The sequence below is a fragment of the Pelodiscus sinensis genome, chromosome 28 (assembly GCF_052426305.1).
Source record: "Pelodiscus sinensis isolate ZL-2025 chromosome 28, ASM5242630v1, whole genome shotgun sequence".
Taxonomy (NCBI): domain Eukaryota; kingdom Metazoa; phylum Chordata; order Testudines; family Trionychidae; genus Pelodiscus; species Pelodiscus sinensis.
In genome coordinates, this window is record NC_143079.1 from 6,439,668 (window position 1) to 6,507,602 (window position 67,935).

A 67,935-nucleotide genomic window follows, 5' to 3' on the forward strand; every position below is an offset into this window, starting at 1 on the left:
TGCCTGTGCACTAGTAACTTGCAATTCCTTTTTTCCTGTTTAAAGGTGAGATTAATATTCTTGTGTGGTTTCAATGCATACCATTAGACTGGAGTGCATGTCAGGTTAATGGAGCCCTGTGTTCAGCGTGCTTGATGTTTTAATCTCCAGTGGCAATAATACAGGATTTTTGCCTTTTTGAAGGGGTAGCCTTGTGGAAAGGGATGATGGCTCTGAGTGCACTGCAGCCTATTATTTCTAGTGTGGAGGCGAGGCAATGTGCATTAGTCTGTAACGGTGGTGGTTGGGCAGCGGAGTGGAGGTGGAGGCAATTTCCCCTGTGCATTGCAATTCCTACATCTGTCATTCAAGGAAAACTACACAGAACCATGGGGGGAGGGGTGTTGTCTCTCCGCCCCGCTTTACCGCAGGATGCAAAATGCGGTGGCCTGTGCCTCAGCCCCTGTTGGGCAGGATGCCTACACTCAGCACCCTGTTTCAACTAGGGGGGCAAGGAGCTGAGGTGCCCCCTGCAGCTCTGCCCTCCAGGAGGCTGCCCCCCTGAGCTGCAGGGAGGGAGAGTCTGGGCCTGCAGGAGGGGGGCACAACCCCCCCCCCCCTCCGTGCTGCAGGTGGGGGTGACTCAGACTCGGAGCTTGCACCCCCTGCACAGCCCGACTCTCATCACCTAGCAACGCTCCCCCTCCCCCTCCCGGCCTCGCGCGCCCACACAAGCTGTGGGGGGGAGGAAGGGGAAGGAAAGGATTCCCCAGCAGCTTGGTCACGTGCCCTCAGAGGAGGGCCCGGGCCGCGGGGCGCGTGCGCGAGAGCATCCGCGCGGGCAGGGGCGCGTGCGCCGGGGGAAGCCTGAGCTGGGGAGCGGCGCAGAGCGGGCCGGAGACGGTAGGCGGCGCCTGCGCACCAGAGGAAGTGGGGAGGGGGAGGAGGGTTGGCGCCTGCGCGCTCCCCGCGAGGGGGAGGGGCGGGTTGGCGCCTGCGCGCTAACGGCGACGGCTCGCGGGAGGGGGTGGGGAACAGAAGCGCTCGGGAGCCGCCGCCGCCGCCGCCCGGGCACCGAGCGGAGCCGGATCCCTGCGCCGCCGCCGCCGGGGCCTGCTCAGCCGCGGTCGGAGTCCCGGCTCCCCGAGGGGGGAGGGCGCCGCGGGGGGAGGGGCGGCCCGGGGGCCGACGCGGGGAGGCGGCACCATGACCGGGCGCGGCCACAACAAGCTGCCCACCACCGAGCGCATCGTGAAGGGTGAGGAGCCGGGGGGGGGGCGGGGCAGGGGGACCCCCCCCTCTCCGCGCGGCCGAGGGGAGGGGCCTGGGAGTTCCCGCGGGGGGAGGGGCGACACCGGGTCCGAACGGGGGCGGTTGGGCCGTTAGAAGCGGGGGGAGGGGGGGCTCCTCCGCTGGGGGAGGGGCCCGTGCGGGGGGGGGGGGGGGCGTGTCTTGCAGGGAGGCTGCGGGGCGTTGGGGTTCCCTCCCTTAAAGGGGGGGCGTTGCGGGACTCCCCATGCGGGGCGATGTTCGCTGAGCGCTGCATTTCCAAAGGGGGGGGGGATTCCCCTTGCTCTCCCTAACCCAGTGCACAGCCCCCCCCCCCGCAAGTGTCTCCCCGAGCTTCCCCCTCTTTTGACATCGTGTCTTCGCTGCGCACTGCCCTCCACCTCGTCTAGTCGATGCTATTTTAAAAGAGCTGACGATGTCTGCAGCAGTTAATAGAGAGAAGGGCAAAATGTTAATCGAGAAGTTCCTGGATTAGTTGGAAGCTTGTGCCGTGTAGATTTATTTAGCTGTCCTAATTAATCTGGGGCTATCTGTCCTATCCGTGTATTGGAGAACGTTTATATGTTTAAATTTTTGTTCAGCCGCCATCACTGCTCTCTAATTGCACAGTTGCAAAGGTTGCTCACTTGGGCATCTTAAATTGTTCTGTTGAGTTTTACTACCTTTAACCCTTCCTGCTAGGGGAGCTCTCTCCCAGGAATATGATACATTTCACAGGTACCGAGCTTCTGCAGACTGTCCTCTACCTGCTACTCTTACCCGAGCCCTAATTAATTTTTACTTTTTGTGTTCAAATGTTAATAGCTGTTGCCTGATAAATAGGCAAAGTGGAGAAAAGTAGTATCCTGGATCCTGAGGTTCCTGAGTTGGTTAGATATTTGATCTTTTTTATGTTATATTTAATATTACTGCTAGAAATTAGAGGGTAATGCCTGTTCAGCTGAATCGTCTTTATTCATGCTCTTAGTTTACATTGTAGCTGAGCTGTTGGACTCATTTCTGTGAAATCCTATTAATGATATGTATGTTGTTGTTGTACTGAATTGAATACATTTGATAGAGTAGATTTGGGGGCTTGATAGCAGTCCAATACCGAGAAAGCTAGAGCTTGGGAGTGGTCTCAAATAATTAGTCCTCAGCCAGGAGGAGTGCATACAGGTGTAGTGAGTTATTTGCTGGATCTTAAACTGAGACACTATGGATCATTCACTTTACAAATACATGCTGATAGTATGTAGTGAAGCATGGGGGATAGTCTCTTTAGGGGGCTGTCCAATAGATAGAGTGCTGTGATTATGGAGGTCATTCCCCAGGTAGACTATGAGCCCTGTTAGGACTGGCTTTGGATGCCCCGGGGAGGAATTCCATGCATTTTTTTAAAGAATTTTTATTAAAAGGTGGTAGTATTGTTTGCAGTATTTACATTTTAGATGAGGGATGGGGAACCTTTTTGGGTCGGGGCCACTGACCAACAGAAAAGTCAGTTGGAGGCTGCACACATGAGAAGCCAAAAAAAAAAACCAACCCTCACTGGTGTGGGCCCCCAACCGAGAAGGTGAAAGTCATTCCCCACATTTCCCTCACACACCAAAGCCTGGGGGGACCCAGCCTACTAGATTTTGAGTGCTCCAGCCCCACAGTGGGGGGGAGGGGCTGGAGTGCCAGTGCATGCTCCCCAGTGCTAGAGAGGGGATTGAGCCTTGGGGACCAGATCCAGACAAGTCAGGGCCCGCATCTCTGAAGTTTCCCACCTGTTTTAGACCTTGAGAGAAATCAGAGCTAATTTTGTTCCATTCTTGCATTGAAAATGTCTCTCCTGTTGCAGTTTTTAATAATGCTTAGCTTATGAACTTAAATTTCCAAAGGACTGTGAAAACATTAACCTTAATTATGTTCTGTTAAAAGCAGTTGGAAGCATTGTAGTTCTTCATGTTTGTCAGCTTACACCTATTATTTTAAAGCATCTTAGCTTTTCAGTCCTGGGTTGAGGCCCCCTTGTATTTCTGATTTCAGATATCATTATTAAGCAGCGCTGCATATAACCAAGTGATGTCTGTTTTAATCAAACATCTTAATTTTCTATCATAGTTAATAGTTTAGACTTGGCCAGAAGTAGGTCTCAGTGGAAGCTGTCAGGACATTACTTGGAGCAAAATCACTCAGCTCTTAAGATAAGTGTAGTTTGCTGCTTTTTTTTTAAACTGAAAATGCCTAACATGTCAAAAGCCTATGAAATGCAATAAAACTTCAGAATGGTGAAATGTGATGCTTTAGCTCAATATAAACTCTCTGAAATAGGGCTACAAATGAAAGTTCTAATCAGTTCTCTTGTTAGCAGTCTCAGCAGTGAGATAAAGAATTATGGACCATGGAACTGACCTCCTTTCTCACACCCATTGGGGGTCATCCAGGACAGAAGTGAAGTGTTCTCAGGGAATAATGTTGAATACCTCTCTTCTGAGTAAATAGAGCATTGATTGACATAGAAGTAACAGGCCTTCAGACATGCCTATTGTACAGTAAATGTTATTTTTCATTCTACGTGAAGAATAAACTATCACCATTGGGGGTAAAGTAAATTGTCTGAAAAGTAGTGGTGACTGTGAGAGTAGCTGTCTGCAATGGGAATCCTCTTTTTTTTTTTTTTTTTTTTCCTTAACCAAAGTTATGTGCTGATGACTCAAGTGGATTGGCTAGAGCAACCCAACTCCGGAGCTATATTTACATTTGTCTTTAATGATATTGTTGTTTAAAAACATGGCTAGGTCAAGGCAAAGAAACAAGAGCCTCATCTTGAGTTGGAGACTTTTTCGGGTAGGAGTAATGTCAGTGTGTTGGGATTCTGACTTGTAACTGTGAGGAACTGAATTGCTAAAATCTTGCATTTTCTCTCAGCTACAGCCACTGTTTCATGTTTCACAGTAATCTGCATAATAGCTTTATAATGTAGCCACTAATTTGCAGCTCTGCTGTGAAATAAGGAAACACATTTGCTGTTTTACAGAGGGGAACTGAAGTACAGAGAAATAAAGTGACTTTTTAAGGCCATGCTATGAATGATAGCTAATGCTGGGATTAGCACTGAGCAGTTCCTGCTTTGGTCAAGACCACATTGATAGACATCTCTCTCACAAGCAAGAATTGTTTTTGGTATTGAGACTGAGTTTATCATGTTTCAGAACTCCCTGTTTCTCCTCTCTCACAAGCATTTAACTTTTGTCAGTCACATAGCTGCATGTCCAGTTTATTTTTACTACGGGAACAGCATAAGAAGGGTGAGTTTAAAAGCCCTCAGCTTTTCTTTGCTAGTGCTTGACCTGCGCTCTGACAATTCACTCAAGTTATCATAAAAACATTTAGTTCTCAAGATAAAACCCTGTTTCCTTACTTGTTTCAGGAGTCTGGTTCTTGGTTTGAATTTTTCCAAATGTTTGTTAGATCTTGATTGCGTTAATACATGAGTATACTGTGAAGTGATCATGACTCAAGGCCTATGGCAGCATGCCATTGAGGAGTTAGCCAAGGGAGTAAATAGCAAGATGAGAAAAGGAGGACTCCTAGTAGGAGTTTCAGAGGGGTAGCCGTGTTTGTAACTGAAACTTAAAAAACAGCGAATAGTCCTCTAGCACCTTAGAGACTAACAAAAAATGTAGATGGTAGTATAGAGCCATCGACATTTTTTGTTAGTCTGTAAGGTGCTAGAGGACTATCTGCTGTTTAAATTTTTCCTATTGAGAGCGCCAAACCTTGGAAATTTCAGTATTTATGGGAATGGAAGACTGTGTGCTTGTCAAGGTGATGCCTTAACAGAGTATGCTTGTTTAGCTCAGATGAGGCCTTATTTTTGAGTGCAATATAAATGCACAAAGGATGGCTCATCTCGCTCTCTATGTGCAGGCCGTGTTCCATATATTTGTAGCATGGGCAGCTCTTGGTATAGGGCAGTTGTTGTTTTTAGCAAGGTTGGGTCTGATTATGCAGTCAGGCAAAGCTCCCAGTGACTTTAATGGCAGCTTTATCGGTGAGTGAGGTTGATGCCAATATCGCTTCTCGGCCTCTTGAAGGCTAAGATCAAGTGTAGTGTCTATTCTACTTTTTCATGGCTTTGAATGGGTTTCTTCACATGGTTACAAAGCACATCAGAATGGAGCTAGAAAATGTGCTTTTTTTTACCTTGCTAGGCCTGTTCTGAGGCCTTGTGCTTCATAAAAGTTGTGATTTTAACATCTATACCTTGTTAACACACAATGTTCTTATTTTCTAATTGACTGTATTTCTTCCCCATCTGAGGTGCACACAGGTGCTGTACAGCTATTTCATAACACAGTACATTGATAAAAATATCAAACGAAAACTAGCCTAAAACTGCACACACTAGGAATGGGACTCTTCTGAGGAGGAGCACAGATGGACCTTAAGCATGGGGGAAATCTTTATTAAAAGAAAGAAATACATGTGAAGGTCTTCATAATATAATATTTAATGTACTCTTTCCTGAAATATAAACTAATTATGTTTATATCTTGTCTAATGTTGTAATATGTCTAAACTAATTTAAAAAACACTTGAAAAAAATAGGCTGCTATAAGTAGTGGTTAAAAATGAGGACAAAAGGTACAAATTTGTATGGGGACAAGGGGAACTTTCTCAAACCTTGTGAGCACCATTAAAAGTGCAATTGCCATCTGACATAAGACACATCATTGGGATTCCTAAAAGCCTGATGGTGTCACAACACACACACACACGCATATCCTGAAAGACTTAAGATTTTAAGCATAGACATAGCTATCCCATTAAGGGCTATAGAAATCTGGAAATGTCACTGAATATTCCTTACTTATTGACTGATCTTTTATGCTCCAAAGACACTTCTTAACTAAGGTGGTCTTACATAGGGTGTGGTTAGGGAAGGGACATCTTGCAGCTGGGGCTTGGATCGTCAGCTGCAGAATTTGTGCTAATACAGTCAAGATCATGTGGTGATACATCCAAAAATGCAACAGAAATCAAATGTGATGCAGACCGTGGCACTCTGACTAATACCTTATGGAAGAGCAGAAGATTAAACTAGAATGTGCATCTGGTACTAAATGTCTCCTGCCCAGTCCTGTATATTAGCAGCGACACCACCAGTTCACGTGTCTAACAATCTTTATACTAAGAACCTTGCTGAATCAAGTGCCCTAAGCCATATCTTGGTAGCGAATAGACATGACTGCTCTGTCATTATGCTATCCTCTGATTTATCTGCATTTTAGCAGAGCTGTCTATGCTGCTACCAAAATCTAATATATGGTAGCAAAGATATAAAATCATTAGAAATCATTGAGGAGGCTTTGTGAAAAATATAAAAGATTATTTCTTTGGAGTAGCGCACATGAAGTGCCAGAATGGTGCAAAAACATGGAAAAGAGGGGGAGCATCCCATATGTAAGTAGCAAGAGTTGCGGTTAACATGTGAATCGTCTATAAAATGTGACTTCCTGTGTTATCTGAATATTCTTCTATGAAAGGTTTGTGCCATTCTTCATATTAAGATCTGTACTTGCTGTTCAGAGTCTCTATTCTCTAGCAGTCAGAACAAACGAGTTCAGATAAGTCAGGTATCTCAATTAAATAAAAAATTCATTTAATAATAAAATATATGACTTGACTCTACCATTTCTAGCTATAATATCATTTTCAGTGTTTAACTGGTTTTATGATTGGAAAATGAAGGAAGGCTGCTTGCTTAGGAATTGAGTCTGCAGGAAGTAGGGCAGGGTGCCGGCTTAAAATAGTAATGAAGGCTGGCCTGTTTGTAATGAACAGAGCTATTTAGGTAAACCCTGGAGTCTCAGTGGAGGTAGAGCCACACGTTAATCTCAAGATATTAGCCTGTAGACCAGTAATTGTGTTTATCTGTGATGATTCTTTACTCGTTTTCAAGCATCTCATGTTCAGTCCCTTATGCTGCTCTTTACAGGTTGCCTTGCGATGCTGGGTATGTTTACTAGCAGTACAGTATGTTAATGGGTTTAAACATTATAAGAAGTTTAAAGCAATGGAATGGGCTATGTGAAAACCTCAGTGTTGATATGTTAAATTCTTCGAGACTGGACTCCGCTAGCAGTACTGCGCTGGGTTGGAGTCCTGGGTCAGAAGTGCAGAGAGCGCTTATGGAGAACCGAAGAATTTCTGTTTGATGTTGGTGGGTTCCACAGAAAGGGCAGTCTCTGACTAGAAGGCTGATTGGCTTACAGGATGAAAAACAAAGTTGGGAGGATGGGACTGGAAAAGGGATGCAGGAAGAAAGTCCACATGGATGTGGCAGACCCCAAGAGAGCTAGGAGAATAAGAGTTGAACAGGATTTCAAAGATTTAATTTGCAAGCAGTGGTAGTGTTGTGTTATATAGACTGCAATTCTGACTTCAAACCTCCAGTCTCTGAAGAGGAAGTCTTGCTGGCTTATCTATCATCAGTATCTCTACCTACCAAGCTATAATAGGTTCTTGCTGTGTTCCCATTAGTAGCGGAGGTGGATGTGCATGTATCGAGTAATAGGACCTCTTCCTTCTGGGAGCCTGGCTATGTTGTTTGTGAGATTTGAGGTTTTATTTGTGTGAGGTCCAGAAATCTAAATCCATCTCAGGCCCGTACACAGGGAGGATGTGAAAGGTGTGACAGCACTCCTCTGTGGTCTCCCAAAGCATGCTCCTGCTGGCCAGGGGAAGGCAGGAGCAGTATGCTGCCCAAGGCTTTCTTCCCCCATGTTCTGACCAGCTGGGGAAAGGCTGGGGCTGATTTCTCCACTTACCTGGGGGACCATACGGGCTGTACAGACAGTCCCCAGGTTACGTACAAGATAGGGACTGTAGGTTTGTTCTTAAGTTGAATTTGTATGTAAGTCGGAACTGGTACATATTGTAGGGGAAACTCTAGCCAAACATTTCTCCAGAGCTCAGTTTTATTCTCCCACACCTCACTTCCCTCAATCCTTTATTCTCAAGCTGAGGTGTCTCCTGAGAAAAGCCGCTCCGCATCTCCCTGGCCTGCTTGGGGGGGGGGGGCGCTAGCTTCGCATCTCCCTGGTCTGCTGGGAGGAAGCAGCTAGTGCAGGGTTGCCTCACCCCGTTTGTAAGTAGGGATCCGATGTAAGTCGGATCCATGTAACCCGGGGACTGCCTGTATTCACACTCTTGCAGTCCACATTTACAAAAGAAGTACCCTTCCCCCCGAAATTCCTGTGTACGGGCTTGCATCTTTTCACCTTGATTTTTGGGGGGGCTGGGGGTGCTTCTAGCTTCTGCAAGAGCAATGGTGATGGTTTCAAAGACACAGATTTGTGGGATCCATAAGAAGATGTGATGTGTGAAAAGTTTGTGCAACAAAATCATAGTCTGTGATTTTATTGAAGACTTATTTAAGTCTTGTTATAATGGGTTGGACTATTTCCCCTTAACGGAAAAGGAATATAAGTAATCTTAGAAAGGGGTTTGTTCCTTCTAAGGTTTATAAACTGTTTGCAGGTGCACTGCTTCTGTTGAGCCCTAATATAGGCTCTTTGGAACAGAAGAGTTAGGTTTTATAGTCTACTGTATATTTGAGAGAGTTTGTCTGAGAGTGAGCGACTGTCTGTCTGTCCAAGAACTGTTCCTAAATGGTAAGAGCTAGGACCACCAAATATGGTATGCAGCATCCTCTTATGATAACTTAAAGCAAGGTAAGGATTTGATTGTGCGGGGGACAGGGATGCATAAAACCATACAGAAGAGAGACAAAACAACTAGGCAAGTGAAAGAGGCTAGCTGATAGCATCTCTCTTCTCTACTTCCCTCCTCCTCCTCCCTGATTCAGGACTGTCCCAGGCCCGAACATCCCTTTAGACACTCTTTAGGGATGGTGGGAGTCAGGGGGGCTGCAGATTCCTCTCCCCTCCCTCCCTGATTCATTTGGAAACACTGCTGGCTATACCCCTTCATCAGAGAGTGAGGGGGAAGTGCACAGTTTGCTCCATTCTTCACTCTGGCTTGGGAGTGCAGGAGGTAGAAGAACCTGGACCTGCCCCAGGCTGAGGACATACATCCTTCTCCTGGCTTTGCCTGCATGGAGAGGTGCTTCTCACATGGCCCCAAGTTGCTGCATTGAGAGAGGGCTAGGGTTTTCCTCTCTCTGCAAGGCAGCCTGCATCCTGAACCCCTCATTCCCAGCTCCACCCCTGAGCGAAAATTGAGCATAAGAACCTGAGCAACACCAGGTAAATCTTCTAGTTACCGTATATTGCAGCATCTTTCATACAGACTCTCTCTGATTACAAGGCATTGCCTGGGTGCCAATGACCAGGATCAGCAGAGTAAGGACATTGTATAGTGCTTTAGAATTTGTTTGTTTTGATCCTAGTGTAAACAGTTGACACTGAAGCATTCAGTCAAATGGTGAGTACTGGAAGGAAGATAAATCGAGGCACAATTATACTGTGACTTCTTTTCTGTGGTGGGTAATGGACGTAACTGAACTCTGGTAGTGACTGTCTCTTGCTCAGTATAATGCAGTACTCTGATCAAAGGCCTGCTGGCTGGGTTCTGCATGCCTGTGTCACAGTTAGCAGCGGAATCTGATGAGAGTGTTAGTGGACGTTACTTTGTTTAGGTTTCCCTTATGGAACAGGTCAGCTTATGCCTACAAAGCTGGCTTGAGTCTGATCTTAAAAGTACACTATGTGCAAAATTGTGTTCACTTAAAGCAGGTTTAAAACCAGAGCCAATCTCTCCCCTCCTCCCCCCCGCATGCTGCTGGTAGCGTCAGATTTACATTTACCAGCAGGTGGGGAATTTGTCTTTGACACAAAGACCCTACTGTGTTTGTATTAATGATCTATTAGTGGACTAGCTGTCAACTTGCTAACCTTGTGAAAACAGGTGGTGAATTTCCCTGTCTGATGACATCTAGGAATCCCCTCATATCTCCTTTGGTTAGCTCACTTTTTTAAGTAGTTGCAGCTGTTTGCTGTAGGCCTCATGCTTTTTTCTTTTTTCCCCCAAGCTTAGTGGTGACCCTCAAGTCAGCTGAGGAAATCATCCAATCTGATTGAGCTGATGAAAGGAAGATGACAAATCTGATGTTGTGTGGTGTACTACTGAGTGATTTTTTTCATTGTAGTATGTGTATTTTTAACTGCCCAAAAGTCTATAGAGCTTCAGCGTCTCAAACATTTTTCAGGACTTACCTGCTTTTCTTTCTGTATGGCAGCTAGCAATTTGAGCATGCACCTCACTCGGAGTATTGAGTCAGAACAAAGTCATGGTCCCTGTTTCAGCAAGCTTAAAATCCATGGCAAAACATAGATCAGTCATTCAGCATTGGCTCATTAGGAGTTGGGACCATTGCATAGCAGTGTAGACACTTTAAAACTAAATTCAGCTTTCCCAGGTGAGTAGAATATTGGTGCCGTAATCATCAGTGGGAAAGTTAGGCACACAGTGTTTGTTCCTCTGGGTAAATTTTTGTGATTCTTGCAAAAACTGAAGTAAAATAGGGCTTCTGCAAGTAGAAGACTAGTTACTGCTGGGGTTTCCCAGAAGATGCGTCATGAACTTGGTTCTCAGCTGCAGCCGAGATGTTCAGCTTGTTTTGCAGGGAAGTCCCACTGGTGGGAAATGAATATGTGCATGAAGAGTTAATTTACATAAATAAAGTTTTGTTGTCATCTTGCTATGTGTTGGGTGGCTGATGCATAGTGACAGTCCTAAGTTGCTTCTGTATTTTAATAATACTCCTATTTAAAATCTCATGGCACTTTTGCGAAATCCTAGTCCTCTGTATGAGGTGGACAGAAAGGGAGCAGCATGCCCCTCTGTGTGCAGTCTTGTAACACATTCCATTTGATGGGGAGGTGAGAAATGGCAAGTTCTGTCTCAGATTTAGTCTGCATTGGAAGAGCTTTCCCAGTATAGCTATACCAATGTAATTACATCTGTTTAAGGTGTTTGCCAAATTAAAATTATAGTGTTAAAAAAAAAAAAAGCCCTCACCCCTACCTGACAGTGATGTGCCAGCAGAAGTTTCTAGTCAAAGACTTGGCCTTGGAGTAGTAGCTAGACAATCAGAGTGTGTAGTACAGTAAACTTCCGATAATCTGGCACCTTTAGGACCCAAGGGGTGCCGGATTATCAGATATGCCGGACTATCGGAAGGGGGGGCTGTGAGGGGTCTTCGGGGGTATGCGCCCCTCGGCGCTGCGGGACCAACCCGGCAGCATCCCAGCTGCTCTGCCCCAGGCATCCCTAAGTCAGCCACTGCTGAAACTGACCAGTAGCTGACTCGTTTAAGCCAGGGGCAGAGCAGCTCCAATTGTCCGGCTGCTTGGAGCACTTCTGGGTTCCAGACCATTGGATGCCGGACCACTGGAGTTTTACAGTATATTGCTTCCAAGCTTTTCTTATGGATTCAGGTTTAATAGGCTCTGATTATTTTCTAACTTGTATTTATCAGGTCCCTCCACAGGGTGGGAAGGGCTGTGGGATGCGCTTTCAAAAGATGCTTTAAAAGTGATATGCCTGATTATACTCTTGGCACATAGTGTATTATGTTTATTTGCATTTTGAAACATGAAAGTATGACTTGATTATTGGAGTTAGATGCATATGGCTTATAAATAGACATTGAGGGCCAAATTCTGTTACATTGTTGGAGCAGAAAGGTGAACTTGACTTCAGAGGTTGAGCATTGCTCCATTACTGAAGTGCAGTTAAATGATGTACAGGTAGTCCCCGGGTTACGTACAAGATAGGGACTGTAGGTTTGTTCTTAAGTTGGATTTGTATGTAAGTCGGAACTGGTACATATTGTAGGGGAAACTCTAGCCAAACATTTCTCCAGAGCTCAGTTTTATTCTCCCACACCTCACTTCCCTCAGTCCTTTATTCTCAAGCTGAGGTGTCTGCTGAGAAAAGCCGCTCCGTGTCTCCCTGGTCTGCTGGAGGGGGGAGGGGGCGCTAGCTTCACGTCTCCCTGGTCTTCTGGGAGTGCGGGGTTGCCTCACCCCGTTTGTAAGTAGGGATCTGATGTAAGTCAGATCCATGTAACCCGGGGACTGCCTGTAGTTGAGACTTCAGATTCTGATTTCCAAGAGAACATTTCAGTTCAATGGTATATCTCCCCCTTTCCCCATAGAAAAAAATTGTTCAACTTTAGTATATTTTTTAAATATTGTGAGGATTGTTTAGAATTCATTATAGGCAGCTGTTTTTATCCTAATTTGAGAAGAAATGATCTGGTTCATTATGAAGAGTAGGGTAAGCTTTCTGAATCTGTTCTATATAAAGGATTAATTTTCATTCAGGAGATACAACTCCAATAGATCAATTTCATATTGAATAAAAATTTCTGGTGGATCCTAAAATCACCCTTAGGAAATCAGGTGCTTAAACACTCCTAGTCTATTTGAGGTAATCAACATTCAGTTAAAAAAAATGAAATATACTATAAAAATAGGGAAGGAGGATAAGATATCTAGTCTGACATTCAGCATATCTGTGTGAATAGGGACATTGAAAGAGTATCCAGGGACTGTTATGGGGATCTTGGCTGCCTTCAGCAGTAAATACTCACATGATGACTATGGGTATGATTTTCAAGGTGCTGAGAATTTGCTGTTCTTGTCCACTTCCACTGGACTTGGGGTGTTCGGTGCCTCGGTAAATAAGGCACCATATTCATACCAGAATATACAGGGTAAGTATGAGAATTTGCAAAAGTTTAGGGGATTAGAGCAGAACAAAGGGAAATAAAGTGGTGCAATAAGAACTTACATATTGCTTGTGGCATCTCTGCCAGGTAGATGTTCATTTTACTAAGTGGCCTGCCCAAATCATGAATTGGGTTTGAATCAATAGGATGAAACATTAATGGAGACAAGTTCTACTTTGGGGTGGGAAACAGGTTGGAGGAGCTGTTTCTTTACATCACATGGTGATTTAGTTTCCATGGTGCTTATTTAGCTGAAATGGTAGCTCTGCTATGACACATCAATAACCGTACTTGTGCCAGAGTTGCTTTAAACTGAATAATGGCAAAGATTATTTGTCTGGATTGGTCTATGCTTCAGGAAGCTAAGATGAAACACAGATCTGTTCCTGAAGTTTCTTAACTTCATCTTAGCATAATGGAACATCTCATAGCTCAAAATGGGGCTCCAGGGATAAAGAGATCCTGGGGTTTTGTGACCAGAGATTTATGCAGATAATCTTTACTTCTTGAAATGATCATTCCATGGAAAATCGAACTCTATCTATAAATATATCAAGGAACTAACTACAGGTTTGAATTTAACCAGTTTACTTACATATTAAGGGTCACACTGTGTTTTAACTCATTCTTAGTATAGGTCTGGGAAAACTTAAGAAACTTAACATGGTTTCCAGTTTAGTTTGTACACCGATAGCAATTATGGATATCACAGGCCTAGTCATGGGTGTCCAGAAGTCTAGGCAGGGGAAGACTTTGCCTTCCCAAACTGCCAGGCGTGAACCTGCCCACACTCCGCCCCAGAACACCTGTTATAGGAGAGGGTTGCTGCCCCCAGTGCCCACTCTCCCTGTGCTCCGGGGTGGGGAAGCTGGAGCCGTGCAAACCTCTTCCCTCCCTGGTGCTTCACAGGCTGGAGCTGTGCTGCCTTCTCCTTCCCCGGGTGCTTTGGGCTATGGCTATGTGGTGTGCCTTCCTCCCTTCCCAGTGCTCTGGAGCTTGGGAGGCTGGGGCGAGCTTGTACCTGCCTACATAGTGCCCTACCTCCCCGTGGAGGTAGGAAGGGGGTGAGGCTTCAGCAGAAAGGAAAAGGCTGGAGGTGGGTCTGGGAGTTGCCCCCCTCAGCCCTACCTTCTCCAATTGCCCATAGGCCTAGTTTTCTGAACATTACAGCAAGACTCTCTGCTTGCCATTAACGTTTACAGCTCTTGTTGTAAAGAAAACTTCATGCTAGTAGGGAAGTAAAATCCCATTTAATTGGTTAACCTTTTTAAACCTTGTTTAACGGGTTAATTGATTAAAGGGGGCATGGGCGGGAGGGCTGCTGCAGCTCTGCCAGGCTGGAACAGCTTTCCTCCTCCCACCTTCCAAGGCTGAACTGGAGTAGCCCCACCATAGGCATAATCTGCTCTGGCCTGGCCAGCACAGTCCATGTCTGCGGGGCACTCAGGCTTCCCGTGGACAAAGGCTACTCCAGAAGACCAGAGCAGCCCCTGTCCTCAACAGACAGGGAGCTGCTCCAACTCCCACTGGCTAATGGTTAACCGGAACTGTAAGGTAATGCTTACAGGTTAACCTTTCACATCCCTACACTAAGTTTCTTCCACTTTATAGTCTCTGCTTTTACATGTGATGATTTTTTTTTCTCACAGATTTTCACCTTTAGACTTTGCATAGTGATTTTATCAGATCTCGCAAGTGAAACTGGGTTGGTTTGGTCCTAGGTGTTACAGCAAGAGAGTGTTGAAGATTTAATAAGTGATATTCTTCCTTCTGAGTCTTAGGGCTAGCCTTGTTAGGCTGTTACTTTAAAAATGAGTAGTCCTGTGGCACCTTAGAGACTAACAAATATAGTACCATGAACTTTCCTGGGCAAAACCCTCTTCTTTACTCAAGTTCATCTGAAGAAATGGGTTTTGCCCGTGAAAGCTTGTGATACACATTAAATATATATATATATATATATAGTAAGGTGCTACAGGACTACCCACTAACTTCTTTCTCAGTCAGTCTAGGCCTAATGCCCTAACCTAGCATGTTGCTACAGTCAATATATTTTGTATTTGTATCCTAGCACTTAAGAAGTGCTAGAGTTGCTATTAGATAGGATATAAAAACTGAGTTACTAATGGCTTGTTAAAAATTCCATAGCACTCATCATATGTTTGAGATGTCAGCCAGAGAGTTCTGTCCAAATTCCATCTGGAGAGATTATATGCTGCCTTCCTGCCATATTCCTTAGTTTAACTTGAATGCAGAATTCATTATGTTTGTTCATTTCCTGTCTTTATTAGGTGCTGTAGAATAGTTAGTAAGTTCTGCAGTTGTGTAGTGATAGAAGTTTGCAGCACGGTAAAGGCGATAGAAAGATCTTGTGGTGGTGTGATAGAATAAAGAGAAATAGTGAAACAGATTGACTAGAATATTGTTGTGGCTGAATAAAGATGTCATCCATTGCTTGTGATCCAAGTATTTGTTCCCTGTTAATTACTGTTACAGCTTTACACATTGCTGAAACTTTAACCTTCTTTGAACACAGAATCACACACTGGTTACCTTTCACTACTGAACCAGGTGGATTTGTTCAGCTTGCATATTTTTAGGGTTCATAGCCAATTGGCTCAATCAGCTCTGTTGAATAGAAGAATGTTAAGTTGCAAGTGGACAAAAAGACAAGATCTCAGGAAGTACAGCATTGCAATACAGTAATTCCTCATTTAATATGTGCCCGCTTTACACGTTTTCGCGATAGCACGATTTTTTTGGGAACGTTTTTTGAATTCCACGACTGCCCCCAGAATAACACGATTTCCCCAGCTGGCCCGTTGCTGGCAGTTGCACAGGGCTTCCCCTGCCTCCCTGCAAAGCGGTGGTGGGTTCGCTGCTCGCTGTGCCATTCCCCAGCAACCCCTCCTCGCCGGATGCAGCGCGGGTCACGGCAGACCTGTCACAGGGGCATGCATACTCCAACCCAATCCCTTTCCCCTTCCCTTCCCCAGAGCCAAACACCTCCCCTCCCTGCTGTAACCCAGTCTCCTTTCTCCCCCAACCTTATGTTCCAGTCCCAGCAGACACCACCGCTTGAAACGCAACCCCCACCTTTTCCATTATTTTCAAGGGAAAATTGACCTCACATAACACGTTTTCACTTAACACGATCATTTTCTGAAACACATCTATAGTGTTAAATGAGGAATTACTGTACTTCAGAATAGAAAATGCCAGAGACCTGACATTAATGCTATTAATAATTTAATGCAGAAGATAGTTTCTTGTACCCCTTTGAAAGGTTTTACAGAACTGAATCCAGGACAGCCTCTTTATTGTGAATGTTTCTACCTTGGATATCTGGGTCTAATCTTGGTGGTAATTAGATCTGTGCTGTGAAAAGTGGACATCTGTTGCCGTGAATCTCAAATTGTTGACTGTCAAACTTTTTAGATGTCTGCAGTGGTGGAGAGAGTGAAGTATTTAGAAGCTATTAGTACTTAAATCTACTTAGACTGAGCTAAAGGTGAGTTTTTCAAGATAAACTGAGTATAGAAATGAGTTTTCTGCCGAAATTGCTATGACTTGTAACAAGGTGAAAGACTATCTGAAAGGGTATGGTTCTTGTCAGAACTGTTAGCTGTTCTTTCAGTGTTTTCAGAATGCTTGAAATGCCTCTCTCCCCGCCCCCTCAGAAGGCTTTTAGCCATCTGTTGAACTAACTGGCTATATTCCTCCACTCATCTGATTAGAAGCAGACAGGAGAAGGAGTCCATTGCAGTGAATGACCTTTCAGGTATGCTCCCATATTGGGATCAGACTTGCAGTATAATCTCTGATGTTGACTGCTGAGCAATACTCTTGTCATTTTAATCCTAGGCCCCTGCTTTTGACTGGAAGTCTTGGATGGTTTGAAAAACAAACTCTGTCTTCTGTATCTGGTTCTGTCCATCAGAACCATTTATGGAGGTCTTGGGAACAGATTAGTCTGTACCAATCATCATTTTAGGCAAGTGTTTTACTTTTTTTCAGTAATGAGTATTGGTTGTTATTTTGTACAATTGTAATGGCAATATGAGAGGCATTTCATGGCATTGGTCTGTTCTTTTAGAAAGTGTGGATTACTTGATTCTGATCTTGATTAATGCTTATTAGACTGATTTCTTTGACTAGCAATAAGCATTTTTAACACCTTAATCACAGTGTTATAAAACTCTGCTACAAATTGCAGGCCTTCTACTTAAAGTAGTATGGTACTTTGGCATTGTCAGAGAGACTTTTTTTTTTGTGGGTGTGTTGATTCCACACTTGAGCTTCCTGATAATCTGGTTTTGCGGTGTTTCAGACACGTGGCTTTTTGTCAGTTCTCCATTCTGTAAATAGCTTTTTGCCATATTCATCCTCTGAGTTCGCAGACTAAGATGGTGTGTACACCTGGACTTTAAATATAAAGCATGTTCACTTTACCAAACATCCATTCTTCCACTTGCAGTGTGACAAGGATATTGCTATCCTCTTATTGAACTCCTGCAAACACCACTGACCCCTTAATCCATTTTAGATCATGAATGTTTACATCTCAGAGTTCATGTGCCCTCGTATCTTGTTGTCATTACATGACATGTGCTAAAACCAGGAATTTGAATGTATTGCTAATTATACTAGTCAAGTATGGTGCAAAATCGTATGCTCCTGCTGCAAGCATTTTGGAATTTAAATTAGATTTGACACAGTTGTGACTGTAAACAAAGGGAGTGGGCATGAGGATCTGAAAGAATGATCATAAGAAACTCAATTTTATGAGAAATTCAGTGTTATGTGCACTTAGTGTGTATGGGCAGTGTCTTGGGAGTCTGGTGTCAAGATCAGTTTAATACCCTTCATCTTCAGAATACTTTGACTGTCCATAACTATCCTTCCCATTCCCCTGTGAGATAGGTAAGTATTTACACCTTTTGCAGATGAGGAGAATGAGGCCCAGAGAGAAGTGTATAGGCACATCACCTGAGATGGTCATGGCAGAGCCTGGGCTGTGCTAGGCTCTTGTAGCTCCCAATCTCTTGGTCTAACCATTAGTTGAAACAGACTGTACCCTTTGGTTAGCAAAGGTAGGACTGAAAAGAAACTTCCTTCACGGCACCTTCTTACAATATTGACCATTTCAGTGGGGTTGAGTGCAAATGAGAGCAAAATCTAGAAAGGTGAAAATTAGTACAGGGGATAATTACTTGCAATGAGTTGATTAAAGCCTTTATACAAGTTATAGCCTCTAACAGGATTATTTGCTTTGGCAACACTAATTACTTAAGTACTCATCCTCCTCACTTACTGTGTGCAGGAGACATCATCACTGCTTAATAATATTGGGTTGATTTTTATTTTTGTTAGGGTCTCAGACTTTGATTCCTCTTTGTTGTTGGGAGGATTTTTCATCTGTCTGCTTTATTTGGACATCTCCAGGTATCACAACATGCTTAACTACTGTTCCAGCGCTCTACTATAGTACTGACATAAAGAACAGAACTCTCTTTTTGACTTGGTCAGCAGAAAGTGGAGTATATTCCCTAATTCATTGGAGATGCAGTAACATGTCTCTATTATGGTCTCTACTGTGGTGGTCCTAGCTTCTGGCCATACTCTGGTTTATTTAATAACTGGTGCCGATTCTTCTCAGTGTATGTATACAGCACCCATTCAGGATCACTGTAGAGTGGTAGACAAATTGGCAGAGCAGGAAAGAAGTTAATCACATATATCTGATTTCATCTGGGAGCTAACAGTCACATAAAGCTAGCAGAGAAATTTCCATAAAAGTTCTTGGCTGCTCACATCAATGTATTGGCACAAATAATCCTCATTTTATCTTTCATAAGACTCTGCTCACAAAGACTACTGGGAAACAGGCAGAATTTTCCAGAAGTTTTTCTTGGATTGTTTCTGAGTTGTAGATGAGAACTGCCTCTTCTGTGCTCACGTCCCTTTTTTCATTAAACATGCTATCCTATATTCTATGGTCTGTCTTTTACTTAAGCACTTCATCTTGAAGACCTGAAAAAGAATGACCTAGTGTATTAGCTGCATGAGAATCCCTGATTTACCTTGAATTTTCTTCTCTCCCTTAAGTCATTTGACTTTCAAATTCTATGAGCCTGCCATAAGGAGGAGCTAGCAGGTAGTAGGACTACTGCTGAGTTCTATACAAGAATTGGCATTTAATATGATTGATGAGTTATGGGCAGTGCCTGAAAGCCCCAATCAGGCTTGGAGCTAGTGTGCTGGGTGCTGTACACAGATCCCCTGCATCTAGACCTACCTAGCTGCCAAATACTGCAGTTTCTTTGACAATTTTCAGTACAAATAGCATTGTCAACACACAGATCTACTGCATATCAAAAATTGAATGTCGCACAGCATAACATAGGATTTATTATTAAAAAATAAGATGGTAGTCTATCAACTTGTTCATTTTCATATTCATTAAATGTTGTCTAGCTGACTGGTGTACGTGGGACCTTTCTTGTATTTCTTGATTGTAAGATCCTTGGGAAAGAGACTGACCTGTATTGTGCAGAGCACATTGTTGGCACTTAGCAGTATATAACTACTAACTAGAACAAAACTTTCAGATCTATTGTGAGTGATACCTTGTCATATTATTCCAGTGGCAGAGCACTAGACTGGGTCTCCTTTCATTACAGCCAGTTTTTTTTCTACTTCTGTCCTACATTCCCCATTATTTGGAAAATAATGGTCAGCTACTGCAGTTAGCTATCATTGGCCCATGCAGTTGACTCAGGTTTGTGGGGCACAAGTTAGGAATCTCACCCAAGCATCTGTGCTGCAGTTAGATAGTCCCTAAGCTGGAGTCAGCTGGCAAAGGCCAGCCGCAGGATTTTAATTGCAGTGTAGACATACCCTCTGATACAGATTTGCAGTCTTATTCTCTGCCTCTTGGGATTCCAAACTAAGGAGCTACTTTATTTGCACTTGAGAGAGGTCAGTTCTGCTACTATTAGTCACCCTATTTGATAAGCAACCTTATGCCTATTAAATTCAATATTTTGGTATAGAGAATATAATTCCTTGGTGATTGCTAGGGACATGAACTTCATTTCCATTTGGTTTAAATTTAAGAGCAAATCCATTTTCCCAACACGTGGTCATATCACTAAAGTTGGAGATGGGGGAAAATCTGATACCTTATACCTTATCTGATACCTAGCCAAAGTTAGGATTGTGTGCTGAGTCTCCCAGAGATGCGATCCAAGCAGGCACGGCCAGGATGTAAGTGACTAGGGTGTCTTTAGGCCACCTTTGTGCCCTCAGGATTCTAGACAGTGGGGATGTAAATGGTGTGGTTCTCCCCTCATCCCCCCTCCCCCCATCAGTTAACCAGTTAAACATAATGTTAACTGGTTAACCAATGAAATAGGATTTACCATTCCTACCAGGTAATTCCAGGGGCAGTCCCTAGCTCCCACAACCACCACAAAGATGTGCACTATGGCCCCATCTCCTATGTCACAGCTGATGAGGTATCTGCATAAACACTACATGCACCATGGGAATTTTCACTAGCCAGATAAGGGCTTTTCTTGTCAATTTATGCTCTCTATAGTGTGTAGGGCCCCAGGGGAGTCCCTAGAAGTAGAGTTCTTCCTAATATATCTAAACCACAGCCTCTTCTTTCCAGTGTAGAATTGTTCCCTGTGGAGTATTTCCTAATAATGATTTATCTTGAGCTTTCATATGCTGCTGTGATGGGGGCTGTAGGAGAAAAGATGAAACTAGATGATTGAAAAGATACATGGTTATTTAAGATTTTCTCAAAGAAAATGGACTCAGGCCTCAAGATTTGCATCCTTGCGATGAGAGGCAACTAGGTACAAGCTGGCTCAAGCCTGCATGTAACCGTGAACACCTTCAGATTCCTAATTGTAATAGTGAAAGCAACTTCCTGATAAGCTATGTAGGTTGAGTTTCAAGGACTAATGCTCATCTCCTAAGCTCTAGGATAACCAGCACTTGATTGCTGTCTTTTTTCAATCAAATTATTTATTCTGCAGGTATAAGGTTGTGCGTGTAAATACTGATCTCTTCTAAAACAGTGTTATGGTAGTAGTTTTCTTTATTAGTCAGGAAGCACTTTAGTTCTATCTGCTGCTGTTTTGCACCCCTTTCACCTGTCCCAGGTACATAGATAACATTTTGCATGGCTATCTTCTAATGTGAAGCTGCCTGTTAGCTGGGTTGGAAGAATACCTTTGGTATTGTTGCATTTGGGAAGACAAATGTGTACTGAAACAGATGCTTGTGGCTGTTCATCTGAGCATTGGACAGAAGGCTAATGCTGAAATGTGAATATAAAATTCCCTTTAAAAAGACACATTGCCAACCTCTTTGCTTCTGTTTTCTAGCTGTCCCATTTCCTCCCACGCAGCGGCTCACACTGAAGGAAGTGTTTGAGGATGGAAAGCCCAGGCTTGATGTCTTGAAAAGCCACTTGGTGAAGGAAGGGCGGCTAGAAGAGGATGCAGCGTTGAAGATAATCAATGATGGGGCTGCCATTCTGAGACATGAGAAGACAATGATTGAAGTAGAAGCTCCAATCACAGGTCAGAGAAAGCTTTCTGAAGCTAAAGTCACATGTAAGGGCTGTCTAGAATCTCGAGCTACCAAAAATAGCAGATCTGCTGCTGAACGTTCTTTCCGTGATTGTTCAGCCAGTGGGGTTTTAAAATTGCCTTTACTCCCAGAAAAGGGAACATTTTGGTAGAATAGATTGTTTTCACAGAAGCAGGATATAATGCCACAGTAGGTTAGGTCAAAGGGAAGCTATGCTCCCTGTAGCTGCCGTGACCTTTCTCTTCTTAGATGTAATTTCCTTTTTTGCCATCTTTTCTCCCTTAGTGTGTGGAGACATTCACGGGCAATTCTTTGACCTGATGAAGTTGTTTGAAGTTGGAGGATCACCCAATAACACCCGCTACCTCTTCCTGGGAGATTATGTGGACAGAGGCTACTTCAGTATAGAGGTGATAATTAAATCTGTAACTTTGGAGGTTACCATGTTAATGACTGAACTAAGCTTAACAAATATTTATCTTAAAATGGTGTCAGTTCTGATATGCTTCTGTGTACGAGGAAAGCCACATTGCTATAGATCATCTACTTGCAATGTGATTTGTTGGAAAAGTGGTGCAAACCAATGGGGCATTATTTTTGAGGCAGGTTGAAAGTTGTGCCCTCAGCATGTAGTGACAGAAAAACAGCTGTGCTGAGGCTAATGTCTAAACTCTTGATTCTGAATCTATAGCTTTATTGTCACATGTGCTGTCTGTCTGACTGAGCAGAACAAGGGGGAGGACTCCTCACAGGAGTTCTCCTCGCATTTCCCATAACACACAATGGAGTGTTGGGTTTCCTAGCCCAGATCACGTGGATTCATTAGCCCCTAAGCATCTAGCGCTGCATGAATGTAGAAAGCTGGCGTTAAAGGATGGACTTTTACCTAAAATATTGGCCTTTTTGAGCCACACAGTAATCTCAGTGCAGTGTCCCTTAACTGTCATAGGTGGGAAACATCTAAAAAATGTTACCAAATGTTACTTGTTATACTGAATCTTTTCCTAGAATAAGCACTAATCTGTCAGTCAGCTCCACATGTGGGCAGGTTGTTGTCAGTGTAATGTCAGACACTGCACCAGGATTTTGTAGTTTTGTAACCCCATTCATTGATCCTGTGGTATTGCAGCTAGAGAAAGTTGAGAATTGTCAGCTTTAAAGTACAGATTAATTGATTTTTGTTCATTTACAATTAGCTATTAGCTCTTTCAGCAGTTACTGGTAACTGAGCTAGCACATAGTACTTGTGTCAGGAGGTGGTAAAAGTTACTAGTAAATGCCACAGACCTGCAGAGGATGTAATGTATTTTGCATGAAAATGGAATTGACTGGTAGACGCACAGAATCTCTATTAACATTTTGAGAGTATCACAGGAAATACAATGGCCAAACTAATGATGCCAGGTCTTGTTTCTAAAGGAAACAGAATAAGATGCTGCATAGCAATTTCAGTTAATATCTGATGTGAGAACAAAGGTAAGGAAGATCTGACCTATTGGAACTCAAACAGAATTTGTTTGCAAAGATCAGTTAAAATACCACTACCAGAGGCAGCAAATAGGGTGTTTAGTGTAAATAGTTGTTTGAAGGATATTTACTATCATAATATTTAGCAGGGTGCCACTGCCTATTGCATTTTGGCAGATTGTTGGCCTCCTTCCATCCTCATGCTTCTGTGCTTCTACATATTGACTTTAAGCCAAGGTGAGACACTGAGCAGTTGCTGGAATAGTGAACACATTGATGCTTGAGAAGCTGAATCCTTAATGTTCAGCCAGTAGAATTTATGTAGTGCTGGCACGGGTGCCTTTGTGTATTATTCTTGGAGGGGCGAAGGAATGACAGGAGTTTCATGCTATTTCTTTTGAAACACTGGAGTATGCACAAACCACTCTGTTAAGAGTTTAAAAGTGTTTACCTGCCAGAGACATTGTCAAATGCCTGCTTAATCCCTCATTGGTCTGAGGTACATTTCTTTTGTGGTGTTAAAATTGATAGGTGAGAATTAATTGTATACACACTACAGTTTATGCTCTAAAGAACAAGGACAGGGAGGGGGCTTCCCACCCCCAGACTTTGATCCTTGCATCGTATCAAACAGGCTAGTTTGTCTGCCATGTGGAAAGAAAATTAAGTAGGTGCATAAGTACTATGGTGATAGGTAAATTTGAACTAAAAATGGGAGAGTTCCAGAACTAGGAAAAAATGCTTCAGGCAGGAAAATGGAACATCAAGTAATCTTTCTGGGGAGAGGGATGAGCTGAGAATCTTATTGGGGAGTAAAAACTGCAAATTTCAGTCAGCCAAATTTTGCTTGATCTGATCCCTTTTTAAGCCTGATGCATCTTAAAAGTTGGAGCAACCCAGCACTTTCAGTCTTTGGAGACATTTGGGACAGCTGTTCTTTGTATTCTGTCAGCATGAATCCCTTTCATGCCATTCTTGACCCTCCTCTCCCTCTTACCCTTTGAGTCCACAGGGGAGATAAAGCCATGAGGCATTCTTTTTCCCCACGGAGCAAGCATTGATCTTTCACGAAGCAGGGTGGGCTTTGATTAGTACACGCGGGGGCTGATCCAAATGTCACTGATAAAACAGAATATAGAAGGCTTGCTTCCTTGTGCTTATTGATGTGTGCCTTTTCTTTCCACCTACTGTAAAGTATTTAAAAGAGATTCCCATTTGGGTGTGTAATAAACTACAGCAGCACCAGTTTTTATAGTGAAATGGCAGCCGTTCAGCAGACTGCTTAGACAACAGCTGTGTAGGCAAAGCAGTGGCTAGCTAACACGTGGTTAATCTGGTTCTTTATAGTTTTTTCAGGATTTCTAACATACACCGTGCAAACATTTTCAGTGGTTACTAGATTCAGAAGGCCAACTGCTGTGATGAGATACTCGAGTGCTTTAGTTTTGCAGGCAGTCTGTTTATCTCAGAGATTCAGGTTGTAAGGAATTCAGACTTTGCTGTGCTTTCCACTTCAAAAAAGTGAAGAATGCTGGCATCCACAGGGACTTTAAGTCATAGCACAAACTTGTGCATCCATATGCTGGGAGGGCATATTATCAAGTGTCTGCCCAAAGTGGCTGATAATCAGGGGTTGACAATTATGGAAAACCCTACTCGCCAGACAAAAAAGGGACTCGCCACCCTCCCCCACAAAAGGTGTTTTTTAATGGCATAAATTCCTAATAAGAATAAGAACAATAATTACTAATAAGTTATTAATAAATATCACCCAGGTTATTAATAAATATCTTATAAATCTCTACCTTTTCTCTCTGCTGCCATGTCTCCTCCCCTTGCTCCATCAGCTCCTCTGATGCCTACTGCCTCCCAACCCCTTACCCTCTGCTGTCCTGACTCCTGCCCTTCTCACTGCCCTCAGCCTTCCTGAGACCTGCCCCCCTCTTCCAGCCCTTCTTTTTGCCCTGTGCCCACTCCTCCAGTAGCCCCACTCTGATCATGTGAGCTACCCTCCTCATCCCCTCTCCTAAAACCTCCCTCTACACACCTGCCCTGCCTCTGGTGCTGGTCCCTCCCCTGCAGGTGTCTGCCCTTCTACTTCACCCCCAGAATCCCTTGGCACCTGCACCCTCCTGGTGCCTCCCCCTTCCCTCACTGCCCCTGCCCCCTTTGCTCTCTTTTTCCCTGATACCCACCCCCTTACCACCGTCATGCCCCTGTGCCCTCACAGATGCCTTGCTCCATCCCCGCCTTCCTCATGCCCACCCCTTCTTTCAAGTTTTCTCCCAGCACCTCCCCTCCCCCTCTGGCCCCCAGTGCCCTTACCCTCTCCTCTCCCGGCATCACCCTTTCCCCCCTCCCACTGACACCTCCTCTCCTGCCCTTTTCCTCATTGTCCGCACTTGGCCCCCTGGCATTTGTCTCTCCTGCAGCCCTGTCCCTTGGTGCCTTCCCCTTTCTTCTTCTTCTTCTCCTGACCTCCTCCCCTCAGCACAAGCTCCTTCCCCATATTTTTCCCCTCCCCTCCCCACAGCCCAGCCCCTTCCCCTCCCCAGGGGCCAGCTCTAGGTTTTTTACTGCCCCAAGCAAAACATCTCTCCTTCCCCCCTTTGGTGTTGTCTTTTACACATGTTTGCATTTTACAATGGGTTTTTTTTTGTTTTTCTTTTTTGTCCCGGCATTTTAGCCCTATAAATAACAAATGGCATTTTCATTCGTTTTTTTTCCATAAAGGCAAAGGCGCTTCAAGTGAACTCCCCCTTTCACTCGCTGTTGGGTCACAGCAGCCTTTTCCCTGCCCTGTCCAGCCCCTCCCTGTGGGCAAGCACCCTTCACTCCCGACCCACAGGGGGAGCAGGATGCAGGGACAGCACAGAGCCAGAGGGGTGCAGAGAACAGTAGGGGCGTGGCACGGGGAACCGGAAGCACAGAGCCAGAGAGATTGGGGGTAGCAGGGTGCGATGGAAGCACGGAGAATGGGACGCGGGGAACAGGAGGGGCAGAGAGATCAGGGTCTAGGGGCAGTGCAGGGAATGGGCAGCACAGAGCTGAGGGGGCAGGGATCGGGGGGAGCAGGGTGCGTGGTGTAAGGGCAGCGCAGAGCCAAAGGGTCACAGGGAAGAAGGAGAGCAGAGGGTCCGGAGTGCAGGGGAGGTGTGGGGAATGGGTGGCGCAGAGACAAAGGGGGGCTGGGGCCATGCCAGGAATGGAGCTGGCTGGGTGGGCCCTGGCTGTGCCGCGCGCCGCAGCCAGCTCCTGGGGACACGTGGCCAGAGCCGAGCTGCCGCAACCCTTTAAAATCAACGGGGCCAGGTCACACCAGCATCCTCGCACTGGAGCTGCACGCAGGCAGCCTGGTGGGAAGAATCGCCGCACTTCCCCCTTCCCAGCGGCGCTGTGTTCCTCCACCGGCCAGTTGATCGGATGGGGCCGCGCCGCCCGTAGTGTGGGCTTCAGCCAGCCCGTCACAACAACCCACCGGGCCAGTCCGCCCCTGCACTCACCAGCTAGAAAAATCTACTCACCGCGGACAAGTGCATTTGTTGAGCCCTGCTGATAATCATGACCTTTTAATTGAGTGAAATAGGAGGTACTTGTATAATTGCATCGTGATGTATGCAGTCGGGAAGCAGGGTGTAAAACTGAGGCCCAGGAAGGTGTTAAGACAAACTCTTAGTTGTCTTTAAAGACTAAACTCTTAGGCTACGTCTACATTGGCCCCTATTCCGTAATAGGGATGCTAATGTAGCACTTTGGAATAGGCAAATCCGCGGGGGATTTGAAAGTAGGAATAAGAGATCCTCTGGAAAAGAGCTTATTTTCCAGAGGATCGTGTCCAGACTGGCGCTTTTCTCCGGCTTATCTACAAGCCGGAAAAAAGCGGCAGCCATGAAAATGCAAATCCCGTGGGGGATATTTAAATCCCCCGCAGATTTGCCTATTCCAAAGTGCTACATTAGCATCCCTATTACGGAATAGGGGCCAATGTAGACACAGCCTTAGTCTTTAAAGTGCTGCCAGACTATTTGGGGTTTCTTTAAGTTTATCTTAGTTGTTAGAGACTCAAGTGACCCCTTGCCCGATACTTGTATTGCCATGAACATTTGTTGGGTTGCCAGGATAAAAGTGGCTGTTTGTAATGGGGATATGAATGATTAACTGGTAAACTGAGGCTAATTAGTTCTGGTTAACTAGTGGTGACTGGAGCAGCTCCATGTCCACTGTGGGTAAGGGGCTGCTCCAGCCTCATGAGGCCTTCCACAGGCAGGGGGCGCTCTAGCCCAGCCAGAACAGCCCCGGGTGGCAGGGGGTCGCTCTAGCGCTTCCCACTTCCCTTTAATTCAGTGGTCTCCAACCTTTTTACGCCCAAGATCACTTTTTAAATATTAGAACAAGCCAAGATCTACCCCATCCTTCCCCCAAGACTCCCACCCCTTCCTTGAAGCCCCGTCCTCTCTGTTTTCCTCCTCTCCATCACTTGCTATCCCCAGCCCTTATATACTCTCAGGGTATGGCTACACTGCTGCTTTTTTTTCTTTTTTTCCTCCATTTCTTCTGTGGGAAGAGGTTTTTCCAACATTTGGCCTGTCTAGACTTGGCCAAATGTCAGAAAAAACCCTTCTTTCGGAAGCCCCCTTATTCCTCGTGGAACGAGGAATACAGGGGTTGCTGACAGAGCATGTTTGCTCTTCCACTAAAAAAAGTGGAAGAACAAACGCGTCCCTGGACACGGAAGAGTTTTCAGGGCTTTGTCAAGCTGAGACTTAAAAACCTCTAGGGATGGAGATTCCACCACCTCCCTAGGGAGCCCATCCCAGCGCTTCCCCACCCTCCTAGTGAAATAGTTTTTCCTAATATCCAACCTAGACCTTTCGCACTGTAACTTGAGATCATTGCTCCTTGTTCTGCCATCCGTCACTACTATGAACAGCCTCTCTCCGTCCTCTTTGAAACCTCTCTTCAGGAAGTTGAAGGCTGCTATCAAATCTCCCCTCACTCTTCTGCAGACTAAACAAATCCAAATCCCTCAGTGTCTCCTCATAGGTTATGTGCTCTAGCCCCCTAATCATTTTGGTCAACCTCTGCTGGACCCTCTCCAATGCGTCCACATCCTTCCTATAGCGGGAGGCCCAGAACTGGACACACTACTCCTCACCAAGGCCAAATAAAGGGGAATAATCACTTCTCTGGATCTGCTGGCAATGCTCCTTCTAATGCACCCTAATATACCATTAGCCCTCTTGGCTACAGGGGCACACTGTTGACTCATATCCAGCTTCTCATCCACTGTAATCCTCAGGTCCTTTTCTGCAGAACTGCTACTTAGCCATTCAGTCCCCAGCCTGCAGCAACGCTTGGGATTCTTCCATCCCAATTCAGGACTCTCCACTTGTCCTTGTTGAACCTCATCAGATTGCTTTTGGCCCAATCCTCTAATCTGTCCTGGTCATTCTGGACTCTATCCATACCCTCCAGCATATCTACCTCTCCCTGTAGCTTAGTGTCATCTGTACCCCCTCCCCCCACAGAGCAGGGAAGTCCGTGCGCGCCTCCTCCGGGGACTCCTACCCCCTCCTCCCTCCCGCAGAGGAGGGAGTTCTGTGCATGCCTCCTCCAGGTACTCCTATCCCCTCGCCCCTGCTGGGGAAGGACATCCCCAACATGCCACAGACCTGGCCTTTCATGCACCGTGCTGGCTGTTTGGGGGAGGGAGAGCAGCCAGCGCACTTTCGGAAATCCCAGAAGTGGTGCGCAGCTGTGGAACTTCCCTTCACCCTGCAGGAGCTGGTGCTACCTCCATTGTTGCTGGGGGTAGGTAGTGGGGCTTCTTGGGGGTGGAGGGAAATGGGGGGAGGCCCTGAACGCCTTGCAATTGACTGGTCGGGCCCTCCTGATTGACCAGTTGATCGCGATCGCCTGGTTGGTGGCCATGCCTTTAATTGGTTAACCAGTTAAAAACTATAAAAAAATTACAATTAAACAGGATTTTACATCCCTAATTTAAATATGCCAGAAAGTCAGTTCTCTCAACTCAGATCTTTATCATACTCTTTGTGGTTATGCTGTTGTGTGTTGTACTATAATTTAAAAGCAACATACGATAGTGATTGGTTAAAATGAGCGCAAAGATGCAACACATTTTTATTGTACAGAAATTGAGGCTTTTTACTGCAAAAAGAAAATAGTCTGTGTGAAATGTTTGGTCTCAGATGCTGTCATAAAACCCACCATTGCAACTGGGTCTAATTAGCTCTTTTTTGGCAGCTTTGCAGAAGACAGGGATTGAATAGGGTACTCAACTCTGTCTTTCCAGAGGGGATTTTTCCTCCACATTGTGCAGCACAGTATGTGAAGGAAGCTGGTGTTGTGAAGGAAGCTGGTGTTGCTGTTGCTGTTTTTATACCTGTTCTAGGGATAAACAGAGGCATCTGGTCTCCAGAACTGTCAGTACTAAATTCACACCCAGTACGTTAAAAGTAAAGGAAAATGTTCTCATTCCTAGTGATCTCTTGTAGCGACATGCAGTCTGAATGCTGTCCTATAGGCTATGTGCCTAGCACCATGGAGCCTAACCTGCAGGCAGTATCTGTGCTACATAACATACTTCATATGTTCCCTTTCTTAGACACAAAACGATAAGCCATTATTTTACAATATTCAGAGGCTGATTAGAATTGTGACTCAGATTAACATCAGTTCCATATAGCTTCCTCATTGTGACTTTCCTCTTTTATACAGTGGGAGCCTATTGTGGAATAAGAGATGCATTTTGTTTATAGATAGTATTGGGGGCGGTGGAGACTCTGTAGGTTTTATCCCCAGACCTAACTTGTATTCTTGCTCATAGGGAGCCATGACACTGCAGTAAGTCTATTTTGTAAGTCCTGGCTGTTTTCTTGACTGTTTTGTTTCACACATGAAACATCTAAGATTAAAAAAATCATTTGGCTAGTGCACAGGTTTTCTCCTGCCAGTGGTATGGACCATGTTTGGTAACTGATTATCCCAGTAACCTGTGAGGAGCTTTACAAAAAATGCATGTGATATTTTGTGACTTCTATCAGATTTTTAGTCAAATACAGTTTATGCATTTTCCACTTTTGTGGGGATCTCCTTTCTTAGAGGCTTTTAAATGCCTGTGTGTTTGCCAGTGTACACTAGGCACTGTACTCAGAAAAGGATGTAATGTATTAAGCACCAATAGCAGGAGTGAAACCTTAACCTAATTTTCCTCCTTTAAGACATCAGCTGCTAGTGGAGAGACCTGGGTTTTACATGAGCTCTGGCAGTAACCTTCTATAATGTTGGGCAATTTGCTTTCTCTCTCTGGCCCTGCACCGTGTCTCTTGATTTAAAGCTCTTAGGCTCTGGGGAGATCTTTCACTCTGTATACAGTGCTTTGTGTGATGGGGCTCTCATCTCAGATGAAAACTAGGTTGGCACCATAATATAATTAATAAAACCCCATTTTATTAAATATAAAAGATTCTGGTTCTAGTCACAGTTCCTTCAGCGACGGTGGTGCCAGACCTTTGCTGATTAATTTGCAGAGTTAGATTACGCCAAGGGCTCTTATTGTCATTGTCTAATTACAGAATTTAATATACAATACTTCTGCAGGGCTGGAATGTACTGTTTTATTCAGGATGATTAAATATTAAAGCAACAGAGTTAAAGTTGGTAAACCTAAAATTAGACCTATCAGCTCTTGTTTTGGTTTTCAGGTATATAATGCTGAGTAGAATTCCTGTAAATCTCACTATCCCTAGAATGGAGCAGTAAAATTGCACAGGCAGAGTGCTGCAGGGCTTTCTTTTGCAACCCTCAGTTTGGAGGGCAGATGTACCTTTTTCCTCATGATAAGAGGAAATCACCAAAAGTTGACTTTTAGGCTGTCACGTGTCACTGGACCATGGAAAGTGAGTTTCGTCTCACTCCAGTCCCAGATCTGTATAGAAGAGTGTCCATTAAAAAGCCACAATAGCTTTTATAGACCCAATTTCTGGAACATTCTTCAGAGTGGCCAAGATTGACCAAACTGGGAAGACCAAACCCCGAGAAATTGTCTGTCCAAATAAGGATTCAAACACATTGAAAGGAACATGACCATTGTTGTAGCTTTTCAATGTGGATTAAGAGAACTTGGGTCTCTAACATGGGATTTCTAATTTAGCACATTTCACAATATTCACATTAAAAATTAATATTGTAGTTGACTTAATTTGGGGCCTGCCAATTCTTACAGTGTCACTAAAATTTCTAACAAGTGTGCTTATTGCAGCCTGACTGACCCTGTTGTTGATCATGATATGACATCAGTGAGGAAAAAACTATAAATGTTTGAAGGCAAACTAACCCCTCTGAGAAGGAATGTGCATGTTTTGCCTTTACACTTTTCCTTTGAGTCTCTCTTGTTAGCATTATTAAAGAAAGCAGCAATAAGCTTCTCTTGCTAAACCATGTAAACTGTAAATTCACTGTGATTTAACATAACAGACTAAAGTGCACTTGTAAATAGGAGCTGGATTCATTCTCTATCCTACCCTGCAATAAGATAGAATGGCAATACTTGCCTATTTCACAAGTATGTTGGAAGGTTTATTATTTATAAGCACATTATAGGTGCAATTTTTATTAATTTGTAAATTTCAACTGACCTTTTAAAATGTACATATCTATTTGCATGAAGGGACTCTTAAAAAGATTCTTCTGGATGCCCTGCAATTTGATTCTTCTACTTAATTTAGGAAATATTCCATCATGCTTTATTACAAGCAGTTTTGATCTCCTTGTAAGTAGTGGTGTGTTACAAGGGTAAATCTTTTGTATGAGTGTCAGTTTGTAAGGGAAGAAATTAAATATTCATGTACGCTTCAGTGCATGGCTTTACAGTTAAGCTCACAGGCAAATAAAAAAAGGAAGCTGCAGTTTAAATCTAGTAATCCATAATTGTCTCAAGTTGTGACTGAGAAGTTGTAACTATCTAATAATCAGTTTCTAGGCTCATAACATTGGAAAATCTGAATAAGGGATCTCTTTGTAAAATACCAAGTAAAGAATCACATGAATGCCACTGTAGTTATCTCTCATCCTGGCTCCTGTAGAGACATCAACAGGCTATTCAGTGCTCTTTGATCTATGTTTTCCTTTGTGTTAGCTTTTTCCCTCAGCACCAATGATTTTTCAGGCACTTGTTAAATATCCGCACATCATTGGAGACAAAAATGTAAAGTTTGATTTACAGTTCCATAGATTTTGTTCGCTTGTCAGAAAGCGTAGTTTCATAGTTATATCCAGAGTGCTACACTACTATATTTTTTAAAAATATGTATTTTAATAGCTCTTCTGCATCTTGCTAACATCCTAAGGGCTTGTTAAAACTGATAGAACTTTTAAACTCTGATTTCCACTCCATTATTGCTATATCTTTCCTTTTTTGCTCATGCAGCGAAAACCAATTTGGTTAGTTCTCTGATCTTGTCTCCATCCCTCATGACAATTTGTTCAATTTATAGTAACTTTCATTTTCTGGTTCTCATGTGCTACTCCGATCTGAGACATTTAAGTTGGGAACACATCAGGGTAAAGTTGAAATTGCAGGATATGTATAAATTTGTGGGACTATTTCTCCTATTTATAGGCTTAGCAATACATTTATTGTGGATCTAAATGGGCAACCTAAATTACTGGTTGTTGTCTCATATCTACTCATGTTTAAAATTAGGTGTATGTAGGCATGTCTCTTACTTTAGGGTTTAAATTCTGTAGCATGCAGAGATGCTCTAGAACTATATGGGACTCTGGAATTCCTTATGTTAATGCACGTTCCTTATTCTCTGGAGATATTAATGTTCCAAACGAGTAATTCAAAGCTTGCCTGGAGAGGTTCAGTGTTGACGTACCTTGATGTTTTAGCCATCTGTAGTAGAAACTGGTTTGTCTCTGCTCTGAAATTAACTTTTATGCCACAGAAGCTGGCTTCTGGAATACTTTACACCCAACCCAGCATGTATTAAGTGCAAAATTTGCTTTCTGATGTCAACCTTCATCTTTCATGTTGTGAAAGAATGTACAGTTTTTGCAGCATTTCAGCCTAAAGGGCAAGTGCTTGTTACAAACTTTAATTCAAGCCATACAGTTTATTGTCATAACAGATTATCTTCAACTCTCAAAATCATCAGGGCAAACTCAATATCACTTTTCCCATGTTAGACAAATCAGCTGGACAAATCTCTTTAAAACATTTACCTTCAGAGCTTCTTTGGCAAGCTAGCCAGGAGTATTTTCCTATTGTGCCAATTTTATATTAGCTTGTTCCTCAGTGATACTGATGCACTTGTTCAATGACACTGTTCACAGAAAGGTTATGAAACTTTTTTCAGCCCCCAAAGCATTGTGAGGTTTTCCTGTTTTTGGGTGTTTGTTTTTTTTCAGTTCTTCTAGAATATAGATCACATAAATATTACACATACTAAGTAGTATTTTTCCATATTAGAAACATTAGGCTCTTACTAATATTCAAAACACTTGATATAATGATCAGCAAGAATCTGATAATCTCCAGTTTAAGTTGCAGTGGGACAGCTGTAGAGATACTGTACAGCTGTTTGTGCTTAGCTGCTTTGGTTTCTGCTGACAGGGAGGAAGGAAGGAAAAGCTGCCACCCAATGCAAAGTTGGTTTCAGTTGACTGATATCTCATCTATCAGTTCTCCAGCTCAAGCCTAATATAGAGAAATGTGTACTATGGCTTTTCCCCACTTGTGAAGTTGTCTAAGATAAGATCTGATGCGGCATATGGAACTGGGTTGCTCTTAAGGTTTTACTTGAAATCAACTTTTTGCATTACTTTTAAGATGGATGAACTTATGTGCCTGTAATTAAATGAGGGTATTGATATAATAGGTATCACAGAACCTTAGTGGAACAATGATCCTCAATAGTACATGGTAATATTAGAGTTCAAAATATGTAGGAATGTCAGAAGAGGTCATACTGGTGGGGCAATGGCACTATCAAATATAGGAAAAATCTTAACTGAATAAAACTCAGAATCTCTATAGATTAGAAAGTCTATGCTTGGATTGGAGTTTAGCAATAGGAATACATTATTGACCACCTGACCAGTATGAGACCATGATTGTGAAATGCTTAAGCACTAGAAGAGACTACAAAACCAGAAAATCAACAGTAATGGGGGATTTCAGCTATTCCCATATTGACTGGGAACAGGACACCTCAGAATGGGATACAGAGAAAATTTCAAGGCATCATTAATGAGTTTCTCATATTCCTGGAACCTACAAAGGGGAGAGGCGATTCTTGATTTAGTCCCTACGTGTTGCAGAGAATTCAGTCCAAGAGCTGAATGTAGTTGAACTGCTTGGTAATAGCAACCATATATGTAATGTACCATTTTTGGGGATAATACCAAAGAAATCCACTCCAGTAGCATTTGACTTCAAAAAGAGGAACACTATAAAAATGAGGAAGCTAGTTAAATGGAATTTAAAAAGAACAGTGACCAGAGTGAAACGCCTGCAAGCTGCATAGAGCCTTTTTTTAAAAACAGTTTAAAAAAGGCTCAAATTATATGTATACCCCAAATAAAAGAAAAAGCAGGAAGGACCCAAAAGTGTCACGTTGGCTAACTAGAGTAAATGAGGCAGTTAGAGACAAACAGACATCTTTTAAAAATTAGAAGTCTGATCTAACCGAGGAGACTAGAAAGGGACATACACTCTGGCAAGTTGAATGGGAAAAGTAGATTCAGGCAGGCCAATAATAGAATTTTTGGAGCAGTGAGAAAAACTTACAAACAAATCAGAAGCCAGGAAACCTGTCAAACTGTTAGTGGGACCACTCGACAGCTGAGGTGCTAAAGGAACACTCAGGGAAGACAAGGTTATTGTAGCAAAGCTAAGTGGATTTTTGCATTATGCTTCACTGTGGAGCATGTGAGTGAGATCCCCCACATCTGAGCTGTTCTTTTTAGGTGACCTATCTGAGGAGCTGTACTAGCTTGAAGTGTCAGTAGATGAGGTTTAGGAACCAACTGATAAATTGTAACGAATCACTGTCACCAGACGGTATTCACCCAGGAGTTCTGAAGGAACTCAGATAAATACCACTTTATAGTTCTGCAATTTTGTACCTTATTGCTTAAATCAGGCTCTGTGGAGGATGACTGGAAGATAGCTAATGTAAAGTTAATTTTTAAAAAGACTCCAGAAACGATCCTGGAGATTAGATTGGTAAAATGAACATTTTACTGTAGTTTCAACCTGTTTGCCTGCTACTGAAAAGTTATCGGGCAGTTATATGAACGCAGTATGTTGGGGAAGAATCAGCATGGTTTTTGTAAAGGGAAATCATGCCTCACTGATCTATTAGAGTTCTTTGAGGGGGGTCAACAAACTTGTGGAAAGAGCCATTCTAACAGATATAGTGTATTGAAACTTTTAGAAAGCCCCATCTCTCTCACTGAAGGCTATTGAGCAAGGTGGGCAGTGTGGGATAAGAGGGAAGGTGCTCTCATGGATTAGTAAGTGGTTCAAAGATAGGAAATAAATTGTCAGTTTTTACAGTGGAGAGGAATAAACAGCAAGATCCCCCAAGGATCAATACTGGGTCCAGTGCTGTTCAACATATTCATAAGTTATGCAGAAAAGGGGGTAAACAGTGAGATGGCGAAGTTTTGCAGACAACATGAAATTATTCAAGATAATTAAGTCCATAGATGACTTGAGTCAACCAGTTTTGAGATCCTTTTGTGACGTGGAACAAAACGGCAGATGAAATGCACTGTTGATAATCCCCCTATAAATACAAAGTGACAGAGTCCACATTAGCTGTTACCTCTCAAGAAACTGATCTTGGAGTCTTAGTGGATAGTTCTCTGAACGCATCTGCTCAATGTGCAGTAGTGGTCAAAAAGCTAACAATTTAGGAACTGTCTGAAATAGGGATGTAAAATTTTGATTTAATTGGCTAATCAAATAGCTGATAAGGGCACCTCCTTTGGGACACTTCCGCTGACCCTGGGCTCCATGCAGCACTGCTGCTTTGAAATGCCACATGCAGCCCAGGCCAACTGGGAACTCCCATCTGGTCCCGGGCTGTACACGGCATTTCAAAGCAGCAGTGCCGCGTGGAGCCTGGGGTCTACCTAGGCTCCACACAGCACTACTGCTTTGACGAACCCCTTCCCCTTCCTCTCTCCCCCCCACCGCCCTTTGCTGCCTCTTTCTGATAGAGGCAGCAAGGGGAGGGGGGAGGTGCTACCAGATCACATCCCTAGTTTGAAAAGGTTGAAAAGGGATAGATAAGACAGAATCTCATGATGTTACTATAAATTCATGGTACATCTTGAATAATGGTTGTCCTATCTCAGAAACGAAATTAGAGTCAGAAAAAGTGCAGAGAAAAGCAACAAATATTTATTAAGGGTACGGAACAGGACTGTTCTTAGAAAAGAGACGACTAAGGGGTAATATAGTAGAGGTCTATAAAGTCATGAATGGTGTGGATAAAGTGAGTAAGAAAGTGTTATTTAACCCTTCACATAACACACAACCTAGTGGTCACCTGATGAAATTGATGGATAGCAGGTTAAAAACAAACATAAGGAAATACTTCACATGCCACGCAGTCAACCTGTGGAACTTGTTGCTGGAGATGATGTGAAGGCCAAAACTATAACTGGGGTTAAAAAAAATTCAATAAGTTCATGGAGGATAGGTCCATCAGCATCTGTTAGCCAAGACAGTCAGGGAGGCAACTACATGTTCTGGATGTCCTGAAACCCCTGACTGCCAGAAGCTGGGACTGGTTGACATGGGATGGATAAGGAGTACTTTATTAATTCCTGCATTCACTCTGTTTGAATAAACTAACACCAGCCAGTGTCAGAAAACAAGATACTGGGTTAGATGGACCAATGATCTGATTCAATATGGCTGCTGTTATGTTATTCCCAAGTGCTCTTAGCAAAGTCTGTAGATGATTAGTGAGGTTTTATGACATGCCATTTTCTCCTTCCATCTCGTTTGTAGTGTGTGCTGTATTTATGGAGTTTAAAGATAAATCATCCCAAAACGCTGTTCCTGCTTCGAGGGAACCATGAGTGCAGGCACCTCACAGAATACTTCACCTTTAAACAGGAATGTAAGTATGTCCTATTCTCTTAAGTAAAAACAAAGATGCATTATTAGCATGACCTGACTAGGTCACGGCTCTCAGTCCTCTGAGGCCTGCCTTGGATGTCCCAACTGGCTCTAACAGATGTATCTTCATCTCGCTGCCCTCTTGTTTCCAATATTCTACCATGTTGCTTCAGTTGTTGTTCAGTATTTTGGGTTGAACCAATTCTGTGGAGAACTGAACATGAGCTGAAGTGGCATTTGGGTTCTTTGGTAAAGGGAATATGAGTGCAAGTAAAAGGAGCACCAGCATGTCTCCTGTGTTCCTTCCTGTCTTACTGACAAATGGTTGCATGCAAAGCCCCCTCCTTCCCTCAGCTTTGAGACCCAGCACCCTATAATTACTGCCAAGTGACTTTCAGTTCAGTTTGTGCAGCTGGAATTGATGATTACAGCTGGAAGAAAATAAAGGACTCTTCCTAGTGTTTGTACTGGGCGAATCATTACCTCTAAGATAATTTTATTTTAGTTAAATATAGTATTTATAACTTGCAAAAGTATGTGAAACTAGTGCTGGTGAAAGGTCAAGTGGACTGAAATCCTCTCTGCAGGCAATGAGCAGAGGCAGCAGTAGTGTGTGCCTCAACCCTGACCTGAAGGAGTCCTTTCTAGAGGACCGGTGATAGTTCAGGGTTCTGTGGCCCAGACTGCTGTCAGGGGTAAAGTGTGGCAGGAATATACCTGTTTATTCAGAAATGAGCTGAAGGGCATTAGCTTGCTTCAAGCTGAACACTGAAGGGCCATCTGCTGGTGGTAGTTGTTGCTCCCTACCGAGCTGGGCTGGATTTGAGCCAGTGATATGGAGGCTAAAGGTTTCTATGTTCTGTTCCCAGTATCCTCTGTTGAAAAGCATCGTAAACAAAAATAGCCTCTTCTTGTCCTGTACATAAAGTTTAACTAAAACCTTTTAAAGCCACAGAAATAAGAGAGGGAGACAGTGAAAAATTCAGTAACTTTTTTTTCTTGTAGATGAGGGTTCATCTTACGGTAGCAGGAAGAGTTTTGTAAGACATGGTTGCGATAAACCATCACCATCTAAGATGGATGCAGACATGTGACCATGTGTACTTTGGCACGGTGGATCTCCTTTTGTGACTACACAGTATTGTTGGGTTTTACTATTCCAATAGCACCTGATGGGGGACATTTCTGAATATATCTGGCAGCTTGTTGTGAAAGCTTGACTTCTGTTTTTAGGAAATCCATAACAGTTCTGTGACACTGAAAACCTTCCTAGTCCATCTGTTAAATCAGGCAGTATAAGACATCAGCTGCCAGAACATTAATGGTTAAATCAGCAGGTGTGTTCAAAACAGCAGCTCTTGTAGTATCCATACAAAGAAAAATAAAACATAGGTTTTTCTGATGCATTTTGATATGGAGATTGCTGAATATAACTTGTATTTGAGCCATTTGGCCAATTCTGCGCACTCTATAAAAGAACTTGTTTGCAATGGCCTCTTTTGGGTGAAGGAACCAGATCACTTTGTCTAATCCGATCAGGTCTCAGGAGAAAAAGGTTGGGTCAGGTCAGTACTCAATAGCAGCTCTTGAAATAGCACAAGTTGAGAGAATGGTTGTGAAAGTGCACTGAAGTGCTCTCTTTTCTCTGAGTCAGTCATGAACTAGTGCCTCGGCCTTCTAGAAGAACTGCTACTAGTTGATTATCCCTCTGATACAAGGCTGAGGCATAAAACTAAGAACCTGATGAGATGTGTAAGATTTGGTGTGTTAACCCCTGGCATCCTAGCCAAATACTATCTCATTAGCCTCCATGAGTGTCTCTTGAAGCACTCATATCCAGCTTGAAACTGCAATTCCTGATCTAAACTGTTGCATGGTATTGCTGTGCCAAGCTAAACAGCTGTTGCATTTCCGAGTGTATAGTCTGCATAGTAGTTGAAACTTGTAAGATTCTTTGGGGTCCTTTGAGATGAAAGTTAAAAATCACAAATATCTTACACTGATATTGTATTAGTAAACTAAGTTCTTTCCAGCTTTGGCAAATGCTCAGGCACCTCTTCCAGGAAGTTCTTGGTATGGAGGTTAATATGCACTAAGGTAAATACATTTCTGAGCTTGAAAGGAGAAGATGAAAATAAAAGTTCCTAGTTGGAACCACCTGAGAAGCTTTATGACTTCCATGTCGTTAAGTATTTTTTTTTTTAAACAGGTACATTAATATGGTAGAGGAGAGTTTTGCTTACAGTGTCATAGCACCAGTGGTCTCCAACCTTTTTAACCACAAGATCGCTTTTTTAATTTAAGTGCAAGCCAAGATTTACCTCAAATATACACACCCTTACCCTGCCTCCTTCCCACCCCTTCTCCAAGGCCCCATCCCTGGTCACTCCATCCTCCCTTTCTTGTCCATCCTCACTCACTCTCATCAGTCTGGGGCAGAGGGTTAGGGTGCAGGCTCTGATCTGGGGTTAAGGGATCTGGAGTGTGAGAGGGGCTCTGAGCTGCTCTTGGGGCAGGCAGTTGGGATGTAGGAGAGGGTTCTAGGTGCAGGCTCTGGGATGACATTTGGATGCAGAGGTGCTTGGGGCTAGGGCAGAGGTTTGTGGTGCAGGAGGGGGTTCACGACTGGGGTGGAAGTTTGGGATGTGGGCTCCAGCTGGGCACTGCTTACCTCAGGTGGGTCTTGGTTGGTGGTGCAGTGGGGCTAAGGCCCTGCCCTGATCCTGGACCACTCCCTAAAGCAGCCAGCAAACTCCATCCCAAGTCCTGTTGTACCCTCTCTCTGCTCTGTGGAGAGAGGATATGGAGTGGGAGAGGGGGCACCTTGACATCAGCACCTTTTCTCTCCCTCCCCTGCCCAGCCCAGAAAGCAGGAGGCTCCCCAGGGAGAGGGGTAGCTCCAAGGCAAAGCGCAGGGGATGGGCAGCAGTAGGGGGAGGGGCAGCTGAAGTGCCAGCACTTGACAGCCTCTTGGTCAAGCCAGTCAGGATCACCTGTCACAGGCTCGAAGATCTATAGTAGATCCTGATCTACTGGTAGGTGACCATTGCTGTAGACTGTTTCTATTTCACCTTCTATAATAGCTTCCTGGAATCTTTCTGACAATGCTCCTATGCAGCAAGGCCTTTGCTGCTAGTTCCTATAGCATGTTAGTCCGGATGCATGAATGGTCTGGAACCTCTTCATTCAACTTGATCAACACACATTGGGTAAAAGATAAACACATTCTCTCTCTCCCGCTTGCTCTCCCCGTTAGGTCGAATCAAATATTCGGAGCGAGTGTATGATGCATGTATGGATACATTTGATTGTCTTCCTCTTGCTGCCCTTCTAAATCAACAGTTCCTGTGTGTCCATGGAGGACTGTCTCCAGAAATCACATGTCTAGATGACATTAGGAAAGTAAGTAGTCTTGCTTGTCACTCACACTGATGTTTTTATTGAATACTTGTGTTACTGGGTTTCATTTTTAGTAGCATACTCACACAACCCATCTCTGATAGACATGAGAGCCATTGCTTTATTAGGAATTTTGGAGTGTTCAAGTTTGGTCTTTCCTTGATCCATTTACCAAAAGGGGGTTGATAGCAATTTAAGTATTGGGTTCTCAGGAGGGTGATGAACCTATGATCTCAGCAGGAACAATCCAGCTTTTTAACTTTGAGGTAAAGAAATTGAGTTCTAAGCCATTCAGTGTGCATGGATCTTTTGGACAATATGTTAAAAACCAAAGACCCCTCTATTGTATGGACATTATAGCTCCTTGGTCCTTATTATGGAGCATTCTGAGCATGAGTTAATGGTCTTTGCAGCCCACAGGTGGCTGCTGTATAGAAGTAGTTTGTTGAAAAACATGCTTTGTACATTTGCTATTCCTCCATTTTTTCCACTATTTCCGATAGCACCACGGTCTGTAGTTTTTGCAGCACAGCTAAAGCTACTTAGAGTGCTTGAGGGAAATGGCTCTCACACTTTTCTTCCTCTCCCCCACTTCATCCTTTATTCTCTCAAGCAGCCAGAGCTACTTGGTTGCAAGGGCCTGACAAATTGTCCCAAAGTTGGACCTTCAGTCAGCAAAATACTAAGCTAATTTAAAGGTCTTTAGGCTGGTTTTATATTTGCAGTGGTGTTTTATTGCACAGAATTTACTTTTTCTGATATTATTTAACTAGCTAATAGCATCCTTGCTGCTGAGTGCATTGAATTTCTGTAGACGCTTTGAGTGTAGACAACATTTTGTAGTGATTAGACCAAGGAGCTTAAAGTCAGATAAATAGCATATGCTAGTTCTTCCACAGTGAAGATCTCTTCTGAATGTGTGGAGGGAGGGGGAAAAGCAGGCTGGGCAGAAAGCTAGACTGACTGTCACTCATACCTTGCTTCCCAGAAGTTGGGAAAAGGGAAGGGAAGAAGCACAGGTCTGTTACTGAGACCACAGCTGAGTCTGCTTAAGAAGTGTGCAGAGCTCTAATCCTAATTTGTTCAAACTAACCTGTCTCCAGAGCTTTTCTGTATAGGGGCATGTACCCCTGGGTTACAAAGCCACTTGACCTCGACAATTGTCCTCACTTTGTGTGCACCTTCTAGTTAGACAGGTTTAAAGAGCCTCCAGCCTTTGGTCCAATGTGTGACCTGCTCTGGTCTGATCCATCAGAGGATTACGGCAATGAGAAGACGTTAGAGCATTTCACTCACAACACTGTTCGAGGCTGCTCTTATTTCTACAGGTAAGCAGGGATTCAGTGGGGCTCAGATGATCTAGGGCTTCTAACTTGCCCTGTGTAATGTTTAAAAGCTAATGCAGAGATGGAGTGAAATCCAATTATTGTGTTAAATGCCCCTATTTACCAGGTTCTTGGGTTGTCTGAACTTGCTGTATAGTAGCTTTTCCCCATGGGAAATCATCTTGGGTGGTACATGACTCCCTCAAACTTTTCTAGGATGCATCAGCTGATGAAATCACAAGTATCTAAGGTTGTAATGAGACTCCTGGTATCTGTTTTGATGCTTTTGGAGAGACTTTCAGGGGGACCAGAAGGCATCAAGGGGCTTTCAGAAGGAAAAATAAATGTAAAAGATAGTTTACGATACTGATTGACTCCTTGTAGCCAGGCTGGTTGGTATTTAGCACAGGAATCTAGACTGACTGACTGTTTCCAATGTGCTTTGTGATTAATTTTTAAAAGATGGCACTGTACATGGCTGTGGCCTTATTTGAGAGGTACTGAGTGTTTGCAGCTTTCATTGGCTTTGAAGAGTGGGACTGAGCCTCCCAGCCTGGGTAGACAGACTTGTGATTGCAGGGCTCAAGCTAGCATGCTAAAAATAGAACTGGAAATGTTGCTGTTGCACTGGCTTGATGTTTGTGCTAGCCACGTAAGCTCGAGGCCAGAGGATCAGGTGAGTTCAACCTCAGCGACTAGTGCAAGCCTCTGCTGGTACAGTAACATCCACACTGCTATTTTTAACACACTAGCTTGAGCCATGCAGGCACAAGTCTATCGGGGGGACTCACTCCCAGCTGCAGGGTAGACCTATTCGAAGATCCTAGCACATCTGAAATAAACCCACAGGTATGTGCAGTGCTATCACTTAAAGCTTAATTGCAAAGCTTATGAGGCTATTAACACTTTGTTCTAGTTTTTCCTGCCTCCCCAGAGGAAGGAGGGTTTTTGTCTTTGCTGCCTACTAATGTATTTAAAACTCTTCTTTTTAGTTACCCTGCCGTCTGTGAATTTTTGCAAAACAATAGTTTGTTATCAGTAATCCGAGCTCACGAAGCCCAGGATGCCGGGTAAGTGCTGCAGGGGTAGGACTGTGCAAGAATAAATGTTCAGTTTTTCTACCCTTAGCAAGGTCAGAATGCTAACATCATGCCCTGACTTCCAGGTACCGAATGTACAGGAAGAGCCAGACAACAGGCTTTCCATCGCTAATCACAATCTTCTCTGCACCAAATTACCTAGATGTGTATAACAACAAGGGTAAGGCTGCCGAAGCCACATCTCTGCAGTTGTTTTGGAGGCCAGTGCTGGTTTTGTTATTAATCCTTAGGAAATCCCTCCCCAACTTCCTCCTTCTGTTTTGTCTGCAGTAGCTCCAGCTCACTCCATCCTTCTTTGAATGAAACCTCTTCCCTTTCCCTAGGTGCACACACAGCTTGTGAGCCAAAACATGCTAGCCAGCGAGCCCACTGCATCATGATAGCTGCTGTGTTGCTCCCCTCTTCTTCAAGGCTGGCCTGACCTGCTGATACGATTCTACTCCCCCACACATGCTTCTCAGCTTTAAGGGGGTGGTTGGTGTCTGGGAACGTGCAGCTGGGGAAGGAGGTGGAACGGCTCAAGATCTCTGGAGTTTGTACTACCTGCTTTCTCTCCTGACACAATGGTCTTATTTCAGTTATGCTGATGAAAGGCTTAAAAAAAAATCTTACCTTCAATATGGTATGTGCCTGGGCTAAGCTAGTGTTGAATCCCAAAAAGCTTCATTAAGTGTTAAAAGCCTGTAAACTCGCAGTGAAGATGGCCGCTCTGTGTGACTTGCTCCATCCTAACCCGTGTGTTGCAGTACCAGTGCTCAAAGGGATAAATCAACCATGGAGTTAGTAGCTTTGGTTCTGAATTTCTTTCCTTCAGTCAGTTGAACATAGATACTTCAGCATCACATTATTTTCCTTTTTTGGACGATGGTACTGAATGAAGAGTAGCTGTGCGATTAGTATGGCAGCTGCATTCAAATTGGCAGCAAGTTGTGGCATTGCTACTGAAGTCATGTGCCGTTTCATTGACATCATCAGGTCTGTGGGTCCACAGGACACATTGCAGCCCAAACCAGTAGACATATGTAAACACAAAAGACAGAGTAATTGTTTAGAGTGGTCCATGGTAGTTATAAATACAAATAATAAGATGAAAATGAGCAAAGGTAAAATTTATGCTGAGCGCAGAACTCTTTCCTAAGGTCCCGGTCTGTAGGACAGAGGAATAGTCTTGAGGAGGAGTTGGTTTCAGTCACTTACTCTGGACAGAGCTGTAGTGTATGCTGTACAGGGTGCAATCTGAAACCACTTGGCCAAGAGTAATTAATAGGCTTTCAGCTCTGATTCTGATATCTGTGGGAATGCCATCTTGTACCGTGTCATCAGGGGCCCTTAAACGAATATTAACATGCATTGGGAAAAGGAACATTGCTGGGAAATTAGAAGCAGACTGCAAATCTTTTTCTAAAACTGAAAGCTAAATCTTTTTTCTCAGTCTAAACTGGACTAAGTAGCAAACTTAAAATAAGAGCTTTCTTTCCCACTCTGATTCAGAATGGTTTACCTGGCTTTAACTGATTATTGAAGTGAAGTAGGGATGTAAGTGACTATTCGACTACCTAATAAGCATATGTTTATCAGGTAGTTGAGTAGTGACTCAGCTAGTTGCTTTTCTCCCCCTCCTCCCTTGCTGTCTCTAACAAAGAGAGGCAGCAAGAGGGGGGAGCAGGAGCTGTTGTTGGATCCCCTAGCACTATCTTGGGGGGGCGGGCAAAAGAGGCAAAGATGTAGCGGGGAACTTGTGCAAGCCAAGAATCAGCTTATTCCCAGCTTGTGCCTGGTCCCAGATGCTGCACCTCTACTTTTTAAACATATTAAGAGCCTGACAGCTTTTAATATATTTAAAAGTCAGAGCCGCACTGGGGTTAGCTCCTGAGCCGGGAGCAGTTTCCTGCCTGATCAACTAATCAAGAATTGATGGAAAGTCCATCGACTATTCAATTAGCTGATTGCCTGCTATTTAACATCCCTACTTCTAAGATGATGGTGTGTGTGTTGTCACAGTTTACCTGTAACATTATAAGCCCCTGGGAATGACATACATGCTGGTAATGGCAACTGACGCTGCCACTGTAATATGCAATTTCTGTCCATGTTCATTAACTTTCACCCATCTGATACCAAATAAGGAGTGGGGGAGACTTTCTTACCTTGACTAAGGAGCCAAGAGTTTCTAGTTCATGGTTTCTTTGAGGTGACTATTTGAGGCTTTTGAACAGAGCGTACTTTTCTTTATAGTCGTCTTATATGAGGAGCTATTTGGAAAATGAGCTATTGTGAAATGTTTAAAACTTCTGCTGGTTGCATGCCCTGTAGTTCATAAACTGAAAATACCACTTAAGCCTCTTAATTCTAGATAAGTGGTGGTTTGGCACTGCATAAATTGAGCTAGCTGTCATTGTTTGATCACTGATGCCATGCTCAGTGCTATATGAACCTGGAGGGAAACAGTCTGTGCCTCAGAGCTTACAGTGCCTGCATACACCCATTCTCTCACTCTATTCTTTTTAGCTGCTGTTCTGAAATATGAAAACAATGTCATGAACATCAGACAGTTCAACTGTTCTCCACACCCCTACTGGCTTCCAAATTTCATGGATGTCTTCACATGGTCCTTACCATTTGTAGGGGAAAAGGGTAAGACAAATACAGCATTTAGATTTGTTTGGCCTAAACAGTGACGGATCATAGCACTGTACGTATTAAAAACCCCTGAGGGTTACTTAAATGTCTATAAATATGAAATAAGATTTTATCTAGGAAGTTTTAAATGCGTGTGCAGCTTGACAGGGTAAAATGGCATTGGCAATAATGCAGGCAATACTGTTGTACAGTAGTAGAACTTTGATGGCTACAGTTCCTTAGATTTTAAATGTATGGAGGGGGGAAAAGTCTGCTTTGCCATTACCAAGAAGTTAAATAAAATGGTCCTTGTTTTCACAATATTTTTGTGTTGATGAACCAGCCCTTATTAAGTGATTTCCCCCAACTGTGCTGACATTTTGCATGGTACACAAAGAAAGCAGTAAATATCTCATGGATGTGTGGCCTGTCAGAAAAGAGGGGAGAGAAAGATCATTCTCCACAGTTAGGAGGGGGGGGAGGCTTTGATTTCAGTTTTAATAAGGTACACCTGCCTAAAAAAACCCGATTTTGCCAGAATTTGCACTTCTTAACAAAGGAGCCTTGTCCTCTCCCAACCAGTCTAGATTCTAATTCAGGGCTTTAGGGTTTAGGTAGATAGCTTAAAGGTCCCAAATGTTTACTCTGCAGAACCAGTGGTTGAAATCTCAGCAGAGTCAACATTCTCTGAAACAGATGGAGTATTATGCAGTTTTTGTGGGGTGGAGAAAATTGAGGGGGACTGGGAAGGGACCTTAACTGAGACCCAATCTCTTTGGCATGAGCACTGTGGATACCCCATTCCTGGACCAGTTCCCATGCAGTGAGGTAGCATTCTGGGCACTATTCAGATTGTACTGGATGTATCAGAGGAGCTCTGGTATCTAATCAAATGTGTCCTGGGATCCTCTGCAATGAAAGATGCTGCAGAATGTAGCTATGAAATATCCCTAGGCTCCCTCTTCAGATGTGTAAATGGCTGATATCATTTGTTCAGCACATCTCACCCTCTCAAATACCCTCCCCTTCAGCAGTGTGAGCGCCCGCTCCTCTAATCATCCTATCTATTTGTCACTACTTCTTGCAGTCACAGAGATGCTGGTTAACATCCTCAACATATGCTCTGATGATGAGTTGATTTCAGATGGTGATGAGACTTTGGAAGGTAACAACTTTTATTACAAGTTGGGCTGTTAACAGTGGGCTTGAGGGGTGATTTAAAGCTAATTCAAAAGGCTTCGACATGCACTTCAGAATTAGATGCTGAACTTTTGTCTCCTTGCAATCCAGTGACAATGGAGTGCATGGTGCAGTACTTATTTGTGGCAGTGAACTCCTCACTACAGATTCTGAAGAAAGGTTTCTTGGCATTACCGGGGCATGGGATTATCCCCAAGATATTTTTTCTGACTCAAACATTATTATCCAATTTACTGGTGCAGACAGTTTTTCTGCTGCTACTCTGCCCTGCTAGTTCTAAACTTTAACACTCAAGCACTAGGCCCATCCATCTGCCCTTCCTTTTCATACTAGCTCCAGAAATAGCAGTTGGTTATTTGGTACTGGTTAGTGATTTTGAAGTGACGATGTGTGAAAGAGGCTGTGAATGCTGGTTGAGTATTATGCACGTTTTGATGAGTGGAAGAGTTTTGAGAGAAAATAAAATAAATGCGGCATGGAAGTGGTAAGAGAGGTATCATATGACACAGTGCCGCTTCTATCAACAGGTCAAGACTTTAACCCGCTTCTCCCTCTGCATTTCATTTGCTTTTTTTCCCCTCTCCCTCCCATGAAAATTAAATTTTTTTTCTTCTATGTCTTTATCTCCTTGTTTCTTGGTGTCTCCTCTCCCTGAAGAGCACTACATTTCAAGCTATCAGAAAGGTACCCAGCTAGAATTTGCTACAAGCTTAATTCTCACTGCCTGTGCCACCAGGTTCCTTGGATTGAATTTGAATAGCTGGGCAGTCTCTCCATTCCCCTTTCAGTTTTAACATGAGCGCTGTGTGGTTTTTTTTAACCCTGCTGTGTTCCTCCAGGAACCTGAGAGATGGGGTCACATTTCTATTTAAACTCCAAATGCAGCCACCTAGTGCATGGCTGAACCATTGGTGCATGTTAGATCTCCAGTTTGGCTTTTTCTTGTCTGGTGTGTGATAGTGCCATTTGAAGAGTCTCAGCTGAGAGGAGATGTTTCTCATGTGATTTTATCATCAGTCACCTCCCATGCTTGTCTCCCAGTGTGTGCTGTTAAAAAGGTGCACACTTACCTCACTGTGTGTTTGAGTGAGGGTCAAAGCAGAGATGCAAGGCTCCTGCCAGCCATTCACTGTGTGCGTGTGCCAGAGGTGATGCTTGTGTGACCACTCTCCCTTCTGCAAGCACAGCTCAGCATTCCTAGGTGTTCGTCAGTAGTCAGATGTGTCAGTATTCTGCCGTACCAAACTGTCTGCGACTGAGTCGTTTGTGTTCCATTCTGTGCAGTACGATCTGACCTGTTAAATAAAGATCTGGTGCTTCAAGCAGGAACTGGGAGCTGCCGTTTTGGTGGCTATTCTTTCCTTAGACTTTTATTCTGTGTCATTTTTTCAGTCTCACCAGCCTCACTCCCACTCTTACCCCCCCTTCTAAGAGACTGTTTTCTAACGAATATAGCAATGAACTTGGAATCCATGATTGCTCTTTCCTAGAGCCAGGCGCTTCAGACCGACATTACCTGTGGCTTTAAAAGGGGGGCAGGAAATCCTTAAACAGTTTTTTTTCTACCAAAGGAGGCACAACAGTCCGCAAGGAGATCATCAGGAATAAGATCAGAGCCATTGGGAAGATGGCTCGTGTTTTTTCAGTTCTCCGGTAAGAAGTCAACTTGAAAGTGTTTGTGTCTGAGCTTCACATGTGATCTGGGTACTGGGGGTTGCTGCTCTGTCTGAGTGAATGTAGTAGTATGCAGGCAGGAATCCAGCTGAGAGACTGCAGAACTATATTAAAAGGTGGTCTAGGTTTGGGAATGTTACACCCATCCATGTGAAGTTCTGCAAAGCGGGTGTTCAGTCGTGTTTGGGAACTGCAAAACCATCCCGTTGAAGCTGGCATCCTCATTGACGGAGATAATTAGATCTGGAGTGGAAATCCCTTCAGAGCAGAGATGCATTTCATGTAAACAAGGAAATATTGGGGAAGTACTTCTCTTACTGTTGGCTTGGCTGCATGCCGTCCTAGCAAATAGAGCATCTACAAGGGTGTATTCAATTTCCTGGTGGAAAAAGACATCCAGCGTAAGCTGTTTGGCTGGCCTGCAGGAGTTTACAGCCAAGATGGTACAGATGTAGGCTTGCAGGTTACCCAAAGGTAGCCTTCCCCTCTGGAAGGAACACGTCATTGAGCATGCCTCTGGCTGTAACACTCTTGCCTAAATGCTGGCCTTGGTAGGAGTAATTCATCTTTCTGCATCCTTTTTTCAGAGAGGAGAGTGAGAGCGTGCTGACTCTCAAGGGCCTGACTCCCACAGGTACGCTGCCTCTGGGAGTCCTCTCAGGGGGAAAGCAGACTCTACAGACTGGTGAGTACGTGAGAAATAACCCTTTCTGTGAGCTCCATACACACTGTGTCACACTCCAGTGACTCGTGTGCATGGGTGCTTCTCAGCCTGCGGCTTGGGACCCCGGGGGAGCCGCCAGCACTTGTTTGGAGGAGTCAGGATTCTTTATTCGCTGTACCTGGTGTTCTGCTGAAGCAGAGCTGGCATGGGAATATCTGGCTCTCAGGGGCCTCCGTAAATTATTGTGCCAGTTCCCACAGTTCCTCCCCTGCAGCATTGTGGGATTGGGAGCAAAGGATTCCCGGGAGGGCCATTTTGTGGGTTCATAGGGAGACAGGTTGAGAAACCCTGCTATAAACTGTTGCAAATGGAGTTGCAGGAGTCCTTTCTAAGATGCCAGTGTCATCTCATGGCCAGTAATGGTAGCAAAGATTGAGACTGCGCCAAGCTTCAAGCATGTTTATCATCCATTGTTATAACAGCTCTTAAGATTCCCCCCCCTTGCTTCTCCTTCCTCCCCCCCTTTCAAACATTGCTCCAGGGCATTTCCTGCTTCAGCTACTCTGCTGCTGCTTTGTAACCCTGTCTGTGGATCGAATGGTAAATGTCTGGTTTTTATCAAACCAAATCCCTTTGTTTCCAATCCTAATAGTATCATTCTAGGAGAGAGAAACTTGTATTTTTACTTAGCAATAAGCTAAGTCTCTCAGGTTTGTTTTTAGTGTTCAGTCCCAGGGACGTGGTACATTGGGTTTGAGTAGCTTTTCTGCAGTCTTGTTACTTTGTGTATTTTTGGCAAGTATTCTTGTTACTCCCCACCTAGGCTTCCCACCGATCAAATTATATTAACATTCTGAGCGCAGTAGTGCTCAAACCTCCTCCAAGCAGAGTGTTCCAGACCACAGGGAGTGGAGATTGGCTGGTGGTCAGGGGAGTGAGTTCTCATTGTAACGTGTCCCCAGAGGGAATCCTGTAATCTAGTGTTTTAATCCTTTCCTGCTGCCAGCCCTTGAGTACAGGCATACACTGGCCTGCTTTCCCTTCCTATCAGCATTGGTTTCCTGATGGCTCAGAGAGAGGTTTGTTCTGGGACTGTGTGTCTTCGATTAAATATTTCATGTATGTGTGAGAGGAGAATTGCTCTGGGATCCTATTGGGTTTGAAGAATTTGGCATCTAGGTTTCCTTTGTTCAAAGAGATGTGCAAGTTTACTTTAAGCTCTGTCCAACTTGATTTCTGATTAAGCTACCAACATGAGAATAGAAAGTCAGTAGATGAGAAGGCAGATGTTCACCTTGAGTGTGTTCTGACGAGCGTGGGATACAGAATACTCTAGAGCCAGGCCTATCATGTAACATTGTTGATGGAGCTCTAGTTTGAAGGGTGATGCATGTAATAGATTGAAGAGGTGCCAACAAGCTTAGGACACTTATAGCTGTTGTTCTAGGCCAGGGGTCTCCAGCCTTTTTAAGCATGAGATCGCTTTCTGAATTTAAGTGCAATCCAAGAACTACCTCAAACCCAATACCCTTGCCCCGCCTCCTTTGTGACCCGCCTCCTTTGTGACCCTTCTCCAAGGCCCCGCCCCTGCTCACTCCATCCCTTCTCCATCCTCCCTCGCTTTCACCAGGCAGGGGCAGCAGGTTGGGTATAGGCTCTGGAGTGTGAGAGGGGCTCTACGATTAGCTTAGGGCAGGTAGTTTGGGTGCAGAGGGGGTTCTAGGTGCAGGTTCTGGGAGGGTGTTTGGATGCAGGGGTGCTTGGGGCTAGAGCAGGACCTGGGGTGTAGGAAGGGGTTCATGACTGGCGTAGGGTTTCAGGATGTGAGCTCCATCTGGGCACTGCTTACCTCAGGTGGCTCCTGGGTGGTGGGGCTAAGGCAGGCTGACCCCTGCCCTGGCCCTGCACCACCCCCAAAAGCAGCCAGAAAACTCTTCCTCCCCCACCCAACCCCCCGCCGCCGCCCTGCTCTGTGGAGATAGGATACAGGGTGAGAGAGTGGGCACCTTGACATTAGGGGACACCTTATTCTCCCTTCCCTGCCCTACACAGCAAGCAGGAGGCTCCTGGGGGTGGCAGCTCCAAAACAAGGGGCAGGAGATGCACAGCAGTAGGGGGAGGGGCAGCTGAAGTGCAGGCACTTGACAGCCTCCTGGCCAAACCAGTCAGGATCCCCTGTCAGAGGCTTCAAGATCTACCAGTGAAGGAATTTAGTTTTGCATAGCTTCATAGTAAGCTTTGTGGTTTGATCACAGTAGTAAGAGAGATGGAAGATCAGTTAGATGATTCCTGCTGCTCTTCCCCTGTTCTCCTGCCTTCAGTCTGACTTCTCTTCTGTATGAAGTCTGAGCTTCTGCCCTTCAAGGCAATCCATAACTCCCTTGCTGCCTGCACCTCCCCACTCAGCTGCTAAGCTCCACCCTACTGCTTATGCCCTCCCCTGCATGTCTCTCCTGGTCAGTCCTTGTCCCTCTTCTCCACTCCTAACTTCATGCCACCTCCCTGCTCCCTATATGTTTGGAATGTGCACTGACTGGCACTCCAGGAGCCCCTCTGTGCAGTCCTGCATGCCCCAGCTAATGGCTGCGCCGAGCTCTTGTATTGCGTTCCCCTGGGCCCTTGTTGTCAGGGCAGGGATGCTGGGCATTGGCTTGCTCCCCTTCTCTGAGCCTTCTGCAGATCTTTACTAGCATGAAATTAACAAGAGTCGACTAGACATGCTCAACTCAGCTACAATATTAACCCGCAATGCTACCCATTCCTCGCCCTCCGTTTGGAAGCCTGAACACGTGGCCTGTGCATTGTGACACAAGGATTTAATAGCCTCAGGTGCACTCGAGCCTAGGGGCAAGTAGATTCCAATCAGGGTCCCTCCAATGAGTTTCCCCACTACCAGGTGCTCTGACGGGTTTACTATCACAAGCAGATTGACAATTGTAGCAGTGCTGGGGTGGAGGGAGACCTGACGTTGCTGAAACCTTAAGGGGTCCTGTTGCTTAGTAACCTTTTGTGGGAGGAGTTGAAGCCAAGTAGGCTTGCAATCTCTGCCTTTATTGTGTTCTCCTTTTCACTGGGAGCTGAGCAGCCTGGTTACTGTGCTGCTGAGCACACTGCTCCCAGAAAAGGAGCCAACCCCCCTTGCTTTCCCCTCCCTCCAAATGCCGGCCTGTTGGTTAAAGTCAGTTTTTTATTTAAAGGACAAGGGCACTTCTGCGACAGGTAGGTTTGTGTGCTACAGTCTCCATGCGGTAATGAGATCCATCCATGGTAGTCTCCTTGCCAAAGCATCCCGAGGTGCCCATTAAATGTCTGCTTGGAAAACCAGTGGAAGAGTGGCATGGTTCAGTCCAAGAGATGCCAGCCCCATGGCCGTCATGGGGTCATGTGTGCCTGGCCTAGGAGGTGCTAAAAGGCCAGCCCGGTTCTTGGTTGGACTCAGCAGTTTGACATTGATGGTGAACTTCATGCCACTAGGAGGAAGGGGAGGCTCCCAAACAGCTTGAATCCTCAGCTGGAGATACCAGCTGAGTGAAATCCCCTGCAGCCCTTCCATCTCTAACTCCTGTCAGTCCTCCTCTGCCGGCTGATCTTCATCATGATCCTACCTACTGGGGCGGGAGGATTGTGTGTCTCTAATGGCAGCAATAATGTTAGTTCACTCACTCTTTTCTGTCTTCATTTTTGCATGCCACTGTTCCTCCTGTATTACAGCCACAGTAGAAGCGGTAGAGGCACGGGAAGGTATGGCTGGTTCCTGCGAGAGACTCAATCATGTCTGTCTGCTAATTTTAAGGAGCTTTATCAGCAGTATGAAAGCGTTTTACTCTTGCATCACCAGAAATCGGGGAGGATTGGCCCCTTCTGGAAAAATTATACAATATGCGGTTACTTCAGCTCTGTCTCAGCCTTGGTGTCACAGAGATGAGCTGGGATGTTTAATTTCAACAGACTGGGCTCTTTTAGCAGATTGAGAATTCTGGTGTCTCCTCAAGATCCTAGTGGTGATTCCTGTAACTTCATCACTTGATGGCTTATTCCTCAGTCAGGTCCTTCACAGTGTGTTTCTGAAGGCTGCAAGAGCAGTTGGCCAGAATTATACAGGAAATACTTGATTGCTGTTCCTTAAGATCTGATCCCAACCTTTGCCTTCCCTTCAGTGTGGCGAGGCAGTACCCTCTCTGCAGTTAAGATAGTAATACCACATACATGAATTTACTGCTCTGGAAACTTGTATTCTCTTTTGCAGTTTCAGTGCATTTGTATTGGGTGAACCCACACTCTATGGAGATACTAATATCTGAAAGAATTTAATCTTTAAAAACACTTGGAGCAAAATCTTTTACTTAAATCTATTTTAAAACAAACCAGCTAAATGCATTGTGTAGGGCGATCCCTGCAAGGAACTTAAATTACTGCAAGGTTGAGTAGAAACAAAGGCTTACGCATCTGCAGTGGGTCTCTGTCCTGTGTGTTTAGCTCCTGGTCATGCAAGACAAAATGCTTCTTTTCTGATCCAAGGATTAGCTCTTTCTCCTGTTTGTGGTGTAGTAGTGCGTGGTTTTTGTGTGTTGAAGTAAAACACCCTTTGCTGATTTGTCCTCACTTTTTTTAGTATTATGTTTTTCAGCTTTGACAGTGTGCTGCTGTTTCACTGCATTAACTCTTCAGAATACAGGGCACATGTCTGGCCTATTAGTTGCTCCCGCTAAACAGTATTGCAAGGGAAATCATGGATGAAAATTGCACAGATAAACTGTTGGTGCTGCTGAGTCAATTGAACTGGGCCCTAGAAATTGATTTAATGAAACTCTGCATGTCACCAGTGTCACTTTGCCGTTCAGGAGATGACAAATTCTACACAGATCTATTGCTTACTTTTACTTAACCAGACATGTGCTTTGTAGCCACGAGTCTCGGTTCTGTAGTATTGTGTGTGCTGATAGGCTCTTCTTCCAGATGCTATTGGGCAGACTGACTTTCTTCTTTGCCCTCCTTGCTCTAGCCATCCGTGGATTTTCACCACAGCACAAGATTCGCAGCTTCGAAGAAGCCAGAGGGTTGGACCGCATTAACGAACGCATGCCGCCGCGCAAAGATTCAGTGCACCCAGACGGGCCGGTGAACTTGGTAACCTCAACAAACTCTGCGGAAAAGAACGGCACAGGGAAGAAAGCTTAGTAATGGTTCTAATGCCCAATCTGCACCACTAAAGGATCCAAAACTTAATGAATTTTATTTATTTATTATTGGGGTGGGATAGGGATGGGAAAGAAATAAACTTAACCTGGAGGCACGTTCATAATCCAGTTTGCATCCATTCTGTAAGAAGGGTGACCATTTTGTAATTTTTTTAATTTATGTTCAGTATATAAAAAGTCCATCTTTTTTAATTTAGAAACCAATCTAATTGCTAGTGCATATATGAAAATGTTGTGCTGTACAGCTGGTCTCTCCCCCACAGCAGGGGGACCTCTGAGGATTAAAAACAAAACTCACCCAGAGTCCCAGGCACCTTTTGATCTTTGACTTGGGTACAGGTTTCCAGTAGCCTCTGCTTTCGAAAGCAGCATCTTTAATTTTAAAACACGTTTTCACAACTGTCTTCCCCGAGTTCGCTGTTGTTTTCTTTAGCTTTTATTGCCTAGCTGCGTCGGCAGCTTTCACAATTGGTTTGTGGAAGGTGGTGTGCTGCTTGGTGTGAGTGGCTCAGACCCATCCATCTCTTTTTGGGAAGACTTCATCCTAGGTAGTGATAAATTGGATAGTTCAGATTCCAGCTGGGATCTTGGATTATCTCTTGGGGACAAGGGTGTGAATTTTCCAATACTCGCACATTTGTCTTGAGGATTCCAATAGAACACAAAACCTCTCCGAATGACCTGGAAGGTGGGTGTGGGAGAGCTTTTCTATTCTTTCTACAACTTCAGGTTTTTAGACTGTGCATGAAGCAAGCCATTTGCACTGTTCCATCAGTACAGCCTACACTCGAAGTGCATCTAAGAGTTCTTTACGGAACACCATGCATTTTGATTTAACTGTGCACTGAAACAGAAGTAGATCAGTGCACGCTAGGTAACATTTAGTGCATGATAGCAAGGTGTATATAGCCAGTTAGTGCACTAGGATTTACAGCTTGCTGTGCACTAACTGTGTCTTGACAGGCCCCTGGTGTTGGTATTGCCACAGTAGCAACCAGAATACGCCCCCCACACACACACCACCCCCACCCACCCACGCACTAGGTTTAAGGGATTAGACCATTAAGAACCTCGTGGCCAGCAGAGGTATATATCTGCTCTATAAAAGACGACGAACCAGCCAGGGAATGTCAGCGATTCCATTTGAAGGAGGGAGTAATGGACCTGGCCACAGATAAGTGGCACCAGGTGAGCTGATGGATGACAGTGGGGACAGATTGGTGAGCTATACTGATCGTTGCTTCCTTTCCGTAAATAGCTGTTGCATGGTCAGAGCAGAGTTTGGTGAAACACGTACATTTTTGGAAACCTCTGTGTCCTTCAGGTGTACTGAGGAGGATAACAGAGAAGGAAAGTAGCTTGGAGACCTCAGTGGAGCTGAGCTAGAGATTCTAGAAGTCTTTGTCTAGGATCTCTCAGTGAGTTGGGGGAAAGGAGATCTCTTTAGAGGACGGTGGGTTTCTGCTGTAAATACGCTCATGGGGATGTGAAAAGAATGGCCTCTCCATTGTCAAGCGTTGGAATCTAAATAAGCAAAGTACCCAGTCTGGTCCATTTCCTTTCGCAGACATTAGCTGAATCCAGTTTTGAAACCGACCTTGAAAAATCCAAACCTGATATTTAAGAAATAAAAACACCTCTTTTTCTGCCTTCCCTGATTGGTCATTTTAGCTGAATCCCCTCCTGCTTATTACATTGCATTAAAGCAGCATCACTCAAGTGCTAACCCCTGGCTCCCTTTCATGCCACTTCCCAATTTAACAAATGTACAACGTCCCTAGTGCCACCCAGAAGCAGGGTTAAACTCAGCCCTCTTGGTGAAGGGTATTGCCCCTCCACCCAGCCTGTTCTTTGTTTTCTCTTGAAGCTCCTTGATGTTACTGTCTTCACTTCATGGTGTGGACATTTGATTCCAGTCCCAGAGGAAGGCAGCTGCCTCACAGGATTGTCACTTCTAATGTCACTTTGTGAAAGTGAATGTTTTTGGAAGACTTGTCTGTTTTTCTCCATCGGGGCAAGGGGTCCCTCTTGTTATCCCTCCTAACCATTGCATCTTCCTTTAAAACATTGCAGGTTATGTGGTGCGCACTCCTGCTGGGTAATACACACACTCTGACCTGGCTGAGAGATTCTCTGAGCAGCATCTCTGCTGCAAGAGCCATGTGACAGGCACCACCTGAAGGAGATACATTTGTGCCTCCTTAAGGGTCATAAATAAATGGGAGGCGGTTGTCTAGATGGGAGCTCTCCTGTACATAGAAAGGATAGGAGGAGAGGACACTGTCAAGGTATCTGCTCTTTATTGCCTTTTGGAAGCTCACCCCTGAAAGTTGTGTCTGCCCAGTTAAAATGAAAACTTTGCTCACGGACTCTGGACTGCTGGTGTTGGCTTTCGTGCAAAGAAAAGGCCTTTGCTCATGAAAGGCTGTCCTGGTCTATGGACTCTGCAGGCAGGTTTTTTGAGCAGGTCACGCTACCAGCTTCTGTGGTGAGCCTCTTGGCCAATCCTCTTCAGTGAAAAAGATTAGCTTCTGTTCCAAAGCTGGAGGCTTGTTGTGGCGTTGCATAAGTGGTGGTTGCAAAGCATGGTGCTTTGAAACCATAGTTACTGGAACTGTGTGCCTGCCAAAATGATCTGTCCGCCACTGATCTGGAGACACAAAGGGGAGGGAGGGGGGCAACAGTTGGCTTCCAAAATTCAGTTTGACTTGTGACTTAGCGCTATTGTGAGTGCCAGAGAACTTGTTTTTAAGTTTATTAATTGTTGGATGGTAAACAGGAGTCCCAAATCATCCACTAATTGTCAGTCAGTGAGGCTGTCTGCAGTCAGGGAGGAGCCCTGCTCTCACATTAGTCACAATCAGTTGGAATAAGCAGTGCTGAGCGGCTCTGACAGCAGTCGCTAGTGGGCGGAAGGAGCTCTCTGGATGACTCATGGCGTCCCCATGCAGGAGCTATTGGGTCTTCCCCTCCTTTATTCTATCAAACTGAGAGCTGCTGGAAATGCATTCCGTATCCCACACAAGCACACGCAGCCAGGATGCTGTCAGGCGAAGCAGTCTCCAGTTGCTATGGGAACGTTAGTGCCAGGGACTCTGTTTCTTCAGCACAGTATGCAGTGTTCTTAACGGGCGAGGGGGTGAGCAGCAGCACAGATTGGGGAGAGTGGGTGTTAATTACCCCTTAATTGATGATCATCTTGTAACCTTCCCTGTCCTGGCTTTTCCTCTTAAATTGAGAGGTTAACTAGATCCTGTTGCGTGGAGTGGTGCTGGAAATGGATAGCGGTGTGTGACTGGTGGTGACCATGCATGGATGAGGAAGCAATGTACCATCACCAGCTGCATTTCCCTTGGGCATGTGGAGATGCCACCTGGGGTCAGAGGCGGGGGAGGCCAGGACTTTGCTTTTAAAATGTAAACACAGTATGTGAACCAACCTTCAGCACTAAGCATTTAACCCTCGCAGTCCCCTTTTGTTCTTTGTAACCAAGGAAGGAGAAGGGGAGATACCTCAAAGCACAGGCCTTTGTATGCTGGGCAGCTCTGGAAAGAGAGCAGAACTCATTCCCAGCACAGCACAGCATCACACCACACCACAGTGCTTGGTGCAAGAGGGGCTCCGCCTCCTGCCTGTCTCCACTGTAACAGCGGAGTGCAAAGAATTGTGGCCTTCAAAGCCATGTCAGAGTGGGAGGGGCTTAAATATTCCCCTAGCTTCCAGCACAAAAGTACAGCAGAGACGTGAAGTAGTTTCTCCTCTTCCAGCTCCCCATCCCATCTCCCAGAACCCCAGCGCTGGTTCTGCCTTGGAACTATGCATGTCTGAAGAGGCCTCATCCTGGAGCTCCATTTGTCCTCTGTTTCCATCCCCTCTTGCCAGCAAGCAAAAGCTTGACGAATGAGACTTTGCAAAAAACAAAACAAAAAAACAACAAAAAAAAAAGAAACATAAAAGCCAAGGAGTACAATCAGTCCATGGAATGCCAGACTATTAAGGGCAGTGCCACTGCACTCCTTTCTCCAGAAGGCTGTCCCTAGCAGCCTGTCTTATTTTTGCATGTTATAGCAAGGTGCATGTAACAAGGAGGGAGTCAGCAATGGGGTATTTTAGCATTGGGAACAAAGGTGCATTCGCCTTGTTTTGGGAGAACCTTTTACTGTGGTGCCATCCCGCACACCTATTTTTAAGGGCCTTTCTTGGCACATCACGACACTCGGGTAAATCTTCCCTAGCTAGATTCTTGTAACGGAGCAGCTCAGAGGCTTGTCTGCTTCAGACACAAAGGACCGCAAAGCCCCTAAGAACACGTGTTGGGTATGATGAGGATGACTTAGGTTCTCGACACCGAAGGAGCATATGCCCATTGCCTGGAGACTGCCTCCTTTTTTCTTGCTTTTTTTAGTTATGTTTAAAGAAAAATGGTGAAAATGTTATTTATTGGCAGAAATTATTTAATATAATTTCTTTTTTGTGAACAAGGAATGAATTTGTTAGAACTGTCTTAATGTAAATGGGAAGTCATCTTTAAAAAAAAAAAAGTTAAAAATTAAATGACAGTCATTTGGCTCTGGTGTCTTTATTCAAATCCGACTCACTTCTGGTGACCAGCGTGTGACTGGTTGGATCACAGAGATCCCCTTGAGACTGACACCTGGTGTGCTGATCATGCCACTGAGCCAGCCTTCCTGCTCTCTGGGGCGCCCCAAAACCCTGTCCTGCTGGGCCAGAGGCTTTGGTCTCACCCAAAAAAGGCATTGAGTTGGGGTAACATCCCTCCCAGCAGGGTAACTCAGACACTATCAGCTCTGGGAGGGCTCAGTTACAGGGACTTAGTAGTATCCAGGTTCACAGCCCCAAATAGAACCAAACCCCCAAATAAATCCATGTTACTCCGTAGAAAAGTTTTATACAGCTCAACGTTCACCCCCTTTATCAATGAAAAGAGGGGTATGCACAGCTGCTGTCCATCTCCTCCCCTGCCCAGGTAAGTTATTACACTGGGTTTGATAATAAGTGATTTTATTAAGTACTAAAATGGGATTTAAGTGGTTGCAATTGATGAGGCAGATCTAAGTAAGTTACTAAGCTAAAATAAACAAAACACGCAAGCTGAGCCTAATACACTATGGGTGCGTCTACACCGTAGGGCTTAACTCAAAATAAGCTATGCAAATTGAGCTACTTCAGTTGCGTATCTTATTTCAAAATAGCTAATTTTGAAATAGGGAGCGTCTACCCAGCACTTCGAAATTGAGCACTCTTCCTCCAACTTCCCATATTCCTCGTACATTGAGGGTTACACAGTACTTCTTGCTGTGTCAAGATTAAGAAGTCCTCCAGCTTGCCAGTATTTTTACACTATTTTGAAATAACTTCCTGCTGTGTAGACGTGGACTAAGTTATTTTGGAATCGTGCTAGTTATTTCAAAATAGTGTTGCAGTGTAGACGTGTACCCTAAAGCCATGTCTATAGATTAAGATCAGAGCAGCCACAGTTGATGTTCCCGGATTCGAATTAGCAGGTCTAGTAAAGACACACTAATTCAAACAGAGGGCACTTTGTCAATGCCGGTAGTCCTGCTTCTATGAGGTTACTCCCTTTGACTTGCCGCAGTATGGCCGGTTCCAGAATTCAAGTTAAGATACTTTGACGTAAGCTGTGCAGTTAACGTAACTGAAGTTGCATATCTTAATTCCAACATCTCCCCTAGTGTAGAGAAATTATGTCTCACCCAAACCTCTATTACAGGTAAAGTCCTTCAGGCCAAAGTTGATCTTTTTTCTGGCTGGGCCTAGCTATTTTTCTCCACTACTTATAAGTTCCTTGTTTCCAGGTATTTTGTGATGGGGAACATCTATGAAACCAGCTGAAGACAATCATTGTTTGAATGATTAAATGGTCTAGAGAACATGACCTATGAGAGAAGGATGAAGGAATTAGATTTGTTTAGTTTAGAAGAGAGAAGATTGAGGGGGGACATGATAGCAGTTTTCAGATATCTAAAAGGGTGTCATGAGGAGGGAGAAAACTTGTTCATCTTGGCCTCTGGGGCTAGAACAAGAAGCAATGGGCTTAAACTGCAGCAAGGGAGGTTTAGGTTGGACGTTAGGAGAAAGTTCCTAACTGTCAGGGTGGTCAAACACTGGAATAAATTGCCTAGGGAGGTTGTGGAATCCCCATCTCTGGAGATATTTAAGAGTAGGTTAGATAAATGTCTATCAGGGATGGTCTAGACAGTATTTGGTCCTGCCATGAGGGCAGAGGACTGGACTCGATGACCTCTCAAGGTCCCTTCCAGTCCTAGTATTCTGATTCTATGATTGCTTTCCATCTTTTAACTCTTTGAATTCTGTTCAATTCTCCCTCCCTTCCCCCCGGAAGAGTACAAAATTAAAACTGGATTACAGCGCTAGGTGGATGTGGTTACCTGTCGTCGTAGGATCAACCGCTGTCCAGGGTTATAGAAAAAACAAGACTATTCACAGATCATTGCTTTGAGCACCAGGCCGTTAAGTTCCTTAAGTACCATTGATGGCTTTCACTAGAAGACCTAAATTAATAAACACTTACACTTCATATTTTTAACTTCACATACAAAAAAGATGCATGCATGCACATAGAATCTAGCTTATAAGCTCTTGAATGATAAGTTACTTACCCATATATCCTATTTGAATTATTCATAATATATTTCCATAAATATGGGGGCACTGGGTTTCCAGTCCTTGGCATATCAGGCGTGGAGAGGAAAATGTCTGTTTGCACAGCGATTTATTCCTCAGTGTGATATTTTTGGGGAAGGAATTCCCTTCCCATGTCACATGACCTCGCCACCCCATCATTGTGGTGATCGCACACATTAACATTGCTACCTACCTCTTCTGGATAACACTTTGGCTGTAGACCTTGCACCCTGTACAGAGGAAGATCGATATCTGACAATTGGGCAATTGGATACTGAGGGGAAGTAACTTACCTAGGTCTCCTGACTTAGTCCATTGCCCGAGGCACTGGGCTGCGCTGCCTCCTGCAGCTAAGCCGGGTTGGGCAGAGTCAGGACTTGGTGGGAGACCTCCATGAAGCAGACTGGTGGTGCAAGAAGTTCTGTTTTATTTAAGTGCATTAATACCCTGCTTATCAGCCTGGCTCCAAGTACCTCGGTGATGCCAAGGATCGAAACAGGACTTTCTACTTAGAACTGTGCTCTAGGACAGGGTCATCTGCCTGAGAGAGCCTCAATATCCATAGTGATTACAGAACACAGGTCTTTTCTTATAAGATGTCGGCTTTTAAACTCAAACTCCAGCTCTGGTAACTGTACTCTGCCTGGCTAAACTCCCTCTTCTGTTTCAGATGGCTATTTCTTCCTTTCCTGCCTTAAGCTGTGAGTGCGTACTCTGCTGCTGCTGCACTGCAGGCTAGAAGCTGCTGCTACTCCTATAGTTCACCTCCCTCCCCAGGTAGGTTGAGGGTTAATTATAGCTGTGAGATCCTTGTCTGAAAGGCACTAGAGCAGTGGAGGATATTATTCTAGCAAAGACAAGTGAGTTGTCCCCCAGTTGCTGTTCTGTAAATGGTGTCGTCCTTTAGAGTCCCCGGGCTTTCATCAGGAAGCATTATGATCTGAAATGGGCTTCATTTTTAAACTGCATTTAGGGAGTAGCTAGTCTTTTCTACCTCTTTCTACTAAAATCTCTACAAGTCAGTCCCTGATTCCCTACAGGGATGTAAAATGCTGGTTAACCGGTTAAATTTTACCTTTAACTGGCATCCTGCAGGTAGAGAGCTGCTCCAGCCTGGCTGGGCCTCTCGTTAACGGGTTACAGCCTTAATTCCCTGTAACTGCCCAGATTTGCTTTCTGCGCATGCTGCCATTATCCCAGCAGAGGGCGCTGTTGCTCTTGCAGAGACTCTCCAGTCAGGTGCTGAGATATTGGTGTTGCTTTTCTTTGAACGTTCAGAACTGGGTAGGGTTTATTTTGCGGACAGGTCACTTACACCCTTCCTCCCCCACTGGATTTCGCCACCGCCATGGTAGGAGAGACGTTTTCCCACAAGTCCAGTGCAAGTATCAGTCAATCTGGGCTAAGGACTTAACTCTTGGGCTTGTCTATATATTTGTTAATTTCCATTTTCTGAACAATGACCACCGAGTAAGATATCCCAGATTTACAAGTGATCTTGACATAGGAACGGCCATACTAGCTCATACCAAAGTCCATCTCCGCCAGTATCCTGTGTTCTGACAGTGGCTAATGCAGGAGACCCTGAAGGAGTGAACAGAACAGGGAATCATCAAGTGATCCCTCCCATCACCCACTCCCAGCCTCTGACAAACCCCCATCCCTTCCCATTCTGGCTAACAGCCATTGAAGGACCTCTCCTTCATGCATTTCTTTTTTTGAACCCTGATGCATGTTCAGCATCTTCTGGCAAGGAGTTCCCCAGGTTGACTGTGTGTTGCGTGAAGAAATGCTTCCTGTTGTTTTTGTCTTACTAAATTATATTCCAGGAGGGCCTCAGCTCCACCTGAAAGCAGTGCACCGGTGCTGACATGGTACACGCTCACATGGCAATTCTCCTTCTCCTCAGGCAATTTCAGTCTAACTAGACGAGACTAGCATAGCATGGGACAGGAAGAGGTTTTGCCCAAGAGCTCACGCAAGTCAGTGGTTGAGCAGGAAATAGGGCACTAGACTACTTCCAGTTGTATGTGCTAGGCCAGGCTTCATCTTGGAAAGCTGAGCTTGACATGTAAACACCCATTAAGCTTCTAAAGCTTGGCTGATAAATATTTTATAAGGGGGTCCATGTCTTACCATTCCTCCTTTTTAAAACCCCCTCCTCTGCCTTGCCCCCCATAGCACAGCAGTCCCGCCCCTGCCTTTTCTCATTGGCATTACATAGCATCAACTTACATTCTTCCCAGCTCAAGTTTGACAGGGTAAAGTTCCTAGGAGTCAGGACCTGTGAGCTACAAAGACACATTTAAAAGGAGGCTCACCTAGGATTGAAATATCTCAGGGGGAGGGGAAAGTTCACAAAGGATGACTGAAGGAGGATTAGGTCATGGGTCTACCATGCCCCGGTTCTCTCACAGCAGTGAGAAAACACTGCTCTTCTTAGTTGCTGCTTTATTATTGTAAACAATGTGTGTGGAGCTGTGCCAACTGCCTTTTCGGGCTTGTCTGCCCTTCCCCTGTAGTGTTGCTGATGTTGTAATGAGAGAGGCAATGAAAATACCAAGAGAAAGCGACAAGCCTTCCTGTGCCTTAATACTATACTGTTCTCTGTGTTTAAAATGATCTTTGTACCAAGCAGGCTCCTACGGTTTAGGCTCTTGTTGCTTTCTATCGGAATAGATGCAAATGTTCCCCAGATTTGCTGTAGGGTTGGAGCCCTGTTCTAAGTGACACCGTCTCTTCGATCGCTTGTTCCTGCTAAAGTACTGTGTCCTTCAATGGGCTTTTCAGAGGTTAAACAAACAGTCAGCGACCTGCTTCTCTTGCTGGCCTAGATCTTTGAATGGTGATTGAGTTCCACCTGCCTGAGTTACAGCTGCTGTTTCTCTGTTCCCCTCCTCCCCCTGCAAACTCCTGAATGGTGGCTTTGCAAACACGACCAATCCCACGCTGCTCTTTGTGGTCACTTACCAGACCCCCCTTGGGGCTGAGGCAGGCCTGAGCAAAGGGGATTAGAGGCTGCAGCTGATGCCTTAACAACCCACACAACAAAACATGTTCTCCTTCTTTCATGCTGTTCCACTCTATTTCTGTTCCCAAAATGACCCGGCTGCAGACAGGGCTGCCAGAGGAATTATATCCTACACCCACAGGTCCTGTCCGCTATTGCCTTCCATTTTAGGATGTGCGTGCACTTCATCCAGTGATAATTCACTCAGCCTCTGTGTGCCCCTTCTGCAAGTGGCTAGAAGCCCATCATAAGTGTTCAGTAACTTGCCCTAGGTTACATGGCAAAATAATGCTGCGGCTGGCAATCCGTGTTCCTTGTATGTTGTGTGCCTATGCGGCCACGCAGGAGAGGTCCAAATGCCACCCAGCTGATTAGCAGAGCACCCATACTTAGGTTTATTTGTTTCTATGGGTGGTGCACTTGTGCATGTGCACAACATTTATTCCACACATGGATGGGAAAGATTAGAGGGCGCATTGCTGGCAATAGAACCCCAGAGTCCTGACATCCTGCATATGGGCCTGGAGGCTGGGTGCTTCTTTTGCAACGGTTCTTATCTGAGCAAGAGATGTCATCCTGTGTTGTGCATGGACCTGATCCTGGAGGGCATTCTCCCTCGTCTCTTCCCCCCCCTTGCACAAGTGGGATGTCGTGCAAAGGCTGCACAAATAGATACACCTGAGGATGCTCTCAACATTAGTAGCCCACCCAACCAACTGCTGAGGAGCTAGATGGCTTTCCAGGCCCTAGTTTGGCATGCCTGGTCGGCACTTTTGACGGCTGTCTCCCCCCCCTTTCCCCCCCCTCGGTGTCTTCCCCACTCCTCTCCCCCCTCCCCCCCCCCCCCCCCCCCGGTGTCTTAAAATGATTCTGCTGCAGCCATTCCATTGAATAATGGTGAGTTCCCTTTAGATACCAAAGGAAGAACTTGCTGTGGGGGGAGTGGCGTTCGGAGCCTGCAGCATGTGCCCGAATTCTGTGAGGCAGGTCCCAGAGCAGGCAAGATAACAAGCAGACCTGCTGGCGCTCACGTTCATCGGGCTATACTCGGAGTTAGCCACAGCCTGCTGGAGGGGAAAGAGAGAGCCTGAAGTACGGGCCTGGTGCCTGGACCAAAGTGAGCAAGAGTTAGTCTCTGAGTAACGGGCCTTGTCAAAAGCAGCTGTTTGCCTTCAAGTCGGTGTCTCTCGGCACTAGACCTGCTAGTGCTGCTAAAAGTATGTGAAATAGGTAAATACCTTCCACCAGGACAGGACAGGGACCCCCAACTTAGCACATAATCAAATAATTTGAAACCAGAGGAGTGAAAGGGTATCAAAGGGTGGGGAAGAGGAATGCTTTGGAGGAAAGTCTAAGGAGAGGTACCACACATTTCATTGATGATGTGTACGTGGTGTATCCTAGATCGGTTGTCTATAAATGTTAGGGTACCTCAATGTAACTCTTTGTCCAGCCTGGGGCAATGCTGAATCCACACCATTAACCATTACCTGAGCCCTGTCCGTTGTCACGGGTGCGCTGCTTAGGTCTCGGAGGCTGTCTGGCTACCAACGATTATTACTGCACTTCTACAATAAACCTGACACGGGTGCCTTCATGTCTTATCTGAGTCTGTGGCCTTTGGGGGCTCTCTTGGAATCTGAGGCAAGCTACCTGCGCAGAGTTGGCAGATATACTGAGGGCATGTATGAAAAAGCAAACAGCCGAACATTTATCATCACTGGCGGAGCAGGCGGCCTGTCTGGACACCACACCAGTGAATCCTGAATTTACTACCGCACCGTACTGACCTCTTACACCTGCTAATACGCTAACATCTAGTGCAGCCGCTTGCTGGACATCAGTCCCCTGCGAGTGCTTTCTGCTTGAGTTACGGAAAATGAAGCTGAACAGAGCCCTGGAGAATAGATCGTAGGGAACCAGCGGGCATTGGGCTGCAGTGCTGTAGACAAGGTGTAATCTCATCTGCCCATCCCCATCTCTCATTTCCATGGTGCTTTCAGTGTGAAATATGAGGCCAGTGCCTTTGGCTGCAGGCAAAAAGCCAGTGATCCTGAACTATAGATAGCCAAACTTGCAGAGACCTCAGCAACAGCCGGAGGACTTGCATCTCCTTGCCCGGGCAATGTAAGCAGCAGCATCTCCACTCATGGGGTAAACCAGGAACCTGGCTGCACTGCTTAGCATGTTTCATGGTAGCCCAGGGTTCCCTTCCACCCTCCCGTCGGCTAGTTGTATTTTATAGTTCATTGAAATAGTTACTCTGGGGTGGGGCTGGGGAGGAGGGGGTCAGGATGCAGTCTGCCCCGGGGAGAGAGGACAACCCCAGCCACCTCTCTGCTACAGCGTGGGACCAGGTGAGAAGCACCTCCCCATGGTTGCTGCAGCCCCAGCAGGCACAGCCAGGGTGTCTTCTACTTGAGCAACAGACAAATTCTCTGCAATATGGAGTAGATAGCTGCCCCTTTCAACACCCCCACCCCAAGGAGAAGGGGCGGGTCAGGGAGGAAGCCTGCCCATGTACAAGCTACCCCCTCGTTAACCACTAGGGGGCCTCTTGCATCTTGCTCAGTACTGGTCACGTCAGAGCCAAGATATCAGGCTAGATGGGCGCCTGCTCAGATTTGGTCTGGCACTTTGCCAGATCCTGTCTGTTTTCTCTTCCTCCCTAGGGCTGGGAACTTAGTTCTCTGATCACTCAGACCAACGAGCGATATAGCCCAATTATCCCACCTTCCCTTAGCAGCTGGTGCCAGGTCTTTTATTGGGAATGAAGAGAACAATCAGCAAGTGACCCAAAGACAAAGGGACAGCCAAAGCCTGGGGCCGGGTCCTTGCCCATCTTGGCAAATAACTACTGATGGACCCATCCTCCATGAACTTGCCTAATTCAACCCCTGGCTCTTGTGTTATGAGAAGTAAATAACACTTCTATTCACCATGCCAGCCATGACTATAAGTCTCTCTCCGGTCTCATCACCCCCCGCTTAGTTGTTGCCCTTCTCTGTCCTTTCGCCAATCCCACTGTATCTTCTTGAGATGGGGTGATCAGAACTGCATGCTGTATTCAAGATGTAGGCGCTCCGTAGATTTACGTAGAGGCATTGAGGTATTTGCTGATTAGGCCTCAGCTGAAGTCTTGTGTCCCGTTCTGGGCACCACGTTTCAGGAAAGATGTGGAGAAATAGGAGAGAGTCCAGAGAAGAGCAACAAAAAAGATTCAAGGTCTAGAAGACATGAGCGATGAGGAAAGACTGAAAGAACCGGGCTTGTTTAGTTTAGAAAAGAGAAGGCTGAGAGAGGACATGTCGGTTTCAAGTACCTAAAAGGGTGTTACAAGGAGGAAGGAGAAAAATTATTCTGCTTAAACTCTCAGGCTATGTCTATGCTGCACCCGTTTTGCGCAAGAAATAGGCAAATGAGGCTAAGTGTGGAATATTGCTGAGCCTCATTTGCATAATTAATGAGTGCCCGCTTTTTGTGCAAGAGGCTTTTGCGCAAAAAGGAGCCGTTTACACCACTTGTTTTTATGCAAAAACCTCCTCGTGCGCAAGAGCCATTCTTCCACATTTTTTTTCCGGAAAAACTGCTCTTGCACAAAAAGGAGCAGTGTAGATCCTTTCGAGATGGTTCTAACATTGTTAGCTTGTTGTTCCCCCCTCCCCTCCCGTTCCACATTGAGCGGACAGTTTCAGAGCCTCCTCATCTGTAGAGCTGCTGCCCTGGAACTTGATCTCCTTTCCACCATCCAAATTCCTCCAAGAAGGCACTGCCCCCCCCACCCCCACACCAGCTACTTCTAAAGCTGCCACTGCTGG

At 44.8% G+C, this 67,935-nt stretch overlaps 1 protein-coding gene across 4 annotated transcripts; it reads left to right on the top strand.

Annotated features, from left to right (window-relative positions):
* The first annotated feature begins 972 nt into the window (after positions 1-972).
* Positions 973-58,988, top strand: PPP3CC (protein phosphatase 3 catalytic subunit gamma). 4 transcript variants are annotated; one of them, XM_075910895.2, is made up of 15 exons: positions 973-1,237; positions 21,403-21,600; positions 21,896-22,020; positions 37,131-37,242; positions 40,498-40,643; positions 41,829-41,968; positions 42,958-43,035; positions 43,131-43,225; positions 45,574-45,699; positions 46,772-46,849; positions 47,542-47,568; positions 48,456-48,537; positions 49,146-49,243; positions 52,934-52,963; positions 54,225-58,988. In XM_075910895.2, exons 1-15 carry the CDS (start codon positions 1,186-1,188, stop codon positions 54,398-54,400), a joined length of 1,563 nt encoding a protein of 520 aa, XP_075767010.1. In that variant the 5' UTR covers positions 973-1,185; the 3' UTR covers positions 54,401-58,988. The 4 variants fall into 4 exon arrangements, with proteins under 4 accessions (XP_075767010.1, XP_075767008.1, XP_075767007.1 ...); XM_075910893.2 differs by lacking the exon at positions 52,934-52,963; XM_075910892.2 differs by lacking the exon at positions 47,542-47,568.
* Positions 58,989-67,935: the final 8,947 nt, after the last annotated feature.

Excerpts from the sequence above, each read along its gene's own strand:
- PPP3CC (XM_075910895.2), top strand. The coding sequence starts at position 1,186 with ATGACCGGGCGCGGCCACAACAAGCTGCCCACCACCGAGCGCATCGTG. Across the intron at positions 48,538-49,145 it reads CGTGTTTTTTCAGTTCTCCG|AGAGGAGAGTGAGAGCGTGC; the intron begins GTAAGAAGTCAA and ends TCCTTTTTTCAG. Across the intron at positions 49,244-52,933 it reads AAAGCAGACTCTACAGACTG|CCACAGTAGAAGCGGTAGAG; the intron begins GTGAGTACGTGA and ends CCTGTATTACAG.